A 72089-nucleotide genomic window follows, 5' to 3' on the forward strand; every position below is an offset into this window, starting at 1 on the left:
TTGGTACCATTTAAAAATAAATTGGATAGGCATATGGATGAGAAGGGAATGGAGGGTTATGGTATGAGTGCAGGCAGGTGGGGCTAAGGGGGAAAAACAATTTGTTCGGCATGGACTTGTAGGGCCAAGATGGCCTGTTTCCGTGCTGTAATTGTTATATGGTTATATGGTTAATTCATGAATCTGGCCATAACCGCACAATTATCCAGATTCCTATCAGCTACCAATACCTCCCCATGGATCTGTCAGGGAAGTCAGAATTTCTGCAAGAGTATTCCCAGAGTTTGCTGGCAACGAGTCAAAGTGGATTTGTTGATTGTGTTCCGACATTGGATTCCTCACTCAATGTGGGAAATCTACTCAAAAAATCTCACCACTTGGTTCAGCTTTTCCTTTTATTCTGGCGGATGAGAGGAACAGATTTTTTTCAGGCTATTTGAATAAATTCTCAACCACAGCAAAGGAAGGGATTCCGAAGTAAATCAATGGTTCAATGGTTCTTTACTGTCACGTATATGCACAACACAGTGAAATTTGTTTGCACAACCGCACAAGCACTGTCGACACAATTTTGGCGCTGTTTAAAAAAAAGAAAAAAATGGAGAACACAAACAGTGCAAAGTCCAGCCCACACGTTGGAAGTCCTGGAGCGCTCCCAATCCAGATAAGTGTAGGTAAGCCTGACCCAACATCCCTCTCCTCTCTGCCTACTGCCTCTGTGTCTCGGGGGTGCCTCCTGTAGCTGGCCCTGAAGTCGATGGAGGTAATAGCCAGGTCCATCACTGCCAGCGGCTCCCTCCTCAAATTTCCAGCCTTCGGGACTCCAAGCTTCCACCGCATGTGGCCGTTTGGATCTTTGCCCCTGAGCCCATCCCAGTTCTTTGTTCTGTGTGGTCCTAGTCTGTCCTTGTACTGCTCGTCCATGTTCTTGGGGCTACTTTGGCAGACGGGCTCAAACTTGTACTTGGTGGTCACTTGCACTCATAATTGAGTACATGTACATGTGTACATGAGTACATAATTGAGTACATGTACACGTGTACATGAGTACATAATTGAGTACATGTACATGTGTACATGAGTACATAATTGAGTACATGTACACGTGTACATGAGTACATAATTGAGACATGTACATGTGTACATGAGTACATAATTGAGTACATGTACACGTGTACATGAGTACATAATTGAGTACATGTACACGTGTACATGAGTACATAATTGAGTACATGTACACGTGTACATGAGTACATAATTGAGTACATGTACACGTGTACATGAGTACACAATTGAGTAAATGGCAACTAAATATAAAGAACATCAATCCTTTACCACTTTTCCTCTCGACTCTCTAACGGATGTGGTTACCCGTATTAAATTGGCCAGTCTAATTTAGTCTGCAGCTCCACATGGGGAAATGTCACATGAAAGATAATGTATAGACAAAGGCTGAGGTCACATCACCCATGGCACTCAGATGGTCAAAGACTACTGGTGTTAACCTTTTAATTGCTGTGAAAATTAGCGTATAACAGAAGCTTGGACATGTGTGAATAATATACAAAAAAAAATGATACAATTATTTTACAAAAGCAAGTGGCTATGGGTGTACAGGTAACACTTAAAATGCCAAGAACTACAGAAACATTTGAATTAATTTACACTTTATCATTATCGTTTTATTTTAACACTGAGATGAATGGTACATTTGAAGAAATCTACTTATATATTTACATATATTAAAACATGAACATGGGAAAAAGCACTTGAAATGATAAATGGTGTTTGATAATCTGCTCAGGTCAATTGAGTGGAATTCAGTTATAGATGAAAGGATGGAACCATAAAGCTTCTGAAATAATTGGTTATTTTCCCAAGGTCAAAATATTTCAATGCATTGAATTAAAAATCTATCACAACTTTTTTGACAGAGCACAAACGTTAACACACCTGTATTTTTTATTCATATTGGACTTAAGATAGGTTTCTGGGCAGGTTGAGAAGCATCTGAATATGTTGCCATTCACACAATGTGTGTTATTTCCCACTGCTCCAGAGGGAATCAGAACTGTGACTAGAACACTGGATGTCCAAGCAGCCAGGCAGTTGATCATCTAGGCTAGTGCAACAATATCTCCCAAACTCATGACTTTTACCTTCGAGAAAGACAAAGACACATGGGTATAGCACAAGCTACAGGTTTCCCTCTAGGTCACATCACCATTTTGACTTGGAAATATATCATCATTGATTTAATGTCACTGGGTGTAACCCTGGAACTCCCTCCTCATCAGCATTGAAGACATTTCTCACCAGAAAGACTGCAACATTATGAGAATATTTAATTCCACCTTCTGAAGCAACATTAGGGATGGATAATAAATGCTGGCCTTTACCAATGAAGCCATTTTCTTCTGACAAAAACGAAGTTAAAAATCCATGTCTTTCAGCTGCTGTGCATCACTGCTAGTCACAATTCTTTATATGCGGGTGCACAAATATTGTGTCAAAATGGAAGTGGATTTACATAAAAAGAAGATGTTTGCATTATCTACAGACGCACAGTGGTGTAACTACGAGAGCCACTGCTTCATTATTGTAATGACCTGGGTTCAATCCTGACACTGGGTTCTGCTTGTGTGGAGTTTGCATGTTCCCTTTGAAACCCATGGCGTCTGTGTGCTCTGGTTCCTACATCCCAGAGACATGCAATTGGTAGATCACAGGCTATTTATAGTGTAAATCCTGTGGTACAGGGCCTTGTGGGTCGGAGTCCGGGCCAGCGGTGCGGCCGACAAAACCCCCGGCTGGGGCCCGGGGCGGCACCAAGGAGGCGTGAAGTGGGACGTTGACAGCGGTGAGGCCTCAGTGGCGGTGAAGCGGCGGCGGCGGTGAAGCCTCGCAACGATGGGGCCTCGGTGGTGGTGAAGCCTCATGGCAGCAGCAATGCCTCGTGGATTGACCCGCGGTCAGTGCTCGGTGAGAGCGCGGAGGACCGCCGTGAAGAGAGGGAAGGGAAGAACAACGGAGGACCCAGCGTGGGGGGACAGCCATGAGGGAGGAGGGGGATGAACAATGGACAATAGGGAGGGTGTGGGGGAACAAAGGACAATGGGGAGTGGGGGAACAGCTGTGGGAGGAAGGAGAACAAAAGGACGAGCCGACATGCTTTGTAACTTTCTCAGCGCCTTACAGTGGCTTGCAAAAGTTTTCATACCCCTTGAACTTTTCCACATTTTGTCACGTTACAACCACAAACGTAAATGTATTTTATTGGGATTTTATGTGATAGACCAACACAATGTGGTGCATAATTGTGAAGTGGAAGGAAAATGATACATGGTTTTCAACATTTTTTTACAAATAAAAAACCGAAAAGTGTGGCGTGCAAAAGTATTCAGCCCCCCCCTGCGTCAATACTTTGTAGAACCACCTTTCGCTGCAATTACAGCTGCAAGTCTTTTGGGGTATGTCTCTACCAGCTTTGCACATCTAGAGACCGAAATTTTTGCCCATTCTTCTTTGCAAAATAGCTCAAGCTCAGTCAGATTGGATGGAGAGCGTCTGTGATCAGCAATTTTCAAGTCTTGCCAGAGATTCTCAATTGGATTTAGGTCTGGACTTTGACTGGGCCATTCTAACACATGAATATGCTTTGATCTAAACCATTCCATTGTAGCTCTGGCTGTATGTTTAGGGTCGTTGTCCTGCTGGAAGGTGAACCTCCGCCCCAGTTTCAAGTCTTTTGCAAACTCTAACACGTTTTCTTCCAAGGTTGCCCTGTATTTGGCTCCATCCATCTTCCCATCAACTCTGACCAGCTTCCCTGTCCCTGCTGAAGAAAAGCATCTCCACAGCATGATGCTGCCACCACCATGTTTCACAGTGGGGATGGTGTGTTCAGCGTGATGTGCAGTGTTAGTTTTCCACCACACATAACGTTTTGCAATTAGGCCAAAAACGTCAATTTTGGTCTCATCTGACCAGAGCACCTTCCTCCACATGTTTGCTGTGTCGCCCACATGGCTTGTGGCAAACTGCAAACGGGACTTCTTATGGCTTTTTTTCAACAATGGCTTTATTCTTGCCACTCTTCCATAAAGGCCCGATTTGTGGAGTGCACGACTGATAGTTGTCCTGTGGACAGATTATCCAACCTGAGCTGTGGATCTCTGCAGCTCCTCCAGAGTTACCATGGCTGCTTCTCTGATCAATGCTCTCCTTGCCCGGCATGTCAGTTTAGGTGGACGGCCATGTCTTGGTAGGTTTGCAGTTGTGCCATACTCTTTCCATTTTCAGATGATGGATTGAACAGTGCTCAGTGAGATGTTCAAAGCTTGGGATATTTTTTTATAACCTAACCCTGCTTTAAACTTCTCCACAACTTTATCCCTGACCTGTCTGGTGTGTTCCTTGGGCTTCATGATGCTGTTTGTTCATTAATGTTCTCTAACAAACCTCTGAGGCCTTCACAGAACAGCTATATTTATACTGAGATTAGATTACACACAAGTGGACTCTATTTACTAATTAGGTGACTTCTGAAGGCAATTGGTTGCATTGGTTTTAATTTAGGGGCAACAGAGTAAAGGGGGCTGAATACTTTTGCACGCCACACTTTTCAGTTTTTTATTTGTAAAAAAATTTGAAAACCATGTATCATTTTCCTTCCACTTCACAATTATGCGCCACTTTGTGTTGGTCTATCAAATAAAATCCCAATAAAATACATTTACGTTTGTGGTTGTAATGTGACAAAATGTGGAAAAGTTCAAGGGGTATGAATACTTTTGCAAGCCACTGTAGGTGACCGCAATTTGTGTATATTGGGTATGCAAGCAAATAATTTCACTGTGCCTAGTCACATGTGACAATAACGTATCCCTATTCCTATTCCTATTTACAATGACCAATACCGTGTAGATGTGTGGTAGAATATGGGATAACTTTACGGGACTGTGAGGAGAATAAAATGGGAAGCGTGCCAATGCGCGATGTAGAGAATGTTGAAAAACCTGCATTCGTACTGTATAACTCAATGAATCACAGTGGGCCCAATAGCCCAATTTTGTGATATATGTTTGGAATTGGCAGTTGAAATATAACTGTTGTCCCGTTTTTATATGTGCTACATCGATAATATAACATCAAGTGTGTGAATAGAACTTTGCTTCCAAGATATTACTCCATTTAATTTCTTCTACTAAAATAGCTAGTTGTTTCTGAGATAATTCAAACCTAGGTAAGACAACAATCAAGTTATAGGTCGATGATAATTTGAGGTTGAATTTGAATTTAGTTTATTGTCACGTGTACCGAGGTACAGTGAAACGTTTTTGTTGCATGCTAATCAGTCAGCGGAAAGACAATACATGATTACAATTGAGTCATCCACAGAGTACAGATACATGATAATGGGAATAACGTGAATAACCTTTAGTGCAAGGTAAAGTCCAATCAAAGATAGTATGAAGGTCTCCAATGAGGTAGATGGTAGCTCAGGACTGCCCTTCAGTTGTTAGTTTAGTTGCCTGATAACAGCTGGGAAAAAACTGTCCCTGAATCTGGACATGTGTGTTTTCACACTTCTATAGCTTTTTCCTGATGGAAAAGGGGAGAAGAGGTGGTGACCTGGGTGCGACTCTTTCTTGCTTATGCTAGTGTCAGCATTGGATATTCATTGGATCCCTGGACCCTGCTGCGGTCATGGTAAGACGATTCCAGTCGTGTTGCGTGCGGAGGAATCAACTGTGCAGGGAAATTTATCCTCCCTTCAGCACAGCGCTACTTACGGGAAAAACAGTGAGCAGTGAACTCTGGAATATAATGTGCTTGTGGTTGAATTGTCTGCTGACAATCAAACATTGATCATTTGAGCAAGATATCCGCTGGAACTGCTATCTTATAATCTTCCTGCAGTGAAGAATTCATGGTTATCCATGAAAAGCAAAGGCAGTAAGTGAAATAAGCAGAGTAAAGGAAAATTAGTGTCCCTTTTTGAATTAGAGTCATAGTATTATGCAGTACAAAACAGGCCCTTTGGCCCACCTCATCCATGCTGACCAAAGTGCTTTCCTGAGCTCGTCCCATTTGCCAGCATTTGCCCATATTCCCTGTCCTATCCATGAACCTGTCCATATTTCTTTTATACATTATACTTGTACCACATCTACCACTTTTGTTCTGACAACTTGGTAGTTTCATAGTTAGCTTTGTTAATTCTAGCTTTTAAAACAAACTACCCAGCTTCATTTACTGTATTTACTTGTACGTCTCTGGATCACGATCTAGTTCTCCGGCTGCTGCTCCAGTAACTTTACCCATAAACTATTGGTTCCCAGTGGCTCAAATGTAGGCGGTCCAGTTTATTTCTCTTCCCATCTCTGTCAAATTCTCCAGCTATACTATTTCCCCAAACTCTCTAACTCTAAAACAAAGCAGGAATACTTTAGATGTTCGCAATCTAAATAAATAAATTAATGGAAATACTCAACAGGTCAGACAGCACTTGTGGAGAAAGAAAACGTGTGAATGTTTCAGTCCATTACCATTCAACAGAACTGAAAAAAAGTGAAAGGCATATCAAGCTTTGAGCCATAACAGAGCTAAGGAAGGGCTTTAGACCTTAAACTTTAGATACCGCGTGGGAACAGGCCTTTCGGCCGACTGAGTCCGCGCCAACGAATGATCACACTGTATTCTAACACTAACCTAACACACTAGGGACAATTTACAATTTTACCATAGCCAATGAACCTACAAACCATACGTCTTTGGAGTGCGAGGAAACCGGAGCACCCGGAGAAAACCCACGTGGTCACAGGGAGAATGTAAAAACTCTGCACAGACAGCACCTGTAGTCAGGATCAAACCCATCTACTGCTACATTACTGTATAGCCCTGCGCGGCTTGTTGGAAGAGAAAAGATCTACAGTGAAGAAATGTGGAATGCAGGAAAGATAATATGGTAAAAAAAAAATGATCATGATGTAAGGGCTGATAAAAAAACAAAAGATGGTTGGTTTAAATTTGGTCTTTGTACATCCACCAGTTTTCCTCTATCACTGGCTACCTATGTTGCCTTCTGTAATTTTCTCAGAGTTTCAACGGACACCATTCACTGAGTCTATGATGGTGCACAGAGCGATCCCATCAATTCCATTCTGCAATGTTTCCCTGTAGCCTATTCTCTTTGGCATGTTCATCAGAACCCTCTCGAATTTCCTACCAGTCATGTACACAAGGTGTAATTTATGGTAGCCAACCAACACCTCTCTGGGATGCGGGAGGAAATTAGATTACCCATAGGTAACCCACGTGGTCACAGTGACCACATGCAAACTCCACACAGCCAGATTCAGAGGTCAGGATTGAACCTGGGTTGCTGGAACTGTGAGCAGAAACACTCACTGTCAATCAAAACATGTCCTCCACCTCTACAAGTTCTTCTTCATTACTTTTTAAGCTTTCCTTTGCCTTAGCTTTGGTTGTACATGAGCAAATATCCAGGGAAATGTTGTTCAATTGTAAAGATACTGTGTAAAATTAATCTTGTCTAAATTGGGGTAGATGTGGTACAAGTATGATGTATAAAAGGCATATGGACAGGTTCATGGATAGGATAGGGAATATGGGCAAATGCAGGCAAATTGGACGAGTTCAGGAAAGCACTTTGGTCAGCATGGATGAGGTGGGCCAAAGGGTCTGTTTTGTACTGCATAATACTATGACTAATTCAAAAAGGGACACTAATTGTAAAGATACTGTGTAAAATTAATCTAGCAAAGTTGTTCCTTAAGCGCAGTGAGAAACGGGCTTCTTTTGCTTTAGGATTAGGTTTATTATTGTCACAAGTACCGACGTACAGTGAAAATCTTTGCTTTCCATGCTATCCAAACAGACCAGCTCGAACATACAGAGGTACTATCTGTTCAAACTCAAGCACAATAGATAGAGCTAAGAGAAGATACAGAGTGCAGAATATAGTTCCCAGCATTGTAGCGCATTATCGCGCATCGGTTCCTTGGAAAAGGTCTAACGTCCTCAATGGGTAAGGGATGAATCAAATAATACCCTAGCTTATGGAAGGACCATTCAAAAGCCTGATAATGGAGGGGAAGAAGTTGCATCCTGCATCTGGTGGTGCATGTGTTCAAGCTTCTGTACTTTCTGCTGCATGGAAGCAGGGAAGAGAAGTAATGACTAGGATGGGACAAGTCTTTGATTATGTTGGCTGCTTTACCAAGACAGCATGAAGCATATACAAAGTCAATGGTTGGGGGTCTGGTCTGTGTGATTTGACTCAGCTACATCTACAACTCCCTGCAATTTCATGCGGTCTTGGGCAGAGTTGTTCCCAAACCAAGCTGAGACATATGTTTTCTAAGGTGTGTCTGCGGAAGTTTGTAAAAGTTTGTAGAAGCTTGAACACCTAGGGGATTAATCAGCTGGATAATAACAGAACAATGCAGCAGGGAAGTTGGACCTTGGGCCCAACTCATCCACTCCGACCATAATGTGTAGAAAGGAACTGCAGATGCTGGTTTAAACCAAAGAAAGACACAAAAAGCTGGAGTAACTCCGTGGGACAAGCAACATCTCTGGAGAGAAGGAATGGGCGATGTTTTGAAACGTCACTCATTCCTTCTCTTCAGAGATGCTGCTTGGCCCGCTGAGTTACTCCATCTTTTTGTGTCTATCTTCACTCTGACCATGATGCCCAGCTAAGATAGTCCCATTGTCCATATTCACCACTTAAGCATCATTGCAATTTTGGAAAATATTGTAAAGGAAATCTAGCATTCATTACTGAATGTCACAGGATACAATGCAGTCAGTTGGCAAATACTCAAGTTTCGGAAAATTGGACTGAAACAAAGCAAAGCTGCCATTCAGTTGTCGGTTCACGCACGAACACGCCATTATTAGCCCAACAATTCCGTAATATCAAAGTTATATAAAGGCTCAAAAATAGCCTCTCAGATCTTTGCTTTCCCAATCTAGGAACTCGTTGGACTGTGTTATCCATTATATTATGTTAAGAATAATTTGGAATTTATACATTCTTTCTTTCTGTTACATAGAGGTGATAATCTAATGAGTTTCTAAACCATAGAGCATAAAACAGTACCACAGAGAAACAGTCCCTTCAACCCACAACGTCCATACCAAACATGATGCCAAGTTAAACTAATCTATTTTGCCTGCACATGATCCATATCCCTCCATTCCCTGTTTATCCATTTGCTTATCCTAAAGCCTCTTAAATGCCACTATCGTATATGCCTCTATCATCAACCATGACAGTGCTTCCTTCCACCATTCTCAGTGTTAAAAACTTGCCCCGTACATCTCCTTTAAACTTTAAACTTTGCATCCATCATATTAAAACTATGCCTTCTCGTGCTTGACATTTCCAACATGACAGTCTACTCTATCTATGCCTTGCATAATTTAATATACTTTTTTGGGTCTCCCTTCAACCTCTGATGTTCCAGGAAACACCATCCAAGTTTGTCCGACCTCCTTCTGGGTAGAGGCAAGGAACCGCAGATGCTGGTTTATTAAAAAGAGATACAAAGTACTGTCGAACTCAATGTGTCAGTCAGCATCTCTGGAGACCATGGATATGTATTCCAGGCATTATTCTAGTAAACCTCCTATGTACCCTCTCCAACTCCAGTAATGGGGTGACCAAATTGCAAACAATAGGCCAAATGCAACCAAACCAAAGTCCTGTAAAGCTTCGAATATTAAATTGTTGGAACAAAGCAAGTAAGTTGGACTGGAACTACACGGAAAGCCATAATGCAAAAGATCCCAATCCACTGATTGTAGTTTGCACAGTTTAGCATCTTGTTTCTATAATAGAGACCATCCTTTGGCACTTGTCGAATAACCAGGCAGTGGGCCAGTGAATGTTTTTATCAAGCACTAGCCTCTAGTCCTGGGCTGTTCAGGAAGGTCCTCTTTTACATACATGGGTGGTGTATGCCATCTGCATGCCTTCTGTGGCCAATGGTGATGGAAACCACATCCAGAGCTTTGGAAGCCACCGCAATCCCTGCCCTTGTGTGATAATGGGTGGTAACTGTTTTACTACACAGTACAATATATATGCCATGCCTATGTTATTACAAAGACTCCCATTTAATCATGACTGACATGGTCAACTTTACAATCTGTATGTCACAAGAGCCAATTTACATCCTAATGAATACTGTATTTGCTGTTACTATATTGACTGGAGACACAGGAAACTGCAGATGCAGGAACCTTGAGCAAAACATAAAGTGCTGGCTGAACTCAGTAGGTCAGGAAGCATTTGTGGAGGAAATGGACAGACTAAAGAAAGATCTAAAGAAGGATCCCGAAACAAAACGCCATCTGTCCAATCCTTCCACAGATGCTGCCCGATCGGCTGAGTTCCTCCAGCACATTGTGCTTTACTATATTGACGACATGGTCTCCTGCAGGGAGAAGGTAAGACTGATAATAAACTGGTTTGACCGTACAGGAACAGGAAGTGCAAGGACCAGTAAGTCTCTTGTTCCAAATGATTTGCCTTGATTGAAATTTTAATATCTATCAAACCAATCATTCATTTTCCAAACGGTGAAGATTTCTTTTAATATTCATATTGGTGGTCGGATGGATGAAAAATGTATATTGTGCAGAGAGGCTACCATTCTGAAACGGTAATGAAAGGACTGACAAGGATGTTTTTAGATGTGGCAGATGAACAGTGTAGTCCTAACCAGAATTTCATAACCATAATCCAGTTCTCCCTTTGTAATTGATGGAGGCAGTTCCAGATGACTGAGGGCTTGGGGAAATGTTGGAGAATGTGTCTCAATGGGTATCATGCTGCAAATTGGAGGATTTAATATACATAGAGGAAAGCAAGTCCTCAATGGATTACAGGCTTTCACAGACACTTGTAATAATGGATGTGGGTCTTCCAAGATCACTAAATGTTGAATTGGTATTTGCAACAAATAAAAGATTAGTACAGTACATTTTCACATTGTTTTAAGAATTATATCGACAGATTATATTCATCTGCTTAAGTTAGTGAAATATTTATCTGGATGAATACATTTTATAGCAGGAAACGTATACATTGGCTATTTAAAGGCATAGGTCATAAGGTCATAAGCGATAGGAGGAGAATTACGCCATTCAGCCCATCAAGTCTACTCCGCCACTCAATCATGGCTGCCTACATTATCTCTACCTCCTAAAGCCATTCTCCTGCCTTCTCCCCATAACCTCTGACACCCGTGTTAATCAAGAATCTATCTATCTCTGCCTTAAAAATAAACCGACTTGGCCTCCGCAGCAAAGAATTCCACAGATTCAACACAGATTCAAGACATTTCCCTTCATCTCCTTCCGAAAAGAATGTCCTTTAATTCTGTGGCTATGACCTCTAGTCCTAGACTCTCCCACTAGTATATACTATTGTATACTGTTGACCTGGTCTTGTGTCACATTTTGCTGGAATTAAATATATTGCTCAATATCTAGCCAACCATCCCACTCCAAACATGAGGTGAGCACTCAAAATGGAGGGAATACCAAGAATAGAAGTAATAAACTGATTGTTTTTCTTACGTGAACTAATTAAGTTCCTTTAATTAATTTTGCAGCATTTTTCTATGGTGAGCGACACTACAAACAGTGAAAGTACGTCATCACCTTTCTGGTGCAAAACCAAAATGACCCTGGGCTGATTGTAGGAGGTTTCTCTGCATCCATATCTAGCTATCTATCCTACCTTTAAGGCCATAGCCTTGAATCACGCAAAATGTACAAATGTTGTCAATGTGTTTTGCTGTAAGTACCCTGTTAAGAAAATATATACAAAATGAACACTATGTACGGCAAAATAAGATGAACCTGGATATTTCAATGTTAAGCGAGCAAGGAAATGATGGGCCAAATGGACTCCTTCAGGTCCTGAAGATTTCTCTAATTTTAATAGTCGAAGTGTGACGAATCTCTTTAAAACATTTTCAATAGTTCATGCCTCTGTTGATCAAAAAACACAGCATGGGAACAATACCGTCGGCCCACCGGGTTTGCGAGAACCATCGATCTCACGCTCACACTAGTTATTAAGCGTTTGTAGATTTTCTTTACAGGATATATAATGATTCTTTCAATTAAGTAAAACGCTTATGTAAATAAATGAGTGCTTGGAAACAATATAAAAGATTGTCCTGTCTCTTTTAGTTACTGCAAGAAGATGAATATCAGCTCGTCCTTAACATTCATCAAAAATATAGTGTTGCAATCGGGCCACGAGTGTCTTTGAGTCATTCAGCATAGGAACAGGAGCAGTTAAGTCCTCACATATAATCAACTACCCTATTCACAACCTGTACATTAATCCTATTTTTTTTTAAAATTTGGCCCACTTTCTGATCAGCTCTCCGCAGATTCCACCACTCACAGACACACAATGAGCAATTAACATTTGCCGATTAACCCACATCCTTGGGATGTGGGAGGAACCAGGAACAGCCTGAGGAAGGTACACAAAATTGCTGGAGAAACTCAGCGGGTGCAGCAGCATCTATGGAGCGAAGGAAATAGGCAACGTTTCGGGCCAAAACCCTTCTTCAGACTGATGGGGGGGTGGGGGGGGTAGGAGAAGGAAGGAAAAGGGGAGGAGGAGGAGCCCGAGGGCGGGCGGATGGGAGGATGGGAGGAGACAGCTAGAGGGTTAAGGAAGGGGAGGAGACAGCAAGGGCTAGCAAAATTGGGAGAATTCAATGTTAATGCCATCCGGACGCAAGGTCCCCAGGCGGAATATGAGGTGCTGTTCCTCCAATTTCCGCTGTTGCTCACTCTGGCAATGGAGGAGACCCAGGACAGAGAGGTCGGATTGGAAACGGGAGGGGGAGTTGAAGTGCTGAGCCACCGGGAAATGTTAAGGACGAGCTGATATTCATCTTCTTGCAGTTACTAAAAAAGACAGCCTGAGGAAACCCAGGCAGTCACAGGGAGAACATGTAAACATGGTATTGCCTTCAGTCATATTATTTACTGTATATCTGCAGAAAGGTCACGACCCGAAATGTCACCCATTCCTTTTATCCAGAGATGCTGCCTGCCCCGCTGAGTTACTCCAGCATTTTGTGTCTATCGTCAGTGTAATCGAGCATCTGCAGTTCCCTCCTACACATTTATAACTTTATGTTTATTTACAATATCTTACAAAATGCCACCAATATTTCAAACTCTAACATTTATCAGCAAGAAGGTTTGCGAGATTATTACACAGGGCTGGGCCCTCCGTTTCTACTGACAGGAAATGTGGGCATTTCTTACAGTCTTTGCACCAATGTTCAGTGGATTCTGCAGAACAAGCTCCTGCTCTGAGTAGGTGGGTCTGCAGCATTTGCTACTTGGCATGCCTACCTGGGAACAGCTCGCATAGCACAGAGTCCTATGTGGAGCAGTGGGTCGGAATGAGCGGCAATAGAGACTGCTGCATCCTTTTCCAGACTCCAAGAGGAGATAAGATGATAGTCCCATGCTCACTGCAACCACCTCACGGTGTTGGGGGGGAGTTACAGAGACCTTGGCTGTTCTTTGGCCATGAAACATCGGACGGGGGGGACCCTTCATCACCACCAGCCAAACAAGGGTCTTGATGCTCGACTGAGAGTTCTAGTGATAAAGCATTCTATCTAGTATCGACAGTTTGCTTGGGGAACCATCTAACAAGACCCACATCTTTGTTTAGGAAGGAACTGCAGATGCTGGTTTAAACCGAAATTAGACACAAAAAGCTGGAGTCTGAAGAAGGGTGTCAACCCGAAACGTTACCCATTCCGTCTCTCCAGAGATGCTGCCTGTCCCACTGAATTACTCTAGCTTTTTGTGTCTAGCCACATCTTTATTTCCCGCAGAGCCTTTGCGCAGACCATAGTAAAAAATGTTTTATTGCAGAGTTTGTTCTACAAGGGCCGGGTAATGTGGCATGTTTCAACTGAATGTAAAATTCTTGAACAGCGAGGCCAGGGTTTCGTAACACCAGCCACAGGTAAATCTGTTGGCACATAGTGACATTTGGTCCTTGTGCATCTAGGCTCTGTACATAGCTTGATAGAACCACATACCAAGGTGTCCCTCCTTTCTCTAGAAATGTGCATATTACATTGCTGCAGACACGATATGTTTTGGTTTTCCAGGTGAACCAGCCAATGGTTTGGTTGATTGTGGCAGCACACAAGTAGGGTATGGACCTTATTCCACACCATATACAGTAAACTCAAGAACACCACACCTAATAACCTGACTCACCTGCAATTGAAGGAGTGTACTGCTCCCATATTCCCAGCCTCCATTTCATCTTGGCTATTCCATTCAGCCGGTTCTTGGCTCATGCTCAGATGCTCCAAACCATGTTCCCAGCGCCTTTATGTAATCAGATCTGATGGTGATAGGAACAGTGGACTGGTTGGATCTCTTCCCACCATTTGCCAGGGCCGGTTCAAACAGGCTTCAGGTACTCGTCAATCTGTGGGCTGACAGTGTCGTTTGAGTAGAAGGTAGCAATATTGGCTGCATACAAGGAGGCTTTGGCAGAAGAATGGGGTTGAGAGGGAAAGATAGATAAGCCATGAGTGAATGGCAGAGTAGAATTGATGGGCCGAACAGCCTAATTCTGCTCTTAGAACATACAACCTTGACCTGTTTGCCTTTGCCATGTGGGATCATCGACCTTCTTCTATCAGTGACCTCTCTGCTGAATTCGGCAAAGGCTCAACATAGCATACAACAATCTAAAGAAGGGAGAGCAGCATATAAGTAACAAATAATGATGATAAAATCAACAATAGTATACAATAAGAGCATATGGTTAGAACAAAATGTGTAACTAGCCCACAGTAGAGAGCCAGGTTTAATGGTATTTTGTATGAATGGGGCCAAAACTGGTTAGTCAAAGGTCATAAAAAATCCTAGAGAGAGAAAGGTTTTTGTTTTTGAAGCCGTTATTGCAACTTTATTGCAACTCACATAAAAATTTCAGTTCCTCACGCCCAATTAATTATTTGAAGTGCTGTGGCTGTGGATTTGTAAGCAAATATGGCTGTCCTTGATGCTTAGCAGGATTCCAGGATTAACAATATAATGGGTAACAGTGAATTTGTGTTGGTGATTTAGATAATTGAAGGAACATTGTCTAAAATGATGAATTACCTTTTATTGGTCTCTATGTGGCGTAATGTAGACATTGTTGTTCTGTATATTGTGTGATATTTCTCAACTATTGCAATCATACCAGTCAGAGAGTCATACAGCATGAAAACTGGCCCTTCAGCCCATTGAGTCCTTGGTAACCATCAAGCACCATTTACAATATTCTTACATTAATCCTTCAATAATCCTACACTAATCACATTTTGCTCTCCCTACATTCCCATAAACTGCCCCCAGATTCTACCACTAATATCGTGACGAATTAAACCACCAACACGCAATTTTTTGAGATGAAGTAGAGAACCAGAGCACCCAGGCAAATCTGCTTGGTCACAGGGAGTTTGTGTAAGGTCCACACATACGGGATTATAGGTCAGGATTAAACCAGGGTGTAAGATCATCGCCGTGATCTGATTGTATTAAATTATAGCAAGACACATGTTGTTAAACAAAGTGATCTTTATTGAGTTGAACAAAGAACTGTTCACACACGACTGGGGAGGATTCTCTCAAAAACTCTATATACATAACAAGTCACACCCCTAATGCCCCTGTCCCACTTAGGAAACCTGAACGGAAACCTCTGGAGACTTTGTGCCCCACCCAAGGTTTCCGTGCGGTTCCCGGAGGTTGCAGGTGGTTGCCGGAGGTTGCAGGTAATGGAAGCAGGCAGGGAGACGGACAAAAACCTCCGGGAACCGCACGGAAACCTTGGGTGGGGCGCAAAGTCTTCAGAGGTTTCCGTTCAGGTTTCCTAAGTGGGACAGGGGCATTAGCCTCCTTCCCGCCAAACTAAGTCACATGAGCCAGCCAGTACTAGGGCTGAGGGTTGGCCCAATAAATGGCCTAACCACCGGGTGGCGCTACAAATAACACATTCAACATCACCGAACACAAACGTGCTGTTTTATTCCTCCATTTGTTATTTCCCACCAACGTGTCATCTGATCTTTCTGACTCAGTGTAACATGTGGTACACTACAAAACAACGCCAGATACCACGACACAGGGTGCTTGGAGTTTAGTTTTAGTTTGGTTTGGAGATACAGCATGGAAAAAGGCTCTTTGGCCGACTAAGTCTACGCCAACAACAATCGCCTGTACGCTAATGCTATCCTACACCCTAGGGACAATTTACAGAAACCAATTAACCTACAGACCTGCACATCTTTGGAATTTGGGAGGATACCGGAGCACCCGGAGAAAACCCACGGTGTCACAGGGAGAATGTACAAACTCCATACAGACAGCACCCGTAGTCAGGATCGAACCTGGGTCCCAGCTGCTGGAAGGCAGTAACTCTACTGCTGTGCCCCTGTGCCCCCCCCCCCCCCTCCCCTAAACGTTTTGAGGCAGAAACAGTTTTTAAACACCTCATGCTGTTGGCTGAACAAATGTCACCCTGAAGTGGTCTCCTGAATTTGAACCACAGCATATGATTAAGCAGAATAATGGAGGATTTTCTCTTTGCAGGCTATATACAATGTCAGTATGGTTGAACAGTGAGTGGTTAGTGCTAAGCCCAAGTTTTGAGGATAAACGTTAAGAATTGGGAGCGGCAATTTTCAGTCCTCCTCTTGTCTTCCCTACCTTTGCGAGAAGCGTTCCAAATTAACAACTAATTACTTCCAAGTTTATAAATAGCAGCCGACGAGCCCAAAATACACACAGGATGCCAGTGATTCTCCTCACTGTGCTCTGATTCTTGTCAGTCGAGTCTCCCAGTTCCCCTGCAGGAGGCAGGCAGGGAAAGTAAGAGAAGTCACCTTACATTTTACACTCCACCTCATAACTGGTGCAGAGCTGCATTGGGGAAAAGAGAACAGATCACTTGCCAAGTCTTTCTGTACCAAGAATGGTTCTGCCACAGAGATGCTATAGCAAAAGGGAGAACATTAAAAAAATCACTGCTTAAAATGTTGGCTAAGTCACTGTGCCTGTCATTGTCCTGTTGATTTCTCTGTGACATACATATTATAATTCCAACTGACACTTGCATGCTTTAGCTTTTGCACGGGCTGTGTTAGGACCAAAGAAAATGCCGTTTTAGCACTATCTAATGAATTGTGTTGGTTAATTGAGGGGAAAATCAAACACAAAGCCCTAGTAGTACCTTTCTGTCAATGAATGAAGCCACTCATCAGGACAAATGGGACCGGGTGCAGAGGATTTGTTTTGGTGCGACACTCAATCCGAATAGCTCAGCATCAATAAAACCACTGACAGTGATGTTTCGAATTCTGTTCAGAAAAGGGGGAAGGAGCCTCTTACCAGTAGTTCAAGGAGATTTTGCAATAATTCACTTCGAGGTCAAATATTAGTATTGGGAGAAGAAATTTGATAGGGTGGGAGATTTAAAGAAAGGGTAAAAGCGAGATAAAGTCAGTTTACTGTTTAGCGTTACTCCAGTCTATTCAATGTTCAGCTAATCCCCATATCTGTGCAAAAATGTTGGGCTTGGAATAGTTAATGTTGCCTCCATTATTTTAAAACCTACATCATAGAAAAATGGCTGTGGGGGTAATCTACATGGTAATTATGTCCCAAAAATGAAACATGACAAGTTGTGGTGGTAATACTTCGATGCATATTATTTCTAAAAAGGAGAGGTTAAATAAAATTGCTGAAGGTATAAACATTAGACAATGTAGTTTGTGTGCCAAGGGATACAATTCATTAAAATTTCAAAGGCTTGATACTACACGGTTAAAAATATATAGGAAAAAAATGTGTTGTCAGGATACTGGATGGAAGGGCATCCAAGGACGAGGAGGGGAGACAAGGCTAATATACTGATCCTTCAGGGCTCATGGTAAATAACTGAAATGTATATAATGCATTGAGTTACCATTAATAAAAATATAAACTGAGATATATGAAAAATGTCCATGCTACTGTATAAAGTTCAATTATCACAGTCTTTCAATGCTATATGTGTGTGTGTTTATCTATCTGTCTATATCTATATACTGTATGTATATATACCGTACATATATAGATAGATATTTATAGTAGAAAGCATATATATATATATGCACCTATTTTTTTAGATAAATCTTTATATACACACTTTCTATAAGGCTCTATATATATATTTCTGCACACACTTTCTATAAGGAATTTGTATTAGAAATGTACAATGTACACATTCACCTTATACATTTTTGTAAAACATTGCATTTTTTAAGAGTGCATTGCACTTTGGTGCATGCTATTGGAATTGTATTTGAATATGAGAGTTGTAATCACAATATGATTATGGTACAAATGAATAAGTACAAAGATTCATTCACACACCTGATTACCATGGATTTAGTGCAGGGAGTTCAGTCTACAGCCCAAAGACTATTCATCATATCAGGTGCTTATCTCCTAAAGTGGTGGAAATTCCATTTAATCTGCCGATATATTTCTTTTTCACTCATGGAGCTGATGGTTTGAAAGGAACAGTTTGCTCAAGGGAAAAAATCTGCTGATTGGGGACATCTAAAATGAAAGTAGAAATACTGAAAACACTCAATGGGTCAGGCTGTATCTGCGGAAAGAGAAATAAAGTTCATGTTTCAAGTCCAATACTCTTTGATTGCTCTGCTAGTCATAAGTAATAGGAGCAGAATTAGCCCATTCAGCCCATCTAGTCGACTCTGCCATTCAGTCATGGCTGATCTATCTCTCCATCCTAACCCCATTCTCCTGCCTTCTCCCCATAATCCCTGACACCCGTTCTAATCAAGAATCTATCTTTCTTTGCTTGAAAAATATTCACTGATGGCTTCCACAATGGCAAAGAATTTCACAGATTCGCCACCCGATAACGATTCCTTCTCATCTCCTTCCTAAAGGAATGTCCTTTAATTCTGAGGCTATGACCTCTAGTCCTAGATTCTCCCACTAGTGGCTAATTCTTAAATCTGAATGTTAAAAGTTCATATTATTGATAGTGTTAGACATACATTCATAAGGGCAATGATATGAATTTTAAATACTGTGCGTAACATTTCGAGATATTTAGGTCCGTGAAAAAAAATTACTTGGCTGCTTCGAAAAGTGATTATCCAAACTGATGTTGGAAGAATATTACAATTAATGCCAATTTTAGAAATGTATTAAAAATAAAGAAAAGCATTACATAATTTGCATTTGTTTTTCTCAGTATATAGAAGAGCCTATCATAGTGAACAGAGCAAACCATTTTGGAGGTAAACCTGTTTCTTGGTGCAACACAACTTCGGAATTAAACCAATTTACGGACAGGGTGATGCATGTGGTAAGAAACGTAGTAGGTATATCAACACGTTTTGGTCTTTTCTTTTTTTTGTTTCTTTTTAATATTTTTCGTTTTTGTCTTTTTATTTTTTTGTAAGTTCTTACTTATTCACTCTGCGACCACACTCTTTGGAAGTTTAGGGGTTTACCCATTCACTAGCTCTTTCACTCTCTCTCTCTTTCTTGCTCTTTTTCTCTTTTTCTATTTCATTTTTGTCAAATTAAAATTAAAATGTATTTTGTCATTTGTCACACTCTAATCTTGAATGTGTGTGTGTGTGTGTGTGTGTGCGTGTGCGCATGTGTGCGTGGGTGTGTGTGTGTGTAATCATACTGCTAAAAAAACCGACCCTCTAACTGTAATCTTTTTACATCTTCCTGTAGAGTTTTATCCCGTGAAGTCAAAAATCGCCTTATCTGAAAAATACATGTAATATTTCTTGAGTTATTAATCAAAATGTTCAAATATCTGAAGAACTTTGGAAAAAAATAACTGCTAATTCCCTGTGCTTACAGCTGTGATGTCACAATGGGATTGTAGCCCTGCTCGCAACATTGTTACTATCCAAGTACACTGAGTTCTGCTAGCCCTAGCAAGTGCAAATGCATTTTTTTAAAGTCACAGTACACTGAGTTCTGCTAGCTAGCAAGTGCAATTTCATTTTTTTTTATTTTAAAAATGAGGGAGGGGTGCATAAGGCAAAATGAGCAGCCCCTACGTAGTTGTCGGCTATAGGTGAGTGGTGGAATATAGCGTTGGGGAACGGGTTGCGTTGGGGGACCAGACCTCCCGTGGGGGCTATGGGTGAGTGGTGGAATATTGCGTTGGGGAACGGGTTGCGTTGAGGGACCAGGCCTCCTATGTGACAGGGACCCCCCACTTGGTCAAGTCACCTCTAAATGTCACACACTGTCCTGTTTTGGATTTATTTGGCAATCATTCTTCATTGCTTTGTTGAACTCCCTGCCCATCAGTATGGGATTACCTTCATTCCATTGACTAGAGTGCATCAAGAAAAGGTCCATCATCAGCTTGTCAAAAGTAATGAGTGAGAAATAATAAATGCTGTCCTAGCTTGTGATGTTTATATTCTGAGGCTACTTTAAAAAACTTTCTGTTATGTAATTCCAATGAAGACCATAGCTTCTGACAGCACATATTGGAGCATCAAAGGTTTCCCACTTGTCATTTTCTAATATATACATCAGATAGGCATGACTCTGCTGAGGGCACAGTGGCAGAAATGTAACTCTATATTGTATGAATTATGAATCAGGGGAATTATTTAGTTTCAGTCCTACTTTTAGTCTGTTGACGATTATTGGTATGGATGTTAACCATATGAAATTCAAAAGTTCGTAAATTCAACCTATCAAGTCTACTCCACCATTCAAATCATAGCTGATTTATCTTTGCCTCTCTACCCCATTCTCCTGCCCTTGCCCCATAACCCTTAACACCTTTACTAATCAAGAATCTGTCAACCTCTGCCTTAAAAATGTCCATTGACTTGGCCTCCACAGCTTTCTGTGGCAATGAATGCCACAGATTCACCATCCTCTGACTAAAGACATTCCTTCTTATCTCCTTTCTACAGGTACTGTATGTCTTTTTCTTCTGAGGCTATGACCTCTAGTCCTAGACTCTCCCACTGGTGGAAACATCCTGTCAACATTCACTTAATCCAGGCCTTTTACTATTCAGTAAGTTTCAATGAGGCCCCCCCTCATTCTTCTAAACTCCAGTGAGATGAGGCCCAGTGCCCTCAAACACTCATCATAACTTCACATATCTCTGCTGTATAATGGTATTTGCACTGAAGTCTTAGATATACACAAAAAGCTGGAATAACTCAGCGGGACAGGCAGCATCTCGGTTCTGCACTAGTCTAAAGAAGGGTCTCAACCCTAAACATCACCCATTCCTTTTCTCCAGAGATGCCGCCTGTTCCACTGTTACTCCATTTTTTTGTGCCTATTTTCGATTTAAACCAGCATTGCAGTTCCTTCCTGCACTGAAGCCTTGATGAATGTAACTCCATTAGTTCATTGAAAAATAATATTCTGTATCAGATTGCCCACTGAATGACTAGTATCAATTATCTACAATTCTACTGCTACGTTCTAACTTATACTAAACCCAATGCACTTTCCATTCCCTGTGGTCACTGATATGGTAATAGTTTAGTTTAGAGATAGTTTAGAGGTACGAAATAGAAACAGGTTCGTAGGCCCACCGAGTCCGTGTCGACTGTGTCGACGCTGTTACTACGTTATCCCACTTACTCATCAACATCCTAAACACTGGGGACAATTTACAGAGCCCAATTAACCTACAAGCCTGCATGTCTTTTGGATGTAGGAGGAAACTGGAGCACCTGGAAGAAGCTCACACAGTCACAGGGAGAATGTGTAAATTTCACGCTGACAGCATCTGAAATCAGGATAAAACCTGGGCCCTTGGAGCAATGAGGCAGCAGCTCTACCCCCGCACCAGTGTACTGCCCTTTGCTTAGATATTTAGTTTTAATTTTCCTTTTGGTCTGTTGATCATTATTAGTTTGGATGTTAACCAAATGGACTTCACATATATCTAATGTGTAAATATAGAATATATTAAATATAAATATAACATATTAAATATAATAGTTTGATATTTGAAACTCTCATCTTTGTTTTTAAATCCCCATAAGGCTTCAATATATCTCTCTAATTACCTGTAGAACCATAACCTTAAGTTATTTAAATTTGACCTCATGTGCATCCCCGATCTTTTTTGGAGATGTCCATAGGTACTTCAGGGAACATTTTTCTATGATAAAGATGTTATGCAAATCCAAAAAGACACAAAATGCTGGAGTAATTCAGAAGGTCACGCAGCATCTCAGAAGAAAAGGAATGGGTAACTTTGCGGGTCGAGACTCTTGCTCAGACGGAAGAAGGGTCTTGACCTGAAATGTCAGTCTGAAGAAGGGTCTCTGCCCAAAATGTCACCTATTCCTTTTCTCCAGAGAAGATGCCTGACCCTTTGAGTTACTCCAACATTTTGCGTCTGTCTTCAATATGTTGAAGATATATATGTACAATATGTTGAAGACTATAAACCAGCATCTGCAGTTCCTTCCTGTATATATCCAAGCTGCTTTTGTTAATTTAAAGATTTGGATTGTGAAGATTTGCTCAGTGTGCCTTGTACCGCAACCATTCTTCATAGAATGACATTTCTAATTTTAGAATTTGGAAGAGTAAGGTTCATAAGAGTAAGAGATCACTTCAAAACATATATGATTATGAGACACATTGATCGTGGTAGTCCGATTTAACTGGCTGGAGTGTCAAATACCAGAGGGCATGAGTGAAAGATACAAGATTTGCCAGCGAGAAATATCTTTACTCAGCAGGCAGTAAATCTCTGGAATTCTTCACTCAAAGAGAAGTCAATGTTCCGAGTGCATACAAGGCTGGAATGATTATGTTTTTAGATATGGGAATCAAGCATGAAAATAGAGTTTAGTTCACAGATCATCATGAACCTTCTGAATGGTGGAGTGGGTTATAGATGCAGTTTCCCTCCTGCACCTATTTTGTATGTGCTTATGCACATTCTGCATCTTATTGCACTGATTCCAGTTTGTCTCTTCAGCTGCTAACCTTCAATGATACCAGCTGAAAGTTGCATCCGATCCAGCAGTCTTTAAAATGAATATGGCAGGATAATTAATGGTTATGATGATTAATTTACGGTTGAACTGCACTCTCTCTCCACCAGAGTTTTACTGAAAAATAAACAGAATGTCTGAAGTAAAAGTGAAGCACATAGATGATCCGGAATTGTTATTGCGGCATCAACAGTATCATATCCAGAAGTAGAGGGAGAATTCCTAGAGACCTCTAATTAACATTGACTAAACTGCATGCTCAATTGCCCAAAACGAGTGCCGTCACGATGGGTCTACTTTACTATGGAGGCCACTGCTAACGAGGAAAATTTGCAAGCTGTATAACAGGAACCACAACCCAATAATTGCCTCAGGTCATCAGTAAAACAATAACAGGATTACGATGTGCTCATTGATAAAAGGATGCATTCTTATTGCGTTACAAAGCTCAGAGAACACTTGATGTTAAACTATCTTGGTTATTGCGTAAAGTTGTATAATCAAGGCTGAATTCCCTCTCCGAGCAATGATAATGAGACAGACCTTTTGCTTAAAAGCCATCAGATCCACTTGGCATTTAAGTACTTAACTGGGCATGATTCCCAAGCGGAGCTTGGAGTGTAGTCTTCTGCCCCAGGACACTTGCATTGCGTTGGTGGACTCAGGGAATGCAATGGGGCAGCGCGATCTTCATCAGATTCCTCAGCTCCGAGGGAAATCTGCCAGGTTAGTCCATGCACAAACACAGCTGTCCCATTGATGCATGTGGGGGAAAATTGGCTGGCTGCCAGAACATTAAGTAGGTTTGCTTGTGTTTAAGAAGGAACTGCAGATGCTGGAAAATCGAAGGTACACAAAAATGCTGGAGAAACTCTGCGGGTGCAGCAACATCTATGGAGCGAAGGAAATAGGCAACGTTTCGGGCCGAAACCCTTCTTCAGTAAGTAGCAGGTAGGTTTACTTATTTGATTTAATTGAATTAGGCTAAATGTATCTAATTGTTTTAAATATCCGTGAGTATGTTTTAGTGTTTCACTTTCAATGTTGCCCAAATAATAATTGTTAACATATAATTTAACTTTTTTTAACATGTATCCGTAACATTTGTTCGTGTGAGAAACTTCTGAAAGCATTCAGCATCAATGATAGATTTGATAGATCTTGGAAGAAGAGTCTCATCGACTGACAACTGATAATTTATTCGAGGATCACAAAAGACAAAGTTGAGTTATCCACTGGATCTTGTTATCACTTGACATCAACCCTCTCTCCCCTCCCCCCTTCCACTCCCCCTCCATGACCCTCTTCCCACAATTACAACCCCAGTGGAAGCTTGGACTCTGGCCCATGCCAACTGGTGAGCTAACCCTGGATCATATTACAATTGTATTTTGCCCAGTCTGATTCAAGGTAAGGGAACAGAGGAGCTTTGGTGGTTTTCCCAGTGAACAGAGATATGGCCTGGTTTTTTTTCAATAGCCGAGTACTGAACAATATAATTATGGCTTTGAAAGATGTAATAACCCAAAATTATGCCCTTGTTGGTCAGCTGTTTGCCTATGTTCATTTGGGAAAGAATTGAGCCACTGTTTTCAATGTTTTGTTGGTAGACTCAATGAAATTAATGAAGAAACCCATGGAGTTGATTGGGTCTACCCAAACATGTCACTTCATAGTGCACCTGGGAAGAAGGTATAGGAGATTGGAAACTGTAATGTCCAGGTTCAGGAGCCGCTTCTTCCCAACAACCATTAGACTATTAAACGCTACAACCTCCAAATAAGCTCCGGACTACATACACTTAGTGGCATTGTTTTTGTCTTGGCACCATTATTGTTCTTTTAAATATATACTGAACTGTTTTGTTGTTCATTTATGGTGTTTACAGAGTATTATGTTTATAGATCTGTTGCAAGTGAGAATTCTAGTGTTCCATTTCGGGACATATGACAATAAAACACTCTTGACTCTTGAATCATGACACCATCTGATCTAATTGCATTGATTTAAGCAGCGGATGCACTGCAATCAACAACAGGAGAAGGTTATAAAATGCACCCATGATAAAAGCATAACTTTCATATCAAGGTAGTTCATTTAGCCTATTTTCTTCTTTCTCTTTCCTCAGACCTCTAAATATTTTCCCCACTTGAAATATCACTACATATTACTCATATCCTAAAAAGAGCCTTTATATCTCTAGTAAGGATTTCCATTTATCTGGTTATCTGGCCATTTGTAGCCAGTGGTGGGGACAATGCTCGCTGCTGACCTTGAAGAAAGTTGCTGACAAAATCCTACTTTCTAGAGTTGGACACAAATGCTGGAGTAACTCAGCAGGTCAGATTAGTTTAGCTTAGTTTAGAGATACAGTGCGAAAACAGGCCCTTTGGCCCACCGAGTCCGCACTGACCAGCGATCCCCGCTCATTAACACCATCCTACTGTGAGGAAAGAGTTAACAGGCATAGTTGATTTAGACTAGGGATAGAAAAATAACTTAGAAAGAAATAAGGCAGAAACCAGACTGCTAGTAGATTAGAAAGTAACGATATAAGAACAGAGAGAAATTCTAGATAAAAAGTAACAGAGAAAGACTTCAGCAGGAGATAGTAAAGAAATTAGAACGAAGGGGAAAGGGACACGAAGTCACGCTCAACTACGCATGCTTGATGAGATTACATGAATATGTATGCACACCCACTATGACAAGATGCCTAATTTAAATGCACATGCGATGCATGATATGGGAGGTGTCTTTGACGTTAGGTGGGCGTTCCGAGACGTTCTCGTGGGAAACAGGGCTTTATGTTATGATTGGAAGAAGCTCAATGGGGAGGGATGAGAATGTGATAATAATGAAATGAACTGTATAAAGATAGAAAGCATCTCCATCTTCTTTGTGCCTCCAGTGGACATCAGAGGAGAGGCACCTATTCTGCAGAATATGAAATTAATAAAAACACTTCTTTGTCTGAATTTGTCTCAAGAGCATTTGTGATTTTTGAATCTCACAACTTGGGGGCTCGTCCGGGATCCAATACTCTAGACAGCTGACGGGAGTAGACGGACGAAGGGAAGGTGCACCCTGCTGAGTTCAGCGGTCTCAGACTCCTTGCTTGCCATCAGCTGTTTAAGCAGTAGTATCCGGACCACACAGAGACTCGGCAAAGAAGTGGGAGTAGTTGGAAATTGTGAAAAATCAATCGAGCAATTTCTGTGCACAGAACCCAGGTAGGAACAATGACTAATAAAGTACTTCCTGGGCGATTGTGGAAAGACCTTGTGGTTGACGCCCTGAAGGATTCAGGGGGCTGTAAGGTAACCAGAAGGGAGGGGAAGATAAGAAGTTCTGTAGAAATTAAGACCTTGTACGGGCAAGGCAGATATGATGAACACGGTATTGAGAATATGATGAACATGGTATTAAGAATATGATTATGATAAATAAGGTAATTAAACACGGTATTAAGAAAAAGGGAGGGGAAAAGGCTGTGGGCCAAATCCCCGCATTCTGCCCAATAGTCCGTTGGGGCAAATGCTGGACCCTGGAGGGCAGGAAATACCCAGGGGTTGGAGAAGCCAACAATGATAAGGTATAGTCCGTTGGGACAAATGCAGAGCCGGAGGGGGCCAAAATACCCAAAGGAAAGAGAAGACAGGGGCCGGGGTGGACGAAGATCACCCGGCCAACAGGACGGGGAGTCAAAGGGCAGAAGGGGAAGATAAGTTCGGTTGAAATTAGACCCCCGAGGGAGGTACCTAGGAGAGGACCCTGAGGGGGAAGGGGGTTTGTTAAATAGCCTCCTTGAAGATCCTTTAGGTCTGACAAGAACAGTTAGATCAATTCCTTTTCACAGAAGTGAAAAACAAGTAGTAAAGATTATGTTGCAGGCAGTAGAAAAACAGCAAATAAGGAACAGAGAGAGACAGGATGATGAGGGAGTTACTCCCGAAAGTAGCAGATAAGAAGACGGCAAAGGCCGGAGACACAGAGATACAGATAGAGAGAGAGAGAGAGCCAGACACAGAGATACAGGCAGAGAGAGAGAGAGCCAGACACAGAGATACAGATAGAGAGAGAGAGAGCCAGACACAGAGATACGGACAGAGAGAGCCAGACACAGAGATACAGGCAGAGAGAGAGAGAGCCAGACACAGAGATACAGACAGAGAGAGAGAGAGCCAGACAGCTTTACTCAGAGAGTGGTAGCTGTGTGGAATGAGCCTCCAGTGAAGGTGGTGGAGGCAGGTTCGATATATGGTTATATGGTATACCCTTAGAAAGTATTTGCTGATGTGGACAATTTGTTGGTTTGTTCCACAAGTGAAGAGAGAGAAATACTTCAGAATATAAGACAGCAGATGATGACCTTGGGAAAGGCAGGATATAGTTCAGACTAGATTGGAAAATATGTTGAAATTGTATGGTGAAATGGAAAAAGTACATGTAAAATAAGTTAAATTAAAATGCAGACAAAGCAGCTGAAACAGCATCTGGAAGAGATGTCCAGGGTAAGTCTGAATCGATTTAGGTATGAGCACTGTAGTGTCGTTTATGCTGAATAAGGTAATTAAGAGGTTTGGTAAACCTACAGAAATCAGCTTTGACAACGGATTGTTTTCATTTGATGAAAAGAATAAATGGAACATTGAAGGTTAAAATAAATAAGATTTGTGTAATGCTCTGCCATTGGAACTGAAGAAATGTTGCATGCAAACTAGCCAGCAGGTGACACAATGGAGAAGTTCCTGCAAGGGACCGAGTTTGGAACAGTTACAGATAGAATTTAAAAAGTATATGAAACAGTTAATAATGATATACAAGTCTATTTATGAACAGGTAAAGTAAAAGCTGTCGGAGATGGACCAGGAGGAAGGACCCTTTAAACCTGAAGACAAGGTGTATGTATTTATTCGGCCAAATTTTAGAGCAGGTATTGGAGGATTTCCCAGGTCACGGGGAAACGCAACTATTACAGTATGTGGATGACCTCCTTTTGTCAGGAGCAAGAGAAATGGAAGTGAGGGATGCCACAATAAGCCTGTTAAACTTCTTGGGAAGGAAGGGGTTAAGAGTGTCCCGTAACAAGCTTCAATTTGTGAAACAAGAGGTAAAATATCTGGGACATCTGATAAGTGGAGGAAAGAGACGAATAAACCCCGAAAGGATAGCTGGGATCACGAGAGTACCACTACCAAAGAATAAGAAAGAGATCCGAAAATTCCTGGGATTGATAGGATACTGTCGACTGTGGATAGATGATTACTCCAGACAAGTAAAATTCCTGTATGATAAATTGGGAGAAGAAAAAGACAAAGTTCAGTGGACTCCAGAACAGGAGGTGAAATTTGGGAAATTAAAGAACAGTTTGATTACTGCTCCCGTGTTGGCTCTGCCCTCAGTAGAACAACCTTTCCACCTGTTTGTAAATTCAGACAAGGGGGTGGCACTAGGGGTACTCACCCAGAAAAGAGGGGGAAATCGACAGCCAGTGGCCTTCCTATCAAAAATATTAGATCCAGTCTGCAGGGGATGGCCGGGATGCATACAAGCGGTAGCAGCTACCGCAATATTGGTGGAAGAGAGTAGGAAATTAACCTTTGGAGGCACTCTGGTTGTTTCTACACCACACACAGTAAGAACCATACTCACTCAGAAATCCAACAGATGGTTAACAGACTCCAGACTTTTAAAGTATGAGGCCATCCTGATGGAAAAAGACGATTTGATGATAATTACGGATAAGAACCTTAACCCGTCCCAATTCCTGTATCCAGCAGAGAAACAGGGTGACAAGGAAGAGGGCCCAGTACACTGCTGTAGTGAAATAATAGATTTACAGACAAAAAGTAGAGAAGACTTAGAAGAGCAACCTCTGGCTGAGGGCAGCCGGTGGTTCATAGATGGATCCACCAGGTGCATAGATGGAAAAAAGACATAGTGGGTACGGTATAGTGAACGGGGAAACTATGGAGGAAATTGAAAGCGGCAGGCTGCCTGGTAGTTGGTCAGCTCAATCTTGTGAATTATATGCATTAATGAGAGCTTTGGAATTATTGGAGGGGAAGGAAGGAACAGTATATACCGATTCAAAATACGCTTTTGGAGTAGTACACACCTTTGGGAAGATCTGGAAAGAGCGAGGAATGATAACAACTCGAGGTAAAGAACTAGCACATGAGCAATTGATAGGACAGACACTGGAAGCATTGCAAAAACCAGAACGAATAGCCATAGCACATGTGGCAGGGCATCAGAAGGGTAACACCCTGGAGGCCAGAGGAAATAGGGCAGTGGATGAGGTTGCAAAAAGAGCAGCCACAGAACAGATGGTAGAAATGAAGTCACTAATACCGTTAAGGGAACCCGAGGAAAAGATACCTATCTTTAGTGAGAAAGAACAGGAAAACATGAAAGAAATGGGGGCTCAGCGTACTTCAAATGGGAAATGGTGGACACCAAATGGAAAGCAGCTATTGAACAAAGAAATAATGAGGGAGTTATTAGGGAGATTACATGGACAAAGCCATTGGGGAACACAAGCCCTCTGTGACACCCTCCTCAGAACCTACGCTTGCTGTGGGATGTTTACCATGGCCAAACAGGTCATAAGGGGCTGTGTAATATGTCAGCGAATTAATAAGAAAATCATGAGAGCAGTCCCAGGAGGAGGACAACCATTAGCAGTTAGGCCCTTCCAAAGAATACAGATAGATTTTACCGAGCTGCCCCGGGTACGAACATGGAAGTACCTGTTAGTGGTAGTGGACCATTTCACCAGATGGGTAGAGGCATTCCCCACGGCAACTGCCACCACACAGGTGGTAGCCAAGATATTATTAGAACAAATTATACCCAGATATGGGATTGTGGAAACAATAGACTCAGATAGAGGGACCCATTTTGCCTCAAAGACACATGAAATGATATGTGAAGCACTGGGAATAGAATGGAAATTGCATACACCATGGCATCCCCAGAGCTCAGGAAAGGTGGAAAGAATGAATGGCACCTTAAAGACACAAATTACCAAGTTGATAGAGGAAACGAGACTCCCCTGGACTAAGTGCCTCCCGATAGCCCTGTTGAGAATCCGAACGGCACCTCGAAAAGACATAGGGATATCACCATATGAAATGTTATTCGGGCTCCCATACTTAGGGAAGATAGAAGGAGTCCCAACAATACAAGGGAACGATGTGTTCCTGAGGAACTATTTACTGGCAGTGTCCCAATCTCTTGCAGAACTAAAAATTAAAGGATTGCTGGCCCAGAGCCCACCACTGGACTTTCCAATTCACTCAGTCAAGGCTGGAGACTGGGTATTAATAAAAACGTGGAAAGAAGAAAAGCTGCAACCTAAGTGGACTGGACCCTACTTGGTATTACTAATCACGGAGACAGCAGTACGAACAAAAGAGAAAGGGTGGACACACGCAAGTCGAGTTAAGGGTCCTGTAGAGGCCCCACCAGACGATATCAGCCCGTGGACAGTGCGCAAAGGAGAAGAACCATTGACTTTAATATTTACCAAGAACCCGCAGGAAAAATGAAGATTTCGTGTTGGTGGGTCGTGTGTTGGGTGGTTACCCAACTTGTAAGTAATGTAACATGCATAAAAATCACAATACCACAGAATAGAAGGTCCACCACCATCCCATTTAATGTATGTAAAGGAAAAAGGTGGTGCGGCTATAGAATGTATGTATGCACCCATCCCTGTAAAGATTGGCACGCGGTGTTTACTTCATCAAAATATGGGTGGCATCGGACCACCTATCAAACTGATAGGTGGAGAGTATATCAAAACCCAAACGAGAAATTGCCAGGACGCGTATATGTGAGCATACAGAGTGTTCAGATACAGGAAAGTGGTAGGTATTGGATATGTGCAGATAAAACAGGGAAGGACGCATGTCTGAAGTTTGAAATAGAAGTCAAGCGAGATGGGAAGATGGTAATATACGAGGATAGGGGAGAAGTGTTCAAGATAGATGACAGTCAGAATAGGGATCCCAGGGCAACACCTGTACCACCAGTAGTCAGCAATGTCACCAGGGAAAATGAGTCTAAGAAGCTGAAGATAATGATAGTAGCAGGAGAAACAGGATTAAGGCAGTTATATGAGAAGGGAATACCAACAGGGGGAAAAGGAGCCAACACCTGGCTTGCCTGGATGATGTACACAGCCAGAAGTATGCAACGAACCAATTGTTACGCCTGCGCCGGAGCTAGGCCTCAGCTGGTCCCAGTACCATTTCCCCTGAATTGGGATAGAACACCTAGGGCTATGACATGTATACTACAGCTATTCACGAATCCCCTCTTACCAAAAAATGCGATATGCCAGAGTTATCATTACCTATTTCCGGCCAGCAACAACAATACGAAGGGCCGAAGGGAAGACCCTCGACCTCCTCCATTTACCATTCCTTTTGGGGAGGAGGGGTTTGAGTGCTATACAAGAAATAACCCAGAGGGACAAGACATGGGGGAGGTGCTCAACTGCAATCAGACGTATAACATAACGGCTGAGGAACAGGGCCCACTGTTCAATAGCTCCTGGCTGAAAAAGCAGATAGTCAGTAGAGCCGATGTCTGGTGGTGGTGCGGGGAGAATACCCTGTGGTCCCGGTTACCAGGGTCATGGACGGGAACCTGTACCCTCATACAACTGATGATGCCCTTCACCATAGCAGTAGAACATGCTGTAGAACTCAATAAAGGAAGCAGACGACAAAAGAGAGAGGTGAAAGGATCATTCGACACACACATCTATATAGATGTGATAGGGGTGCCAAGAGGGGTACCCGATAAATTTAAAGCCAGAAATCAGATAGCTGCGGGCTTTGAGTCCATGCTCTTCTGGTGGTCCACAATTAATAAAAATGTGGACTGGATCAACTACTTATACTACAATCAACAACGCTTTATAAATTACACTCGAGATGCAGTTGAAGGATTAGCGGAACAACTGACAGCTACCAGCCAAATGGCCTGGCAAAAATCGCATAGCCTTGGACATGCTACTGGCTGAGAAGGGAGGGGTGTGTGTAATGTTTGGCGAACAATGTTGCACATTCATCCCCAACAACACTGCTCCGGATGGGTCAGTGTCAAGAGCCCTAGCAGGGCTCACCTCTCTGTCTATCGAATTGGCTGAGAACTCTGGAGTTGACACCTCCTGGACCAGGTTTCTAGACTCCTGGTTTGGAAAATGGAAGCACATCTTTACATCTGCCCTAACATCAGTGATAGTCATGGTGGGGTTACTGTGTTTGTTCGGATGTTGTATCATTCCCTGCGTACGGGGATTGGCTCAGCGATTGATAGAAACAGCCCTGACGAAGAACAGTGCAGCCACCATAATGGCCCTCAGAACACAGTATGACCTACGAGAGGAAGATAGGGAGGTGAAGAACCTTCTGCTAGCATTAGAAAAGGAGGAGATAGTATAAATCAAGGGTGCGTAGCAAAAAGAAAAGGATGGATTGTGAGGAAAGAGTTAACAGGCATAGTTGATTTAGACTAGGGATAGAAAAATAACTTAGAAAGAAATAAGGCAGAAACCAGACTGCTAGTAGATTAGAAAGTAACGATATAAGAACAGAGAGAAATTCTAGATAAAAAGTAACAGAGAAAGACTTCAGCAGGAGATAGTAAAGAAATTAGAACGAAGGGGAAAGGGACACGAAGTCACGCTCAACTACGCATGCTTGATGAGATTACATGAATATGTATGCACACCCACTATGACAAGATGCCTAATTTAAATGCACATGCGATGCATGATATGGGAGGTGTCTTTGACGTTAGGTGGGCGTTCCGAGACGTTCTCGTGGGAAACAGGGCTTTATGTTATGATTGGAAGAAGCTCAATGGGGAGGGATGAGAATGTGATAATAATGAAATGAACTGTATAAAGATAGAAAGCATCTCCATCTTCTTTGTGCCTCCAGTGGACATCAGAGGAGAGGCACCTATTCTGCAGAATATGAAATTAATAAAAACACTTCTTTGTCTGAATTTGTCTCAAGAGCATTTGTGATTTTTGAATCTCACACTACACACTAGGGACACTTTACCAAGCCAATTAACCTACAAACCTGTACGTCTTTGGAGTTTGGGAGGAAACCGAAGATCTCGGAGAAAACCCACATGATCTCATACAAACTCCGTACAGATAGCACCCGTAGTCGGGATCGAACCTGTGTCTCTGGTGCTGCAAGCGCTGTAAGGCAGCAAATTTACTGCTGCGCCACCGTGCCAACATGCAGCCAGGTAGCATCTCTGGAGAACATGGATAGGCAATGTTTTCGGATCGAGCCCCTTCTTCAGTCTGTTTCTCTGTTTCCATGTTACTGATAGATGTCATTTCAAAAGGATCCATTATAACAATCTGTGTGATGCCACAAAGCTGGTTGCTGTAGAGACCACTTATGTTTACAAAGTAGGAATATAAAAGTACAATTCTTACCATTAATTATATACCTTTTATAGAGCATGAAATCAGCATTTCAACATTCACATAACAGTAAGCAGCAAAATCAGAAATCAACTTTATAAAACATTTTGAAAATTAATACCCATTATGTTCTGAAATATTTGTGTGAGGGAATGATAGCTTTTTACAGCTAGACTTTTCTTAACAGTTATAATGGCTCAGTAATATTACAATCTGATGTAAGAAAATTTAACATTTTCAGAATATCTAAGAGCAAGAGATCATCACAGATAATTGAAATGTCAATAAAAATACCAACATACCTTGATTCTCACAGAGGGTGGTGAATATATGGAATTGAGCTACTAGAGGAGGTAGTTGAGGCAGAACATATAATGACATTTAAAAGGCATTTAGACAGGCAAATGGTTTGGGAAGGTTTAGAGGGATATGGGACAGACATGGGCAGGTAGATGAGTGTAGATGGGGCATCTTGGTCAGCATGGACAAGCTGGGCTGAAGGGCCTGTTTCCGTGTTGTATTACTCTGACTGCGATGACAGGAGAGAAGTTACAAAACAGCATTAAATCACAGACAACGACTATGGGGTTTCCATGTTAACGAATGTTTGGGTGGAAAATCCTCAAGGTATTGTCAGTCTCGTAGTTTTAGTAATGACACGCTGTGAATGTTCTGGCAACACTATAACTGCACAATTTAGGCCTCTTTCTCTCCAAGTTTCATTATGTGACAATGAATGGTTTCAGATCTCATAATGTTAGTTAGTAACAGCCAACAAATGGTTAATCAAGGTTTAATTCTCAAATCAATACTAATTACAGACACTTAACTTTATGTGTTGTTCAAATTAGTCTGTACAACTACCACTGTGAAGTTTACTGTGCAATCGGCTTAATTAAGTACATGTAACGGGCTAATGGCTGGAGTACTTATCCCCATTGTTTCTTTGCTGCTTTCCAAAACACTTCGTAAAAAAAGTGTTTGCATGTTTTGAATATCTGCTGTGATCTAATTTTTTGGTTTCTAGTTTATTGCGATTTCACATATTCTGGCTGCCAACATATAATCAATAACGTATCAGTTACTTTGACAAACTTGGCGGTTTCCATGTTAACGAATGTTTGGGTGGAAAATCCTCAAGGTATTGTCAGTCTCGTAGTTTTAGCAATGACACGCTGTGAATGTTCTGGCAACACTATAACTGCACAATTTAGGCCTCTTTCTCTCCAAGTTTCATTATGTGATAATGAAAGGTTTCAGGTCTCATAATGTTAGTTAGTAACAGACAACAAATGGTTAATCAAGGTTTTATTCTCAAATCAATACTAATTACAGACACTTAACTTTATGTGTTGTTCAAATTAGTCTGTACAACTACCACTGTGAAGTTTACTGTGCAATCGGCTTAATTAAGTACATGTAACGGGCTAATGGCTGGAGTACTTATCCCCATTGTTTCTTTGCTGCTTTCCAAAACACTTCGTAAAAAAAGTGTTTGCATGTTTTGAATATCTGCTGTGATCTAATTTTTTTGGTTTCTAGTTTATTGCGATTTCACATATTCTGGCTGCAACATATTTCGCAAGTAACGTATCAGGTGTGAACATCATTTCCGCTAAACTTTGACATACATTCTGTTGAAATGTTATCCTTTCACTTTCCTTCTAGGTAAAACAAATGGCAAATGCCACAAATCAAGTATCCATATCCACACCGGGCCTATTATCAATCTATAGATAGATTAATCTTTTGTACTTGGCCTCAACATTAACTTTTATACAGCTTTATTTCAGAAACATCTATCTCATATCTTAAGATTATGAGAGTGATGAAGAACACCATTCTGCTCCAGACATCGAGACAATCCTCTTGCCTTCATTATCCAGCTGTATCTTAAATGATTCAAGATTTCTCTTTTCCATTGCATGCAGTTAATTTCTTTAGCTGAAGATGATCTTTCTGATTAAAAGTCATGAGGGTGTCCCTTTGTATTTTGCTGCCATGTAATAAATTAGGCAATGAATATTATACTTAGTTTTTGGATTATTTTTTAAATATATCAAGCAGTTGCTATAAACAAAGAATTCTGGTCAGAACTTGGCTGAATATTGATCGATTAACACCAAGCATGTGTGGAATTTGTTTCTGAAATAAAGATCAGTGTCACATTTGAGGAGCTAATTTGGCCATTGGTTAATTATGCTCCAAAATCGATTGGAAAGTAGTCCAAGGTCAGATAAAATAAATTCTTCCTTTAGTTTTTGTCTGAATACAAAAGCCTCTGCAGAGGAAACAAACAGCATCATTCCTGCTTTTAAATTCAGTTTCATTGATTTTGCTGCATGTGCATTGACAAAGGCAGACTCCAGGCTAACTGAATCTAGACTAATACCAGCAATTTCCAATGTATAGGAATGTTCGTTCATCGGTGACCTCCAAGCTTTGATTATATGTTGCTGTTGTACATTGCTCTTAGGAATGAAAAGTCGTGCTCGGACATCTATAATTCATTTTTAAATAATGGGTGTGATGCTTTCCCTGTCATGTATGACTTATAAATTAATCACTGAGAAAATTTCTAATTATTCAGTATGGAGATTAAAGATGAACTCTGAGAAAGCTTGTACAGCAAACAACAACTGCCAAAAAATACAGAATATTTTATGAGTTATTTTAATGTTTAATCCCTTGTGTTAGAACAGATTACTTCCACAATATGACATCCTTATTGGTGAATAAAGACCACATTGCTGATCTGATGCCGATTAAGTTTATTGGACAGTGGCAGCAATTGAAACCATTGGAAAGAGTCAGAGATAGACACATCTCTGGGGAAAATGGATGGGGGATGTTTCGGGTCGGGACCCTTCTTCATTCTGTGTTGGATTTGAAAATAACACCAGGATTTGAAAATTCCTGTGAAATAACAATATTTTAACTTTATATCACAAGGACTTTTTTTACAATTTTGGAGATACAGAATGAAAACAGGCCCTTCGGCCCACCAAGTCCATGCCATGTTATTCCACTTTCTGATACACCCTACACATTTGGGGCAATTTTACAGAGGCCAATTAACCTACAAACCAGCAGATCATGGGATGTGGGAGGAATCCAGTGTATCTGGAACAAACCCACACAGTTACAGGGAGAATGTACAAACGCCACAGAGATCATAATCACAATTTATTAGCCAAGTATGTTTTGCAACATACGAGGAATTTGGTTTGCCATACAGTCACACAAAAAAAAGCAACAAGACACACATCTACATAAAAAATGGACATAAACATCCACCACAGCGGCTCCTCCACATACCCACTGTGATGGAAGGCAATAAAGTCTTATCTTCTTTCCTTTTCTCCCGCGGTCGGGGGAGTCGAACCATCCGCACCCGACGATCGAGCTCCCACATGGGGCGGTCTAAGCTCCCACATCGGGACGGTCGGCTTGGAGTCCCTGAAATCGGTTCCTAACCAGGGACTGCGAGCTTCACGATGTTAAAATCTGCAGCTCCCGCAAGTTGGAGCAACAAAGACCGACCCTTGCCAAAAGGATCGCCCGCTCCAAGCTGTTAAAGTCTGCAGGCTCCATGGTTTTGAAGCTCTAAAAGTCCCAAACAAGAGGCCGGCAACTCCACGTGATTAGGCCACAATGCGGATGGAGATACGACATGGAAAAGGTTGCATCTCTGTCGAGGAAAGAGATTAAAAAAGTTTGCCCCATCACCCCCCACACCTATACACATAGTAAAGATAAGCTAAAACATATATTTTACAACAAACTAAAAGCACAAAGAATGAAAAAGACGAAGACAGACTGTTGGCGAGGCAACCATCGTGCGGTGACCCCTTGATATAACACTCTGATATAACATCTAGAGAACCTAGATCTCTGGCACATTGAGGCTGCAGCTCTACCAGCTGCACTACTGTGCCCTGCCCATCCTAACTTGATCATCTGCAATGATAAGTGATATGGATCATTCTTGTTTCCCTCATAATGCCACGAGAGAACTTAAGCGGGTAAATTGGGGTGAGCTGAAGACGGACTGAGGGAAAACAGCCATCTTGGAAATGTTTCGTTTCAGATGACGTTACCCCAAGGCTAGGTACGTTGGGTGTATGAGATCCCAGAGCATTATCTGAAGAATAGAATTTATCAGACGCTCCAGGCCAGCATTTCTTCATGACATAACATTAACAAGATAACCGAACTTCAATTGCCATGCACAAAGTCACTGCCAATCTCAGCTGTTTAAAAACAGCAGTGGATGTGGAAAGGATGTTTCCACTAGTGGGAGAGTCTAGGACTAGAGGTTACAGCCTCAGAATTAAAGGACATTCTTTTAGGATGAGGATACATTTATTTTGTCAGAGAGTGGTGAAGCTGTGGAATTGTTTGCCGCAGAAGGCTGTTGAGGCCGTAAGTGGATATTTTTAAGGCAGAGATGGATTGATTTTTGATTAGTGCAGGTGTCAGAGGTTAGGTCAAGGATTCAAGGTTTCAAGGTCAGTTTATTGTCACATGTACCAATTAGCGTACAGTGACATTTTAGTTACCATACTGCGATATTAAGTGAAAAGCAACAGGACAGACAATCACATAAAAATTAATATAAACATCCATCACAGTGGATTCCCCAACTCTCACTGTGATGGAAGGCAATAAAGTTCAATCTTCTTCCTCTTGTTCTCCTGCGGTCGGGGCAGTCAAAACATCCACAGTCGGGGCGATCAAAACCCCCACAGCCGACGATCGAAGGCCCCATCGGGGTGAGTGAAACTCTCGCGTCGGGGTGGTTGAAACTCTTTCCGTGGCATGGAGCTCCCGAGTTGGGCTCTTCTTACCAGAGACCGTGAACTTCACCGTGTTAAAGTCCACAAGCCCCGCGGTTGAAGCTTCGATCCCCGGCAAAAGGATCGCAAGCTCCGCGATGTTAAAGTCCCGCAGACTTCTGCTGCTTGGAACGCCGAGTCGGTCTGCAGGAAAGGCCGCCGCGCGGATGGAGATACGATACAGAACAAAATCGCATCTCCGTCGAGGTACAAGATTGAGAAAAGTTTCCCCCAACCCCCCCACCCCCACCCCCCACATAAAACAAACCAAGGAACACTAAAACATACTTTTTAGCACATACTAAAAATAACAAAAAGAAGAAAGGACAGGCAGACTGTTGGCGAGACAACCACTGCTGGTGGTGCCACCTGGTGTACTTATGGGGAGAAGGCAGGAGAATGGGATTAGGTGGGAGAGATAGGTCAGCCACGATTGAATGGCGCAGTAGACTTGATCGACCAAATGACCCAATTCTACTATTCCTTATGACCTTATGAACAAAGTTTAAACATTGTAATCAAATGTTAAGTGTTTTGGGCCATCCTGGGATTATGATATGGGTACCTGCAGGGTGGGATTCAGGGAGACATGATGGGCACTGGAAATCTCTTTCTCTTTCTTGGTTCTTTATGAATCACATGCATTATTGCAAAGGAGCAAAGTCAATAACATGGAAATGGAATTGACCATCTTAGCGAAGCTGCAGTGAAAAAAATGCCAAAATGTCTTCACTGAAGATTCTGCACAAATTAAAGACAGCACTTCATATGTTTTAATGCTATTTATTTTCATAATTAATGATCCTTAACCCTCCATTAAATGTCAATTAAACACTTCTGCATAATTTATATCTATGGAGCTTGCAGTAACTTCCCCTTTATTTAAGATTTATTTGATATGTTTTTATGCAGATAATGAAACAAGAGAAAATTATCTTTGTTTCAGATTCCAGAGAGTTCAGTTTTTAATTGTATATTTTCCCATACGCTCCACTGAATACAATTTACAACAATTGAACTTATAATATTTATATACTTCCCAATTAATAATGGCACAATGACATGTTGATAATCAGCATAGATTTGTTTAGTTTGATTAATTTACAATGTACCAATGTTGCGTGCTATTCAGTAAGTGGAAAGACTATACGTGATTACAATCAGGCCGTCCACAGTGTACAGATACGAGATAAAGGGAATAACATTTGAGTGCAAGATAATGTCCAGAAAAGTCCAATTAAAGATAGTCTGAGGTTCTCCAATGAGGTAGATGGTAGGTCAGAACTGCTCTCTAGTTAGTGATAGGATGGGCTCCATTGCCTGATAACAGCTGGGAATGAACTATTCTTGAATCTGGAGTTCGCCCTGATTTATACCTGTACCTCTTCCTAATCTTGGTTGTACAATGAAGAGACAAACCTAAGGTCAATCATTTTCCCACAGGGATAGAGGAAGGCAGAGATACGGCATATGAAGACTCAGTGGATTTCCTATTACCGGAAGCACTGACAGTTAAATAGAATTGGCATTGCAGATGACTTGAAGCAAATTGTTTATGATATCATGCCGCATAACATGCTGTACAAGCTCAGTAGCATTTTGAGATTTGCACATGATTTGTTTGGAAGTTACCGATTCCAAAATGCTGCGATGTGACAATTTAAAATATATGAGGCAACTTCTCCAGCATTCTGTCTTTCAAACAAAAAAATAAAAATAAAATGTGCCCCATTTTTATTCAATTATTTGTTCATTACTTCCTTGCTCTAATACTCGGTTTGCACTCAGGTGCTTGTTTGTATCTCTCAATTTCTGCCTGTATGAGGCTGAGTGACCTACCTGACATTTTGACCCTGCATTTCGACTTTAGACTTTAGAGATACAGTGTGAAAACAGGCCCTTTGGCCAACCGAGTCTGTGCTGACCAGTGACCACACGGTGCACTAGTTCTCTTCTACACAGTAGGGACAATTTTATTTTTTACTGAAGCTAATTAACCTATAAACCGGTGTTCAAGAAGGAACTGCAGATGCTGGAAGATCGAAGGTACACAAAAATGCTGGAGAAACTCAGCGGGTGCAGCAGCATCTATGGAACGAAGTAAATAGGCGACGTTTCGGGTCGAAACCCTTCTTCAGACTGATGTGGGGTGGGGGGGAGAAGGAAGGAAAAAGGGAGGAGAAGGACCCCGAGGGCGGGGGGATGGGAGAAGACAGCTCGAGGGTTAAGGAAGGGGAGGAGACAGCAAGGGCTAGCAAAACTGGGAGAATTCAACGTTCATGCCATCCGGACGCAAGCAAACCATGATTGAAGAGGTGGATCTTCTGGCGGATGAGATTGAAGAGGTGGACCTTCCGGCGGATTCCTATAAACCGGTATTTGATTGGGAAGTGGGAAGAAACCGGAGCACCCAGGGAAAAGCCACACCATTCACAGGAAGAATGTACAAACTCTGTACAGAGAGCACCCATGGTCAGGATCGAACCCGGGTCTCTGGCGCTGTGAGACAGTAACTCTACTGCTGCACCACGCCCCCCCTGATTTATCGGACACCAAATCGTTTTCAGGTTTCCCTCTTTCTCCAAGCAGACCCTTCCCTTTTGTAATCTCTCTTCTGTGCCTGTCTCACTCATGTGTAGTTGCATGAGGGTTTGTGTGTCTGTCTTGGTTGCTAACATAGAAACATGGAAAATAGGTGCAGGAGCAAGCAATTTGGCCCTTCGAGCCAGCACCGCCACTCAGTATGATCATGGCTGATCAGTATCCTGTCTCTGCTTTCTCTACATATTCCTTGATTCCATTAGCCCTAAGAGCTATATCGAACTCTCTCTTGATTACATCCAGTGAATTATCCTCCACTGCCTTCTGTGGTAGAGAATTCTGCTAATTCTGGTTGGAGGAAATCCTGGGGTAACATCAGGCCATGTGATCTATCAACATGTAATATCTTACAACCACTGAGCCCTGGAATTTGGTGCACTTCTTTGGTAAGGAGATTATGAGCTAGGATGTAAAACAAGGTTTCCAATGATGTTATAGAGTCTTACAGCATAGAAACAGGCCCTTTGGCCCAACTGGTCCATGCCAGCCAAGATGCCCCATCTAAGCTAATACCATTTACCTGCCTTTGGCCTGTATCCCTTTAAACTTTTCCTATTAATGTAGTTATCTTTTAATGTATTTTAAATATTGTTATTGTACCTGCCTCAACTACCTCCCCTGGCAGCTCATAGCCACCAGCCTCTGTATGAAAGGTTTCCCCTCAGGTTCCTATTAAATCTTTCTCCTCTCACTTTAAACCTATGTCCTCTGTTTCTTGATTCCCCTACCCTGGGAAACAGATATTGTGTATTTACCCTATCTATTCCCCTTATTTATTCCCCTCATGATTTTATACTCCTCTATAAGATCACCCTTCATCCTCCTGCGCTCTGGGGAATAAAGTCCTAGCCTGCCCAACCTCTCCCTGATAGGTCAGGCCCTAAAGTCCTGGCACCATCCTCTTAAACCTTCTCTGCACTCTTTCCAGTTTAATGGTATCTTTCCTATAGCAGGTGACCAAAAATGTACACAATACTCCAATTGTGATCACACCAATGTTGTGTATAACTGTAACATATAATGTCCCAACCACTATATTCAATTAGGCAACGTTTCGGGCCGAAACCCTTCTTCAGACTGAAGAAGGGTTTTGGCCCGAAATGTTGCCTATTTCCTTCGGTCCATAGATGCTGCTGCACCCGCTGAGTTTCTCCAGCATTTTTGTGTACCTTCGATTTTCCAGCATCTGCAGTTCCTTCTTGAACACTATATTCAATTGCCTGACTGATGAAGGTCAACAAGCCAAAAACCTTCTTCATCAACCTATCTACCTCTGATACCATTTCCAGGCATCTATGTACTTATACTCCATCCTTCTGCCCTACCACATTCCCCTGGTCTTACTATTCTTAGTGGCCCTGCCCTGGTTTGCTTCTCAAAATGAAACACCTCACATTTATCTAAATTAAACTCCATTTGCTGTTCCTCAGTCCATTTGCCCATCTGATCAAGATCCCATTATAATTCTTGATAACCATCTTCACTGTCTATGACACCACCTATTTTAGTGTCATCTGCAAACTTGCTTATCATGCCTTGTACATTATCATCCAAATTGTGGTTATAGATGACAAACAGCAAAGAGTCCTGCACTGACCCCTGAGGCACATCATTAGTCTCAGGCCTCCAGTATTTTTGTGAATGTCTCCCTCCTTCACTTAGCTTGAAGTTGCGGGTTCTGTTGTTGAGCAGGCGTTTCCCCCTCTACACCTTAATCTGTGTGCTTCATGACCCTCTGGCTCTGTACCTTGTGGCTGCTCTTCCTCAAGCAAAGGCCATTGTTTTACGTTTGCAAGGTTCTGCTGCATGCAGCACATTACAGTGTTGTATTTCCTTTTCGGGGTTACATGTAACTTGGTGAGGAACAAGCAGGGAGCAGCTTTCCTATGCCTCTATGGTCTTTATATTACATGATAGTAAAGATTGTAGCTTTGGAAGATACTGTCGCAGTAGCCTGCGCAGTAGCCTGCGCATATAAATGCATTTGGTAGCTGGTACTCTCTGCAGCCACTGTTTGCTGGTTATAGAGGGAATGGAAATTGATGGTGGTGCAAAGGGTACCAATAACGTTGTCTGGATCGTGCAGCACTTATGAGTGTTCGTTATGTATAATCAGTGCAATTAAATAGTATTGACTTTGAGCTTACATGGTGGGAAGGGTTTGGAACATCAGGCGATGTGCCAATTAGCATCGTGTGATGAATCTTAAGTAGAACACTAACTGCTGGAGTAACTCTGAACGACATCCATGGTGCAGGTCGGGGTACTTCTTCAGACTGAAGAAAGGCCCCAAACCAAAATGTCACCAGTCTGAAGAAGGGTCTCGACCCAAAACATTACAAGTCTGGAGAAGTGTCCCGACTTGAAACACCACCTATCCATCTCTTTAGAGATGCTGACTGATCAGCTCAATTACTCCAGCACTTTCTATTTTTCTCAAGATTCCAGTATCTGCATTTCCACGTGTCTCCATTTGATAAATTATCCTTCCCCTTTCCTCTTAGGTTGCTTCAGTGAGAATCCTTTGGTTCTGCCCATTTTATTCTATTTCACCCATCAATGGAAACTACCTGTAACTGTCTATTCCCACATAAGTGCCCTCACCATTTTGCTACTTGCCCCAACTCCTTAGGAAATACGGTAAAAGTTATCCCTATTCCAAATCCCCTCTCCATTTCTTCATTAGCCTCAGTTCCCCTTCTGTGTCCCTATCCCTAGTCTCCCTCTCCAGCTTTGCCTGACCCCAATTCCCTGTTCTTTATTTCTCACACTGTCTCTTGCCTCCCTTTCCCATTTCATTTGACAGCACCGCTCTCTAACCTGATTGTTAGTCTTCACGACCCATTTCTTACCATTTGTAATCTGCAATATTAGAACAAAGCCCAAAAACGTCTCACTGTACACATGACAATCAACCAAACTCAAACTCAATTTGATCCCAATACTGAATAATTTCAGGTAAATCAGCAAATAAAACATGGAAAGAACACCGATACTCTGAAAGGATGTCTACAAATCTACAATGCCAGTAACGTTGGCTTACTTTTGCATTAGTTATGCAAAGCAAAATCTTATGCATGAAAAGAAAGTTTACAGCAAGTGAATAAAGGGAGCATTGCGGTTTCTGATGGTGTTTTGGAAGAAGTTCTTTGAATGGTGTAAGTACCAGAACCGTGACATTGCAGCAAGTGCAAACGCAGGAATGAGCATTCAATATTTCTCTGGGAAAAGCTTTCCGGAGAAAGCTGAGAACAGATCACTTGTGTGATCAGCACAATTATCACAGTCAGAGTATTATATATGTTCTGCTGTGTGTTTCATCTCACTTAAATAAGTGCAGGCACCCTGTGTTATAATTTGTCTTCTTTTTTCTGTGCAAACAACTTATATGGCCCCTTAATTCAACGAGAGCTTTGGGGCTGTGTATAAAAAAGAGCATCGGGTAGCAATTTTGGAATTATATGTTTCACCTCAAGCGTAGTCTAGTTAATGCATTAACTTTTACTGGTTAATTTGCAGGATGAGATTTGTTATGGCAACTTGTCATTGACTGCCCACCATGATTAATAGGGCCTTAAATGCTTCATATGGCAGCTTGTTATTAAGTAAGTTGTCATCACATTTTCATCTCATTGTGTGTTAAACAGCCATCTTGGGGATAATATAGATGCAGAAGGAAGCCTGAGAGTATTCACTTCTGCTAAAGTGCCAAAGCTACTGCCAAATGACTTTGTTTTTTGGTCTTAATGGTTTGTATAACTGGATTGCACAGGGATACCCACCAATGGAGCTTATCACAAGAGGAAAAAAGCTTTGAAGATCGTAATAGTTAACACAATTCATTAATACATAATTAATATTGTTAAAATGTGGTTGCATCCTCAAAACCAATTGTGTATTGAGTATGAAGAAGGGTTCTGATACAACACATCACCTATTCGTTTTCTCCAGAGAAGCTGCCTGATCCGCTGAGTTACTCCAGCATTTTGGGTCTATCTTGTGCATTGAAATGCTGTCTTTTTCAGCTGTGGGAATTATTTGCTGAAATTTCACCACTGGATATTAGCGCATGCAAATACTACAGCGGAGAAATTCATCACTAATTGACTCGTAACAAACCTGTGTAAGTACTTAATTAGAGAATTGTGCTCATTTTCATGCAATTGGTTCCCCTGTCTTAATTGGAACTGAAAATAGGGGGTGAGTGCATCAGTGGCTGATATTCCTACAAATGTTGAATGCTGTTTGGCCAAAGGCAAATTCTTCATCAAGTTCCTATGATGTAATTTCAAACTACAGGTATATTGATACTCTCCAAATATTTCACTGAATGTTAAAAGTCTGCAAAAAAATCATATCCTTGAAATCCTGCGTTATTAACTCTGGTATGCACAGTTTGTGATTTTGGCCATTCACTGAAAGGCATCAATAACAAGTCAAACACAGTGTCTCAGTTCAAAGGTTTCTATAAGACCAAATGATGAAAAGATTACGTGTCTTTTTTAGTTGTTTAGTTAAATTTATCGTCATATGTACCGAGGTACAGTGAAAAACTTTTGTTGCAATTGAGTCATCCACAGTGTACAAATACATGATAAAGGGAATAACGTTTAGTGCAAGATAAAGTCTAGTAAAGTCCGATTAAAGATAGTCCGAGGGTCTCCAGTGAGGGTCTCCAGTGAGGCTCAGGACTGCTCTCTAGTTGTTGATAAGATGGGCCAGTTGCCTGATAACAGCTGGGAAGAAACTCCCTGAATCTGGAGGTGTGTGTTTGCACACTTTCGTACCTCTTGCCAGATGGGAGAGGAGAGAAGAGGATGTGCCCGGGTTGAGATTCGTATATTGTCCTGTAAACTCATTCACATTTTATGATGTGGGTGGGGAAGGTACCCATGGTCACTGCTTTCCTATCTACTAAGCCTCAATCTCCTGGCAAGGACATCTTGAACTAAGCTGGACCTGACTGACTGCACACAACAGGCCCTGCAGCTGTAAATCCCACTAATGATCGTTTGCTACCTGCTTTAGCTGTGACTCTAAGCTGCAGGTTTATGTTTTGTGTCGGAAGGAACTGCAGATGCTGATTTAAAACGAAGGTAGACACCAAAAGCTGGAATAACTCAGCGGGTCAGGCAGCATCTCTGGAGAGAAGCAATGGGTGATGTTTTGGCTGGACCTGAAACGTCACCCATTCCTTCTCTCCAAAGATGCTGCCTGTCCCGCTGAGTTACTCCATCTTTTTGTGTCTATCTTTGCTTTAGATTTTGTGCCCAGCTCCTGCATGAGAAGATGACAAAGCATGAAATTCCATCATCGAAACAGTGTGTTAGTAATCTGAAATGTATTTTGGGAGACAAACGGTGGTACAGTGGCACAGCTAGTAGAACTGATAACTCACAGCTCGAGTGACACGGGCTTAATCCTGAACTCTAATACTTTCTGTGTGAAATATGCGCATTCTCCCTGTGATGGCCTGAGTTTCCTCTGCATGATCTGGTTTTGTTCCTCGTCCCAATGAAATGTAGGTTAATTGGCAGGTTAAATATGCAGGCTGGCTTTAAATTAGATAGACACAAAATGCTGGAGTAACTCAGCAGGACAAGCAGCATCTCTGGATAGAAGGAATGGGTGATGTTTCGGGTTGAAACCCTTCTTCAGACTGAGAGTCAGGGCAGAGGGAGACAGAGATATGGAAGGGTAAGTTGTGAAAATGAGACTTCAAAAAGGGCGAGATCAGGAAAGATGTAGATAGATCATTTTTAGCTGGGAAAGGTGACAACAATGCATACAAAGATGAAATGTATTAGGAAGGTAGTCAGACTGGTCAGAGAAATAGGTTGGGGGAGGGATGGAGAGAGAGGTAAAACAAGGGTTACTTGAAGTTAAAGGTCGATATTGGCCACTGTAAATTGGCCTCAAGGTTACAGATAGGTGTTAAAATCTTGGGGTAAGAATCTTAATGGAAATGTGGGGACAATAAAATGGGGGTAGGGTAGGATTAATATAAATCAGTGTGGATTCAGCAGGCTGAAGGGCCTGTTAAGGTGATGCACCACTCTCTCTGACATTTCCCCCATGCAGGAAAGACCAGGCAGTTAATGTCTTAAGGTATTTCACAAAATATGGAAGCAACATTGAAATGGGATTGAGTTAGGGTCTTAGAAACGTTCTCTAGTTCTGCATCACGGTTGGTGCAGTGCGTGAGGCAGAGAGCACAATGGAGCAAGGTCATCTCATTCTGGCCCTTGGGCTGATCATTTAACATGGCCCAGCTTATAACCTGAAACCCAAAGAGAAAATGCAAAAAGTAAAACGTGTGAGCACACTCAAAATAAGTTTTGAAACTTAAAACCTTTGAAAGATTATTGTTATCTTGAAGCAATTTAGAAAATAAATAATCTGCAATCATTGTATGTTCCTGGTCTCGGAGTGTGAAACTGCCGTTGGTGAAATCCTATACTTGATGATTTAGCAGTGGACAATTCCAGGCCAGGGAGGAGTAAAATATCAACATTTTGCAGATTTGGCTGATAATAGAATTAAAGTGGAAATCCCAGCTTTGGTTATAAAAGCAGTTTTTATTATGTCAAGTGCACTCCAACCAAAACTGTTTAATCAGCTTGCTGTGACTGTAAATTAATTAAGTCGGCATGCCACTTACACTACCATTTATGGAGATAATAAGATTATAGTAATTCTCATTAACTCATTAGTATCACACCAATGCTCATTACAGTTGGATGAGGACTATGTTTCACTTACCAATCATTGGGTTTGACATCCAAGCTGTGCGCTTTATAATGTTATAAAACACTCGTGTTATGGGTCCATCTCAACAACAGGTTCCAAAGACGTGCAGGTTTGTAGGTTAATTGTCTTCTGTAAATTGCTCCCCTAGTGTGTACGATCGGACTGGTGGACGGGTGATCAGAGGTCGGTGCGGACTTGGTGGGCCGATGGGCCTGCTTCCATGCTGTATCTCTATACTAAACTAAACTAAACTAAACTAAACAGCATCTGTCCAGAATGGTCCAGCCAGGATGGCCAGCACTGGAGTTCATACAGTAAAGCATCTCCTGTTAGTAATGTCTTTCTAATTATAAACTATTACTAAGTGATTAAAATTTATTACAAAATCACCCAATCTTCTTTAAAAGATATTACATAAATGGAAAACAATTACGCCTCGATCCATAATTGTGTCCATTCCATAAGACCTAGAGTGTAGAACAGACTGGACTTTGAAAATGGCGCCAAGCCTGGTGTCTCTTGCATTGGTCTCACTCAGTGGACTATTTCTGTACATTTTGCTTATCAGGATTGTGCTTAGGTATAGCAATACTTTACTGAACTGTATGAAAAAAAAATATGTATATATATTTTTTTAAATAAATTTTTATTAGAGGCATCTGCATATCATAATCCAAACCACACTTTGTTTAACGGTTATATAGTAAGTATCCAGGTTTCCAGGGATGTGAAAAAAGAATTTCACGTCGCATTTGCACATGTGACAATAAAGAACCATTGACCAAATGAGCAATGTGCTTAAACATGCTAACGTGGGTTAATTGGCCTCTGTAATTTGCCCCAATGTAGTTCGGGATTTGGTGCAGAAATGGGATAACATAGAACTAGTGTTGTATAAGCGATCAATGCTCAGCGTGGTCTCGGAGGGCCCGAAGGGTCTATTTCCATGTTGTATCTTTAAAACTGTAATAAACGCACCATATACTCTGTGCTTAAAACTGTGCGTTAAAAACAGGGTGTTGGACTAGTATGCACTCCCTGTAATTTTCAAGTAACTCAAACAATTAATGGTGGGAATGGCTATCATTTCTCAGAATAAAAGGACATACCTTCAAAATGGAGATGAGGAGGAATTTCTTTAGCCAGAGAGTGGCGAATCTCTGGAAGTCATTGATGCAGATGGCAACTGAGGCCATGTCATTGGGTATTTTTAACGTAGAGATTGATAGATTCTTGATCAGTATGGGTGTCAAAGGTTATGGGGAGAAGGCAGGAGAATGGGATTCGGAGGAAAAAAACCAGATCAGCCATCATTGAATGGCAGAGTAGACGATGGGCTGAATGGTCTAATTCTGCTTCTGTCTTGTGGCCTTATTTCATGTGGCAAACCACAAACTTCCCATTTCCAATGGACCCCCTCCTCTTGGACCCGCCCTCATGGCCATCTTCCTGCTTTAGAACTTTTTATTATAAACTGCCGGTGGGCCATCAACAGCCTCAGATTCTACACTCCCCTGTCTCACTCGAACCTCTCCCCCCTGAACGTACAGCCCTCCACTCACTCTGCAATAACCCAGACTGGGTGATCAAACCCACCGACAAGGGAGGTGCCGTGGTAGTCCGTAAGGCAGAGGCCACGTGCCAACTCTCAGACATCTCCTCCTACTTATCCTCAGACCATTACCCCACAGATGGGCACCAGGCCACTATCTCAAGCACCATCACTGACTTCATCAACTCCGCTCCCCACCCCCCCCCCCCCCCCTCCAAGCCTCCAACCGCATCGTTCCCCAGCCCCGCACAGCCCGATTGTACCTTCTCCCCAAAATCCACAAACCTGACTGTCCTGGCAGACCCATTGTCTCTGCCTGTTTGTGCCCTACCCAACTTATTTCCACGTACCTCGACTCCATCCTATCCCCCCTGGTTAAATCCCTCCTTACCTATGTTCAAGACACCTCACACGCTCTCCGTCGTCTCCAGGAATTCCATTCTCTAGGCCCCCATCCCCTCATCTTCACCATGGATGTCCAGTCACTCTACACCTCCATCCCCCACCAGGAGGGTGTCAAAGCCATCTGTTTCTTCCTCGACCGGAGAACCCACCATTCCCCGTCTACAGATACTCTCCTCTGCCTAGCGGAGCTGGTCCTTACCCTTAATAACATTTCGTTTTACTCCTCCCATTTCCTCCAAATACAAGGCGTAGCTATGGGCACACGCATAGGCCCTAGCTACACCTGCCTCTTTGTAGGGTACGTTGAACTTTAGCTCCCCCCTTGACTCCATTCAAGGACCCAAGCAGTCGTTCCAGATGCGACAGGGGTTCACCTGTACCTCCTCCAACCTCATCTATTGCATCCGCTGCTCCAGATGTCAGCTGATCTACATCAGTGAGACCAAGTGTAGGCTTGGCAATCGCTTCGCCAAACACCTCCGCTCGGTTCGCAATAACCAACCTGATCTCCCGGTGGCTCAGCACTTCAACTTCCCCTCCCATTCCGAATCCGACCTTTCTGTCCTGGGCCTCCTCCACGGTCAGACGGTGGACCACCGGAAATTGGAGGAGCAGCACCTCATATTTTGCTTGGGCAGTTTGCACCCCAGCGGTATGAACACTGACTTCTCCAATTTCAGGTAGTCCCAACTGCCCCCTCCCCTTCTCAGCTCTCCCTCAGCCCTCTGGCTCCTCCTCTTCTTTTCTTCTCCCCCCCCCACCACATCAGTCTGAAGAAGGGTATTGGCCCGAAACGTTGCCTATTTCCTCCATAGATGCTGCTGCACCCGCTGAGTTCCTCCAGCATTTTTGTCTACCAACTAATGTAATCATATTTTTATAGGGAAAATTGTGGTTTCTAATAGGGAATCATGAGATAAATGATTACTATCTAAAATGTTATGTTTCCATTTGGCACAGCCCAATTCAAAAATTATATTTTGTCCAAACTATTCATTTGTTGTTAATAGTTTTAGTTGGTGCTGGGTGTTTGCCTTCACTCTCTTGCCACAATGTGTAACAGGAAGAGGGCTGTAAAATCTGATGTTCTATCCCTAGTGAATTAATTCATGTTTTAAGACAATCCAATAGTTTCTTTTTGGATTCTAACTTTATCTTTCAAGTTTACTTAATGAATTGAATTTAAATTCCAATGTACCGTGGTGAGATTAGAACTTGTCTCCGTGGACCAGTAGTCTAGGCTCCAGATTGCTATTTCAATAACTTTCATACTACTGGATAAAATAGCACAAAAGCCACCATGATCAATATATTGCCCTTGGAACTAAACTGAAAGAAAGATAAAAGTACATGGAAGTTCATGTGATGTTGAGAACTTGTGAAATGGTCAGGATAAATGTTCAGTAGACCATTTACTGTAATGTAAATGACATTTTTTTTGCATGTCAAAGCACCATCTAATTGTTAATGCAACATTTGATTTTTTTTAATGCTTTTTCTTCTTTTTCCTTTCAGCAAGTAGATTAAACATTAAACAAACTTGTAAACTTTGGAGGGTATCTGCTCTGAGGGTTGTGCAGAGACTTATTGAGATATTCCCAGATAAAAGGATGGCATAGGGGTGCAGCTGGTAGCCTCACAGCGCCAGAGACCCAGGTTCGATCCTGACTTCGGGTACTATCCATATCGGGTTTTCACGTTCTAGCTGTGACTGTGTGGGATTCCTCTGGGTGCTCTAGTTTCCTCCCATATCCCAAAGACGGCAGGTTTGTAGATTAATTGTGCGCAAAGTACTATTGATACAGAGTCATTATATATCATAACAAGTACTTTAATCAGAATACATACAGAGACCATTGAAATGATTACTCTAGGCTCGGAGTCAGAAGTTGAACTAGCTACATGGCTGCCCGCATGCCGCTAGGTGGAAGTGTGGAAACTTGACATAGATTATGGATCAGGTTGATAGCAGCAAAACCAGACACGAATCAAATCAGCAATACTGTTTCATCTACACATTGTCCTTTGTAAATTGGCCCTAGTGTGTAGGGAGTGAATGAGAAAGTGGGATAACAGACGTATGAAGGGTGATCAATGGTCAGCTTGGAGTTGGTGGGCGGATGGGCATATTTCCATGTATTTTTCAATCAAAAATCGACTCCTGAACATGAATGCCTTTCAAAAAAATGAACCTGAACTCAGATAATTTAGGTTGGGTAAACCAGCATCTGAAGTTTCTTGGTTCGATATTTAAGATGGGATTGGTTAAGTTATGATTGGTAATTCAATGTGTATAATACATGCTACCTAAACAAATTGTTTGTAGTTGTCTCTAAAATGCTTTATGTAAGAATCTATTATTCACTTAGTGTGTTAGAAATGGGGAAAACATGCTATTTCACTTGGAGAGCTCTTTGCCCCACTATTTGTTGCTACTGGGATAGATATGGCATCCACGTTAGAGGTTTGCTTCCATTTTAGATTGTACACAATTATGTAATGGATTATCAATGTGGCTTTCAATAGCTCTTGTCTATCTATTGTGACGTATGAACCTTTAAGAGGAGAACTGGCCATCTAAAATATTGTACCAGGTTTTGTATTCAATCATCATTGCCATGTGCCAGAAAATGCACATGGAAAAATATGGCTATACTCCGCAGATACCCAATTGTGTGAATATGTATTAATTTTTATGTGGAGTGGCAGCCTAAATTATCTCAAATTATCTCAAATTACTAAATAATTGATCAATTTCTACTACTTAAGTCAGAACCTGCTCATGTGCTATACTTTTCTAAATCTGGTTAATAATGGTCTCCTAAGTCTGAAAATCAAATGTTTGGATGTCCCAATGGAAGGGTTGAACTCAGTGAGTTTGAGCTCTCCACCTATGAAGCTCTGGTCCGGAAAAAGAAGGTGACATATCTCAGATTTAGGCCATTGGGATAAAGAAAATCCCTCGCTGAATACAGAAGTTTAGTTTAGAGATACAGCACAGAAACAGGCCCCTTGGCCCACCGATTCCAAACCAAAGTGCATGAGTACACTTAACATGGAAATCAGAAGGGCAAAAGGACACGAGATGGATCTGGCAGGCAAGGTAAAAGAAAATCCCAAAAGATTCTACAGGTATATTAAGAATAAAAGGTTGGTTTACGGAGAGAATAGGTCTCCTTCCAGAAAATTGGGTTGGCACGGTGTGTTGTTGTCTTACAGTGCCCGAGACTCGTGTTCGATCCTGACTATGGGTGCTGTCTGTACGGAGTTTGTATGTTCCTCCTGAGACCACATGGGTTTTCCCTGGGAGGCTCCCGTTTCCTCCCACACTCCAAGGGCGTACAGGTTTGTAGGTGAATAGGCTTCAGTAAAAGATTGTCAATTATCTCTAGTGTGTAGGATAGTGCTTGTGCACAGGGATCATTGGTCGGTGTGGGCTAGGTGGAGCGAATGGCCTGTTACCACGCTGTTGCTCTAAACTAAACTGAACTAAATCAGCATGGTCGTCTCCATGTGAAGCCACGGGAGATAGGTGAGAGGGATATTTCTTCACAGTTTTTGCAGTGGAAAAACCGAGGGAATGAAGCAAAGAAGTTGTGATTTCTTGGACCATATAGGAATGTCCAGAGAGGAGGTATAGGCAGTCCGAATGCTCATTAAGATGGATAAATCTCCATGGGCCCAACAAAGTTAAACCTTTTGAGAAGCGAGGGAAAAAAATTGTCGAGACCCCTGCAGAGACATTTGCCTTATTTTGAGCCACATAACTTAAGACTTTCCTTAAAACCAAACTTTGATCCCTTGTCCAAATAATGATGCCTGCAATTTGGTGATCATTTTGTTTGGCAATCCTCGTATGAAAGGCATTAAGATTTTCCTTCCATGGTAAAGTTGCCACATGAATAGTTGTTACTGTATTTCACCAAAAAAAAGTGAATGCTGAGGCTGTAGTACATTATGCTTGATGATTTTTATATCAAAAGATTATACAAAGTATAAATGATTTACTTATTGTTAGTTGAATAATTTCTTTGCCAATCACCACTACAGTTATTTACACATTTGTGGCATGAAGTCTTATGTTAGTGTAATAATATTGACCTGAAAATTGTGCCCATTATTGAAACGCTACAAATCAGTCCCCATCCATTATTACTCCCTGAAACACACAGCAATTCTTGGCATTCGTCAGTGATACCTTGCTTCTCCACAACCTTCACAGATTCAATCAATACATAACCAGCGTTTTGACTTGATTCTCATATTCATACATAGTAATCTTGTTAAAGAAAATTACTGAATATGTGAAACCTTGTTGTATAGAGTGCAACTATGTTTTATTGGTGTATTAATATAATTATAACAAAATAACCTTAGAGAACTAATCGCCATGTGTGGATTCAGCAAAATTCTTTGAAAATCCTATATAAAGTTTGGCTATATTATAGGTTGTCATTTAACTTCATGCATGTCTCATAATGTTTTTTCACACAGAGAGTGGTGAATCTCTGGAAATCTCTGCCACAGAGGGTAGTCGAGGCCAGTTCATTGGCTATATTTAAGAGGGAGTTAGATGTGGCCTTTGTGGCTAAAGGGATCAGAGGGTATGGAGAGAAGGCACACTCCCTGTTTGAACTGTTGACGTCAGGCAGACGGTACAGATCTACAAGGACAAGGACGAACAGACTAAAAAACAGTTTTTACCCCACTGCTATAAAAGCACTAAATGTAGCCGCCAAGGAACGCAGGGGCGATACAGACTAAGGGACTGTGGTAACTGTGAAATCGACAGAAGGATGGAGGGTTGGGTGTGTATGCGTGCTTTCTTCGTGATATTTATTTAGTTGTTTATCTTTAATATTTTACCTTGTATGTATCGTTAGCTTTTAGAAATGTTTGAATGCTGCACTGACTGGCTGACATTTTAAATTTCGTTGTACATGGTTCATGTTACAATGACAATAAAGAAACTATTCTATTCAGGTACGGGATACTGAGTTGGATGATCAGCCATGATCATATTGAATGGCGGTGCAGGCTCGAAGGGCCAAATGGCCTACTGCTGCACCTAATTTCTATGTTTCTATAATCTTTATTTTCCTTTCTGTAAAACATTGAACCAGTTAAAGAAGCTTTTTTTTTCTTCCAATTTCCAGGTTTGCGATGTGTTTAGCTGTTCAGCCAGCCTGATGACATTGCTGTAGCTGGATGTGAGAGAACCTAACAAAAAGTACCAGACCTCGAGAAATATTGGTGAAGGGCGAATGCAGGCACAGAGCACAGGATATCTTCGTGAGAAAATGCTCTTCTTTCAGTGTGAGCTAGAGAATTAGGCCGTTATAATTCTTATTTATGGCCTCTATTTTGGAACATGTACAACTTTTAGATCTCCTTGCATTATCGGCTTACTTTATTGAATTAAATATTTAATTGATGAAATGAAATACGCTCTGTCAATTTATTATTTTTGATCCTTTATCTGGGACGTTTTCAGATTTCCTCTAAGCTAGGTTCCATTGTTTAGAGATACAGCACGGAAACAGGCTCTTCAGCCCAACGAGCCCACACCGAAGAACGATCCCCGCACATTAACACTATCCGAAACACACAAGGGACAATTTACACTTATAACTAGCCAGTTAACCTAATTACCTGCATGCCTTTGGAGTGTAGGAGGAAACCTCGAAGCAAACTTACGCAGTCACTGGGAGAACGAACAAACTCCATACAGACAGCACCTGTAGTCGGGATTGAACCAGGTTCTCCGGCACTTCTTCTTTCGTGTCCTTATGCTATATAGTGGCTCGCCACTGCTGTACACATCATTGCGTTATTGGAGTATGAAGTGCAAGGTCTGCAGTAGTACATGGATTATCCAGCAATGGGCATTGCAGTAGATGTTGCATTGTCTGGGTCTGTGTGCCACAGTTACAGGTTGTTGTATCCTCTCTGGCTCTGCAAGCGCTGTAAGGCAGCAACACTACCACTGCGCCACCCTGCCGCCCTTGGTAGAGTAATATTTTATAGATGCTTCTAATGGAGTTAATACATCATTATGGACACAGAATAAGTTCACTGGTATACTTAAGAATTAGGCGGGATGTGTATTGTGCAGTTGTAAAGGAACTCTTATGATGTTCCTAAAAGTGAATATGATTTTTGGAGCCTGTCTTACTGTAGCTATTGCTTTAAGACTAACATAGATGGAGAATTGATCTACATAGATTAAAACAAGTCATTGTAACTGCTTGAGACACTCAAAGGCCAATTGTAAATGATTATAGGATTTGGACTCCAAGTTAATGACTTGTTTCCCTCCTCTTTTATCTTAGCAGAATGTGACTTCTACAGCACAGTGTAAAACAAATTGCCCTACCATGATACAAACATTTATGGAGTAGATTTTTTGTCTTCACCATGCAGGCAAGAATCGGGTGGAGTGGAATGAATTGCAAATTCGATTATATCTGCAAAAGTCAGATAATGTAATGTAATGTAAATGTCCATGCGGTAATTTCAATGCCTATAAGTGCAGAATATGACCACTTCATCGGCTACAATTATTCATTGCCGTGTTTGTGAATTCACCCATGGGTTGCCATTATCAGCAGATGCTATTGGTTGGTGTTATGAATTGAATGAAAAAAAACCTCAAAAATATTTGGCCTACAAATGCAGATAAAAATAAAATTTCTTATCCTTGACAAGCCCTAACGTGGGCACATTACAGATGAGATGATACAGTCAGAATTTGTGAGCAAAGTGCACTTTTTGCCTTGTTTTAATATTTTGACACCTCATGAATCACATTCAGTTCTGCTGCTACTATAATTTGAAGTATTGCTGGAAGGTCTGTTGCATAGTAAATTGAGTCTGTATTGTCACCAAGCTTGAGAGGCATTCGAAATCCGAGCCACTGTTAATATGGAGAGTTGGACGAGCTTTCGAAATTTGAAACAAACTGAGCAGAGGGACATCTAATGAATTTGCTGGCCTGCCGATTTGAACTGCACCATTTTACACAGGCAGTGGAGATGGCCATTCTCAAACATGCTTGTCTTTATCTGTCAGGGTATTGAATACAGGAGATAGGACTTCATGATACTGCTGTACAAGACATTGGAGTAATGTGTACAGTCCTGGCCGCACAGCTGTGAGAAACTGGAAAGGGTGCAAAAAAGGTTAATATTACCTGGTGTGGAAGATTTGCGTTAAAAGGAGAGGGGTGGATAGGCTGTTTATTTCTTGGAGCATTGGGGGTTGAAGGGTAACTGTTATAGAGGTATAAAATCATCAAGAGGCACAGATAAGGTGAATATCCAAAGTGCCTTCCCCAGATAGGGAAGTCTAAAAGTAGATGGTATAGGGTTAAGGTGAAAGATTTAAAGGGAACTGAGGGGCAACCTTTTCAAACGGAGAATGGATTATATATGGAATGCGCTACTACTGGACACATTAGAGGCAGGTACAATTAGAACTTTGAAAATACACTTGGACAGGTCCATGAAGATAGACACAAAAAGCTAGAGTAACTCAGAGTGTCGGACAGCTGAGTAACTCCAGCTGTTTGTGTCCATCTTCGGTTAAAACCTGTATATGCAGTTCCTTCCTACACATTTGGGCAAGTATATGGATGGGAAAGGTTTGGATGAAATGGACCAGATGCAGGCAAGTAGGACCAATATACTTAGGCAAATTGATAAGCATGGACGAGTTGGGCTGAAGAGCCTGTTTCCATGCTGAGAGCTCTATGACTTTATGATTGATTTAACTTGGAGCGATCCATAAGATCTCTCATTATAGGAGATTGACAATTGGTGCAAGTATGAAGCACCCAATATTGTTAGAACCCGGCAATGTAAGATATATATAACACAGTTCAAGGGCTCCCAATAGTGAGCAGTGATTCATGAGAGCACATATCAGTGGGGACTTTGATTGTTCCATCCATATATTTTGTAAGCAAGGATCTCTGCTGCAAACATGGTTCATTTACCTTCACAGGTGTGCCAACTTATCTTGCAAAGGAGGGTAAACTTTTTACGGGCTTTGCAAATAACTACTAGATTCAATAGTTCCTCCTGTGTGGTGCATTTAAGGATGAAATGTACTGGATGTAAACATGAGAACAAAGCAAGCCTGATATAAGTCCTTTCTTCAAAATCTGACACCGTAAATGTTATTTTTGGGTCTTGCATTAGAACTGAGTGCCCAGCACTGATAACCAACATGCCAGAGAAATTAGGACAGCGCACATTCATCATTGTTTGTGATGCACCTAAAGGACTAGAAATTAATTTGGTTAGGTCGTGTTTAGCTTTAAAAACATATTTACTGTCTCCTTTAGTCAGTTGAATGAATGCTTAAAATAACACTCAAAGTGGCAGAGTAACTCAGTGGGTCAAGCAGGATCTCTGGAGAACATGGGTAGGTGCAATGTTTTGGTTCGGGACCCTTCTTCAGACTCATTGCTTCATTCGTTGTTACATTTTTGTTCTACTTTTGCTGATTCATCATTGCAAAGTGAACCAGAATTCACGGTTATCCGGGACAAGGCTGGCTGGGATGAAAATAAACTGGCTGGTGTTATGTTACGTTGGCTCTTAAAGCCTTGACGCAGCTTCGGTAGACTGATGGGTCATTGACCTCTTGTCTTCTGGCTTGAGCTATCACATTTCAATTTAGCGTGAATCCTTGCCATAAAACTAACTCTAATTCAGTTCGAATTGCTGCTGAAGCAGCAATTGTTATTTGGCGAGGTCATAATGTGGGTGTTGAAAGAAACGGGAAAGTGGGAGGTAATGTTATGAAGTGGAGATCGGTAGAATGAGGGAGCCCGAATCTGTACCTCAACATATTACATCTCTCCTGGAACAGCTAATGCAGACACTGGATGGCCTATGTGCAACTTATAATCCCCACTTCGATGTACATGGCAGTGGGGATGGAGGGGTTGCAGTAGAAGAACCCTCGACTAGTAATAATGAAGAAACAACAACGTTGCAGTGAATCCAGTGAATCAAAGAGAACAGATTAAACCATTTATTTATATAATCAACACACAACTTGTACATGTATCGATTAACTAATATTACAAGCCAGCTACATAAAAATATATTGCTTTGATACATCATGATTCTCCTGTTTGGGGAAAAAAAACCTCAGAAGGAAATGCCAGGATAAAGATTTCTCTTTCCATATTCTCTTAGCTTTGTGCGGACCTGCTTGATGACTAGGATGCAGCCGGACAGTTTACATGTGCATGATATATTTGCAGATGTCAAGCATCATCATTTCCCTATTGAAAATGTCTTCAAAGCGGTTTATCTTCAGCTTTCGTTGGCAGGTTCAGCTCGGGTCTGTTCTCCGTCTCCTGCTCATGCTGAGGCGATCAATGCACAGCTACAGCTGGTTGAAGGGGACCAAATCCATAGAAGAGTTGATTTGGTTCCATTTTACCAGCTTTAGCAAAGCATTTGGCTCAAGAAATGTCAAATATTTATCTGAAATATTGATTTATCAATTTATACAAAAAGATGCATTCACATTTAAAACAGAAAAGAATCAAATTATCATTTATTAACCACAGTTCATGCGTGCAAATTCAGAGCCACTTAAAACAATGATAGAGCTCATCAATTGCACTGATGACATTTTAGCCTGGTCAACCTTTTACCGGAATTGTAAGCCAATTACTGTCATTTCTATTTGTATTTTATTGCTCTCAATCTTACTTTTGATAGGTTTTTACATGCCACCTAAAGACTTAACCACCACAGTTATTATAAACTAAAACGTTGAATATTGGCTGTGTTTTTTCTCCTATTTCTAACCCATGGGCTGAAAGAAAAGACTAGGAATACAGGTTGAAACTCTCTGCTCTGGCATTCTTTGGTCTGGTAACTCACAAGGTTCAGCAGGTTTTTGAACATGTACTAATTAACCAATTCTATCAAAGATCTAAAATTGACTAATATTTGTACTAATCTGCAGTTATTTAACTTTTTAGTGCACTTTTATCAGCCTCAGTTAACAGTAATTCTGACTTGAGAAAACTTTGGATTACAGACAGTTCTCAGAATCTTTTACCTCCTGTTACCCACAACTGTTCCACCACATGTACGAAGAACAATTCTCCTGCACAGAGGAAGATGATTTGGGGCAGTTTCCGTTGTCCAGTCTGGCCAGGTGTCAGAATAGAGAGTTCCAATCTATATTGTTGAATGCAAAAAGGTTTCCTTTCTGCAAATCCATTTGGACTATCAGCACCTTTAGCAAATCCCATCAACACCTCTGATGAATGTTACAATGTTCCATATACATCATAAATATTCATCAGCATTAAAACATCTAGAAATTTAGAGGTAGCAAGACGAATATTCAATCAACATTATCCAATCGCGTGCCGAATATTGTCACTGTCTTACCGCTCCTCCATCCAAACAGAAGGTAGAAGAAATGTACGAACATGAGGAAAGGCAAATTGCAATAAATTGAATAATTAAATACGAGACAGTGTCATTATTTCTTTGTATTTCTCCAATCAAGTTACAATATCAACGTGATGCAGGATAAATGGTGACCTTTAGAAATCGATTGGATGAAAAATGTGTACATATTGAAATTAATAGACAGGAAGTCATCTGTGGAAATGGACTTGACACACAGGGTCAGCCATGGCAGAGCAGACTCAATGAGAACTGTATGGCCTAGTCTTGCATCTCTTCCTTATGTACATCTGGATAACTAAGCCCGTTAAATATTGAGCAAACCTGCACTCCTTGCTTCTTTAATTCAGTCGCGAGTGAAGAAGGCAAGATGCCAAAAAATCACGAATAAGAGAAACTGAAGATATTGCTGGGCAAAGATTTCAAAAGTGGTGATGAAAGAGCAGGTGCATTGCAGTGACTTCAAAGGCCAAGAGTACGTGATTAAGAATATGAAAGTGGAATTATGAGCAAGTGAGAGCTCACTTTTCTGTTGTGGATATCAACCTCATACAGAAGATACCTTTTTCAACCACTGAACTGTACCTGCCACAATAACTGCATGAAAATAAGGTATATTTTAACAGATTCACTTCGATTAAAATTAGAGATAGTCACAATACGGGTAAATATACAGCCATTGCCAAGTTAAGAAGTTCCAATGCATTACAATGTTTAAAAACATTACGTAAAAGAGGTTTCTATTTAAGTGCAACAACAGATAATTGAGTTATCATTTTCGTGGTTTAAAATTTGTCTCCACTTTGGATAGTGCTGCCATTTCACGGTGTTTTAAATTTACTAATTTTCTGTACATTTAGCATTGACTGATAAAGGTAGTTTCTTTCATTTTAGGTATCCAGCGACCCTTGAAGGATGAGTCAGCAGCCTTTTCTTATTTGATAAGATGTAATTTATGTGCAAATTGGAAGTGAAATTCTCTGCAAAAGGAGGAGAGGAACATTTGGAAAATGCCCAGATTTCTGAAAACTATCAATCATTTAGCGCTATTAATCAATTAAGAACATTAAATATACAGATGACGCTTCATAATGAGTTGGCTTACTGGCTTCATAGAACACACCTCTAGGTGAATTTAGAAGCTATAGCCACATTATTACAAAATTTGCTATGAATAAATTATTACGCAAGGGATTAGCTTTAAGGTGAGAGGGGCAAAGTTGAAAGGAATTGTGTGGGGCAACCTTTTTTACACAGGGGGTGATGAGTGCCTGGAATTTGCTGCCAGGGTGGATAGCTGATATGATATTTAAGAGACTTTTGTATAGGCATATGTTTATGCAGGGAATAGAGGGATATGGATTATGTGCAGGTAGATAAGAAATGGTCTTGGCATCATGTTCGGCACAGACATTGTGGGCCGATAGGCCTGGTGCTGTATTGTTCTAAGCTCTGTGGCCTATCACATCTCCATTGCTGGCCTCTGTTGTAGTAGAAGTAATAATGAAACTGATTTTTATAAAATAGGTAAATGACTTCCTTGTGTAATATATCACAACCAAGAGCAAGTTTAACAGATGGAGCATTGACCATATTCAGGTCTTTTGGTGTTCCGGCGTCACTATTAGGAGCATGAGTAAATGATGTATGGATATTTTGAGCTATTAATGGAATAATCTTAGAGCATGGGGTGACCAGAGAAGTTAGAATTAATCCTAGAATTAATGCAAACCATGTTATCAGTAGTTGGGGCAGGGTAAATTTGGGTAAAGGCTTTTCACTCATAGGGCGACTGGTAACTAGACAACTTGGATTTTTGAAAATCCACAGAATTACCAGAGGAATTATTGGGTAAATGTACAGTCTCTTGCTCAGAGTTGGAGAATCGAGAGCCAGAAGATAGAGATTTAAGGTGAGGGGGGAATAGATTTAATAAGAAACTGAGGGCTAACTTTTTTACACAAAGGGTGGTGGGTGTATGGGATGAGCTGCCAGAGGAGGTAGTTGAGGCAGGTACTATTGAAATGTTTAAGAAGCAGTTGGGCAGGTACATGGATAGGTTTGGTTTAGAGGGATATGGGCCAATCGCAGGCAGGTTGTACTAGTGTAGATGAGACATGTTGGTTGGTGTGGGCAAGTTGGGCCAAAGGGCCTGTCTCCACTCTGTATGACTCTACGACTCAAGGAATAATATGGAGAAATATTTGGGTCTGCAGCGTGTTGTTTTGGAAAGGACAATTTTAAAGAGTGGCAGTAGAAGATTAAAGAGTAATTTCTAATAGGGAATAGTGAAGATGATATTTTTACAATTGTAAGAAACATGTGAGGACAGTGGATTAAACGTCAGAAGATGCATCGTGAAGATGCTTCTTTCCGATTTCTAAGATTGTATCTGCAAAAAATCGGTAAATTCTGCATTAGCAAGAATATCAATGAGAAATAAAAAATAACAAACACAAAATGTGAGAGTTATTGTTCCCCAATAAAATTCCTCTCTCCTAATTTTGTCACTTTGTGAATTGCACCCTTTTATACTGCGATTGCTTCCCTGGGGAGTTACCAGGTTACAATTTATTCATCACTAATTCATTCAGTGTAACTATTGTAGGGAATCCCCCTTCTGATTTTGATTAGATTTCCGTTCTGTGCATTCTCTGAGACAGATATTCTAATCTTGATTCATACAAAAGGAGACTGTGTAGTTAGTTATAATATGGCTGAATCCATACCATGATTCCACTCTCCAGCCCCTACACCATAAACCCCAGATTGCTTTTGTGCCCAAAAAGCTATTGATTGTGGCCTTGGACACTTTCAGTGGCTGAGTATGTCCCTCTGCAGTTGAGAGTTACAACGATCTACAATCGCTGGTGAAAAAATGTCTTAACTTACTTCTAAATAGATGATCACTTATCTGGAAACAGCACCGCTAATGTTTACAGTCCAGGCTGAGTAAATGTTTCTCAGTATTCTACCCTGTCAATCCATCCCAGAAGCTTGGAAGCCTTAATGAAATCACCTCTCATTCTTCCCAAATCAGTTGAGTATAAAATAATCATAATCTCTCATTCGACAATTATCTGTTGATGCAAGGAATTAAATAGTCGGTTTTATATCTTTTCATTTCATCCAAATAAAACAAATTAAAATCACTTAAAATGACAGTATTATAATGACAACTAACAACATTAAAATAACTAAATAGTATCTTTGATTTGTGGCCCACAAATTCTCTACCAATAAACAAAATGTGGAGGCAGAGAAGTATAATATTTATTTAAGTGTGATATTTTATAGTAATAATAACTGTTTGTTAATTTGTTGTGATTGCTTTGGAAATTGATGCTTTATGTTAACTGTACATTTGTTGAAAACCACATTACAAGTCTGACTATAAATAAATATAAAGATATGACTGTCAGTGTAGAATTATTTCACGCGGTGCTTTGAATCATCTGTCTTGTAACCCAGCAGGGGTGAGAAATCTCTGTGCTGTCCTGTTCTTGTTCAAGCTTTACACCAGCGAAAGACGCTGAATAGAAGCAAATGAAATGGGCAGGATGGAAATTTCAAAGTGGATCACACTCCTCGATAGTCAGCACACGGCTAAATAATCAGGGCTGGGAAAGTTGTCGTCTTGATTTCATAATTACATTGGCACAAGAGCAACAAAGAGCTGGTTTTAACCTTTTGGTTTCATCTATATTTTTCACTAGTATTTTCTGTGCATGCATGGGTATCCATTCATATTTTGATTAAACTGTTCACATTTCCCACAATTACATTGGAGTCTCACGTAATAAGTTTCAGAAATAGATCTTTGTGTTGATGATGAGTGAGTTAAATCACACTCTTCCACCTCTTGTTCTTACTCAACAGTTAAATTGATGTTAAAATCGTTGCTCATATCTAGACTTTCAAATTGTTAGCTTCCTTTCATCTTTATATCCTAACTATCATACTCCGTATTTTGACATCTGATAGTTTTGACTTCCCTTATTATTTTAGATGCACATTAAATACACATTACAGATGTCAATAAGATAACAATTAAGATTCAGAATTTGATGTCAACATTGGTTGTTTTCGGTCTGAAGAAGGGTCTCGACCCGAAAAGTAATTCATTCCTTCTCTCCAGAGATGCTGCCTGATCCGTTGAGTTACTCCAGCATTTTGTGTCTAACTGCAATTTAAACCAGCATCTGCAGTTCTTTCCTACACATTGGTTGCATTCGGGCTGGTTGTAAATTTAAATTTATCTTCAAAGTATATTGTACACTAGCAGTAATCTCTGCTACTAGAGCAGAGTCCAGTAATTCTGCTAATAAAAAAATTATCTGTTATTGCCATGTTTTTATAATTATTTTATTATTATTTTATAATTTTATGTAATTACAAAACGGGATGGGAAACATTTGATCCACTGCACCTTTTATTCTTTGAGATACAATACAGAATTGCTATTATTAATAAAATAAATATGAAAGTGATTCTAAATTATATTTCCCTTAATTAATAATTTGATATCTGTAAGTTTCAATGAGCTGTTATGGAAAATATATTTGTAAGTTTGCATGTGTTTTATGGCATATCTTATTCATTATTTAAAGCTTTGGTTGTTAGATGCTTTGTTACATTTAGGATTGAATACTAACAATTTGGAGACAAGATCTTGGTTTAAAAGATCTTAGTTTTTGCCATCATTTCTAATTAATTTAATAGAAAAAGCAGAGCAAAAAGTGTTTTCTGCATTCATCCATTTTGTACTGTACATACGTTTTATATTGAAGTCATAATTATATTATCAATTAGGAGTCATCGGAAACATTTCCAGTGCAAATGAAAACACAATGTATTAATAGTAAAACATGAAATGGATCTGTGGAGTTTTTGGTTTTAGCATTTATTGAAAAATATATATTTAATCTATCAGTTCAAAATAACCAATGTGGAATGTTTATTGTTAATTGAGTGGCCATCCAATATTACTCACCCTCACTGAATTCTTGAAGCCAAAGGTGAATTCAACTTTTCAGTTTTGTTTAAAATACAGATACAAACATTGTTGTTTTTTGAGGTCTTTCCTATCATTAATATTCTCAGTATTTGTTATATTAAGTTTAAATGTATAAAACAAGCCATCATTTTCTGAATATGGTGATGAGCCTCAAATCTAAGACAATAAATCCTTTAACTTTGAAACAGCAACAGCATTTGTTTTATTCATGCAAACTGGGATTGGAAAATATTATTAAGTTAATAAAAGCCAGAAACCTTTGACACACCAAATTCAATTATTTAATGAGGAAGATGCTCTGATAAAATATTAATTCTTCACTTAAAATCTCATTTGAAAAAAAAACACTTGTAGGATTGAACCAAATCAATGAGAAAGAATATTGACTTCAAATGGCTTAAGTGAGGAATGATCCTGCAAATCTACTCTAGTGTGCCCACTGTGCAATACTGAACATGTTCAGAGTTCCTTATTAGGTCAACATTTGACCATCGGATAGGACTTGTACTGTTTAAATGAATATATAAAAAGTAGCTACTTGGATGAAGTGAAATTTGCCCAAAGAGGAAAATCCAGCAGTTAAATATTTTGTTGCATGTTCACTTGAGCCACAATTACACCCAGCATCTAATTCTAACATTAAAACTAATGACTCTAAAATAAATTGCTTTATTTATATGATTTAAAAAAAATAATCATATAATCACACTAAATAAGACTTATTGCAGGATCACAAAGTGTAAGTTAAACACCATTGTCACTTCCACTTTGTAAAGGTTCAAGACATGTACAATTTCACCCTGGGTTAAGGCATTGTAATTCTATGTATAATTCCAGTTGTTTGGTATAAATCAGTTAAGGTTAATATGGCCACGAGCGATAGTTGTTCATTAGAAAGTAAGCTGTTATTTTAGAGCTTATAATCCCGATATTGCTGATTTGGTTAGATAATTAACAGGGAATGCAAAGGGAAGGCATAGATATATATAAAGTATAGATATAGATATATATAAAGAGCATTCGGACAGCTTTAAATTGAAGGATGGTTGCCAGCAACAGGAATATTTTAGATTTATCTTACCCAGCTGTTCACCTACCAATCATTGTACATGACTGCATTTGGTTACCACGAGAAGCATCTCCCTCTTCCATTACAAGGGTTAGTTAAGTGTGATTTCGGCACAGAGGGCAGCTGAGAATGAAGACTATTTATATCAGCTGTCATGGCGTTCTTGGACACATTGAACTGCTGAGGTGCTTATTTAGACAACAGGGCACTTCCATGCGCTGCCCATATCAGGGCATGGTGAGGTTCTTGCGCAGGCAGATGAGCACTTCATAAAACGCTGCATCTGTTTGGAACGTCAATCAGGCTCCCACCCCCAAAGAGAAAAAAAATCCTTCAGTTACATCGCTGTCAGCAAATGTTCAGGCTTCTGCACCTTTTGGGAGGGGGGAGTGCATTGAGGGGAGGGTGTGTGCAGAGGGGGGGGAAGGGAAAAGTTAATCGCACTGATAGAGAAGGCCCTGCTCAGAAGAGAGTGATGCAATCACACTAGCGCGGTGGAATATCGTTGAGGGACTAGCTGCCCTCTTCCCTACTTTTTATCCACATATAACTGTGGAAATAGGGCAAGATTAAATAGCCAGGCCAGTGTCAGACGCATAAAGAGATACTGCAGTGCAGTGCTAATCTTTCTGCAATAGGACGTGCACAGCCCAAACTCTGACTCTGCAGATTTCTTTGATTTGTTGACCCAGGTACTGTACTCCCAATTTATGCTAAGGCGGCAGCTAACGTTTTCTTTCACTAACCTTTTACCATATGTAAAATGCACACCTCTGATAACCCCGGGTATTCTACACCAAACCTTCACATCCTAAAATTTTGAACATGTGTAACTAATTTCCTTTGCGCTCTTTTTTTTTTTAAATCAAAAAATATTATGCAATTCTCCATCCTGTTGGGAGAGAAGTGATTGGTCCCTGATACATGCTGCTGAAGTATCTGTCCTTTGGGTCAATCTAATCATGCTTAATAGAGGTTTACTTCTCAACACAACATTTTTCACTTCAGGACGACAGTTTAAAATGAGATTGCTTATGCGCCATTCACTAATGCTTTTACTGGAGCCATGTCTAGGGTTTTAAACACTTATCCAATAAAATGGTTACTGCCTTTGATAGTCGAGCTATTAAATTTGTATTGTAAGCTATTTTATCTTTTGTAAATACTAAAATTTGCAGATTGTTACTTTGCCAAGCAAGATTCATTGAAAAGGCGACTCTTGTTCTATTTTAAATAAATTTTAAAAGGGCACCTTGTTGTGATTTATTCCCAACATGCTTTCGATTTCAAATTAAGGTGAGCTTTAATTTTCACTAATGCTTTCAACTAAAGATAAAACTCTTTAAACTTTAGTGGTTATATATGAAAAAGCAGTGGACAGGGCAAGATACCTGTTGCAGTTATTTTGGATATTTTTGCCCATACCTGAATTAGAAATCCTGTGTTAATTGGCAATTTAGAGAATAAAGTTAAGAAAGAAATACCTCAGTGGCTGTAATTTCTACTTGGTTACTGAAAAGAGCACAGATTCTAAGAGGAGCTGACATTGAGCGGTAGATAAAATTCATCAAGCAAATCACCCAACATGGTCATAAAACGCGATTCAAATCTGCAGTGGTCAAATGGACTGAGCCCTTCGCCAAGAATGCAGGCTTGTTTTCTGCAACTGAGCTTGACACGTTGGATTCAATCTGACCCACAATGCCTCTGTGTCTCGCTCAGCAAAGGTCATCCCTTGGTTCTGCAGAAAGTTCTCAACCTAGTCTGCTTTACACCTGTTGCTGCCAAAGTTCCTCTACAGGACTTAACTTCAGTGGGATTCTCCTGAGGATCATGTATCACATGACGACTGGCTAATCAACAACTTTTACACCCCCTGACCTTTCCCAAAAGTCACCAACTTCAAAGCGCAATTGCGGTTCCTCAACATTATATCGCAAAAGTATTATTTTCCTTTGATGCATTTTAATATCTTATTACCTTGCTTTAGCAATTATTAGTAATGTTCATTTGTAGCTAAATAGTCTCTTGCTGACTAAACCGTTACGATTGGAGGACGATTTATTATTAGGCATAATTTCTAAGATGCACACATAGCCATGCATAATGAAAGCAAAATGTATTAAAAACGTATGTGAAACATTAACAAAAAATATCTCATTTGTAGCATGGTAGCACAAATTTAATAAGAATAGCATACCATATTTCAATTTACAGTTTTTGTTCGATGTCTAATTGAAGCATAATCCACTATTCGCAAATTGTAATTTAAAATTAAAAAATGATCCAGGCCACTTGTTTACAGTTTGCTCTCAAAGGTACCAATAAAAGGGAAGAGAGTTAAAATCTACATAGTTGTTTAAATCTTAAATTTCTAAAACCGATAGCAAAACTTTTTCCTATGGATATAAGGCGCATCAAATTGAGATTAGTCTTTTGAAGCATGTGGCTTCCAACAAATCATAAAATTGCATTATGGTAGAACCTGTCTCAACCTCATTACAACCTAAAGCACTTTACAGCCAATGAAGTTCATTCGAATGTAATCATGGTTGAAATGTTGCATTGTTATAAAGACTGTGTTCCCTTATCGCATTTTGTTCTGAGAAACACATTGACAAAGATCTTTGAAATTTAGAAATGAAAAAGAAGATCCTATTTGCAAAATATTTGACTGAAAATTTGCTGAAAATCTTTCGTTTGTCAATTTTGATGATGATAATTGAAAAATGTAAAAAATAATCACTGGCATTTGTTGGGGAGAAAGAAACATATTTAAATACATTCTTTATTTTTGCCAAAAGAAAGGAAGCAATCTGCTAGACTTATCTGGAGATGAAACCCTTCCTGCAACATGAAGTCTAGTGTGACTGCCTAACTAAATGCAATGCACTTGACGGTACTTCTTTACAAAATAAATAAAATGAATTCCATTTTGATTTTGGTTTGTTAAAACAAATGTGGACAGAAAGCTCTCCTCCAGCCTTGCATTTCAAAGCACTGCCGCAGTCAGCATATTGAATATTTAATGTCCTGATGAGCAATTCCACCTGCTGACACAGGAAAAGTGACGGAACAATGCATGCACTACAACAACCTCATCAATTGACTCCACATTCAGGCAGCCCTGTCAGACAAGATTCCCCCCCCCCTCTATTGAATGGTCACTCTTCTCCGATGAATATCCCCTAAAAGAAATACATACTTCTTTACATTCCATAGCTTGTAAGGTTCATATGGGCATATAAAGAAGTATGTACTCCAAATAGGTCATTGCCCGATGCGCTGCCTTCATGTAAGTAAAAATGCTGATTCAGTATCCGTGCTCCCAGGATCTGGGTTGCATGCAACAAATTTAAAGCAGCAGTTAAAAGTGCTTTTCTCCCCTCCATTTTGCTTTGAACACCAATGTTAAAGAAGCGACACCAGGGAAACACAGTTTGTTTCACATATTTGCCATGGAACAGTAAGCATTAGAGTTTGGTAGGAGGAAGAGGGGGAGAAATGATAGGGGAAATTGCTACAGTTGACAACGCTTTAATTAAAGGACATTACTGCAGTCGTGACATGTTGCAAATTTTAATTCATGCTGAGATCAATAAAGAAGCTTTTTAATTGTCCAAACGTATTATTCATAACGCAGTTTAGAGTAAAAAAGATTATTTTCTTACCTATGTTAAAGTGCAAATTCCATAGATTAGGATGGTAAAAGTCTTTTTTTTTGGACTGTTGGTCCCAGGATCATTTCTTGATTGCAGGGTAAGTACACTTTTAGACTTGGCGATGCCATGGCACACATCTGTTGCCATCGCTGACAGTTCACTTGCAAGCCGCTGTTAGATAGTGAGGCTTCCCCACAAATAAAGAATTCAAAAGGCCGTGCAGAGAACCAGCTTGGCCCCTCGTGATCTCAAGTCCCATCCTCTGCTTTCAGTCGCTCATTCTCCGCCTCTGTCTTTCTCTGTCTGCTGCACAGTCATTCTGGGCTGAGCTTTAAACCTCCCCTAACAATGTGGCCAGAGTGGCGATGCTGAAAATGATGATCAGACTGAATAAAAGGCTATTATGGGCAGGATTTAGGCACTAAGGCAAAAGCAAGAGGTCACACGGGGCACTTAATGCTCATTCAGCATTGCTGTAATGGTATGCTCTGCTCATCCACTCACCTGCTTTGTTGACTGCTATTTCGTCCAAGGCTCACAGATCAATACCAATTTACAGGCAAATGCAAAGCAAATGTCTTAGTGTTAATGAATTTTAGTTCCACACATTCTTTGGATCTAAACTACTAGGGTGTGGGTGGGGGTGGTGCTTTTTAAGCAAACTTTGGCAGTAATCATCTAAAACCGGTGGAAAAATGTTAATTTTCCAAAAGGCTCTGCTGATTTGGTTCCCTTCGCTGTTATGCCATTCCTAGTAGCTCATTTTGCCGGGGAAACTTGTGGGAAAGTGGTGTCTATTCACAAAGGCACTAACTTTCCTCAGGAGCCAAGGTAGTTCGGCTGCACTGCATTCTACTCAGAGGCTGGGCAGCACCACTTGGAAATTTCACAAGGCATTGGGACCACAGCGAGGTGCGGGTGCCACATTCCACTGCCATCTGACAAACGAGAGGGACAGTCGACAAGTAACAAATGAAATTAAGGGCTGCCTGTGGATGATCTCACTGTATGAGCAGGCGTGCAAATAACGAGGGAGCAACAGGAAACTGACAGAAATCTCCTTCACTCTGACCACCACCCACCAATCACCCAATCCCACCTCACCCACTGCTTTAACCCCCGTCTCCCCTCCCCTCCCCTCCCCTAATTGCTGTATTTCACTCTTCATTTTTTAAAGAATTCTCCAAGCAGGACTTGGGATGAAAGTTTTTACAATGCCTTACTAGCCCCATCCACATTGTAAGATCCACTGTTATGAAGTCATTATTATTATTATTGTAGTTATTTATCACAGTTTATATTGCTACATCACTTCACTCAGCAACCATCAAGCAGCCTGTCTCAGCAATAAGCATAAAAGGCTTTTTAACCTTTCAGAGTGTTCGCACGCCAGAGGTCTCACATTTCTGTTTAGATCATTCCAGTCCATTGCTTGCTCTGCAGTATTTTTTAAATACAAAGTACACCACGGCAGAATTAAACCCATACCACCTCGTACATTCCCACACACACACACACGCACCGGCTCCCACTCTCACACCGGAATATATGCACAGATACAGACACACAGACCGACGGACACGGGAGCAGGTTGCATGGGCGAGGGGGTCAACGAAACCCCACTGTCAGGCGCAATTGCAGTTAGAGGAGAAAGAAAGAAGAGAGAGACATACCAGATCAGAGATTCTGTTACAGCAGTTGTGTCACCAGAGCAGTCGCTGAAAGCTGAATCAGCTTTGGAGAGTTAGAGATGCATAGAGGAGGGTCACAGTATCACGAGGTAATAATGCACTTCATGCAGCAGCCGTCAGCCTTCTCACATAGCCAATCTCTTATGCAGAGAACGGGGGCCCTGTGATAGTGTTAGTCCTCAGATGTAGAAATTCCTTCTGAATTTAGCAGCCCCTAACTCTTCCCATCCTGCTGCAGAGTGAACAGTGTCGCGTTGATGTGTGTTAAAGGTATGATAAGCCATAACTGAAGGACAGAGGAGGAGGAGGAGAGAGAGAGAGAGAGGGGAGAGAGAGAGAGAGAGAGACAGACAGAGACAGGGACAGTGAGAAAGAGAGGCAGACCACACACTGAAGGACAAAACCCAGGAGTTTAGGAGAGGCGACCATTGCTTGAATAGATGC

General features: G+C 40.9%; 1 protein-coding gene across 1 annotated transcript; it reads left to right on the plus strand.

The window, feature by feature from the left end:
* Positions 1 to 25584: 25584 nt before the first annotated feature.
* On the plus strand, positions 25585 to 33171 carry LOC129707236 (uncharacterized). Its single transcript, XM_055652093.1, has one exon. The coding sequence runs from the start codon at positions 29072 to 29074 to the stop codon at positions 30698 to 30700; it is 1629 nt and encodes a 542-aa protein (XP_055508068.1). The 5' UTR covers positions 25585 to 29071; the 3' UTR covers positions 30701 to 33171.
* The last annotated feature ends 38918 nt before the right edge of the window (positions 33172 to 72089 follow it).

This window comes from Leucoraja erinacea, chromosome 21 (assembly GCF_028641065.1).
Source record: "Leucoraja erinacea ecotype New England chromosome 21, Leri_hhj_1, whole genome shotgun sequence".
In the NCBI taxonomy this organism is placed as follows: Eukaryota; Metazoa; Chordata; class Chondrichthyes; order Rajiformes; family Rajidae; genus Leucoraja; species Leucoraja erinaceus.

Excerpts from the sequence above, each read along its gene's own strand:
- LOC129707236 (XM_055652093.1), top strand. The coding sequence starts at position 29,072 with ATGGAAAAAAGACATAGTGGGTACGGTATAGTGAACGGGGAAACTATG.